At 45.0% G+C, this 72,089-nt stretch overlaps 1 protein-coding gene across 2 annotated transcripts; it reads left to right on the plus strand.

Annotated features, from left to right (window-relative positions):
* Positions 1-2,944: 2,944 nt before the first annotated feature.
* Positions 2,945-55,177, plus strand: ANXA13 (annexin A13; the record flags this gene model as incomplete). Of its 2 annotated transcripts, XM_082674423.1 has the most annotated exons (12): positions 2,955-3,005; positions 4,357-4,479; positions 22,363-22,438; positions 34,789-34,883; positions 37,938-38,108; positions 41,031-41,064; positions 41,163-41,242; positions 42,840-42,908; positions 43,318-43,419; positions 47,801-47,876; positions 51,583-51,695; positions 54,618-55,177. In XM_082674423.1, the coding sequence occupies 12 exons, from the start codon at positions 2,955-2,957 to the stop codon at positions 54,735-54,737; spliced, it is 1,110 nt and encodes a 369-aa protein (XP_082530549.1). In that variant the 3' UTR covers positions 54,738-55,177. The 2 variants fall into 2 exon arrangements, with proteins under 2 accessions (XP_082530550.1, XP_082530549.1); XM_082674424.1 differs by lacking the exon at positions 4,357-4,479 and having other exon boundaries at positions 2,945-3,005.
* Positions 55,178-72,089: the final 16,912 nt, after the last annotated feature.

A 72,089-nucleotide genomic window follows, 5' to 3' on the forward strand; every position in this document is an offset into this window, starting at 1 on the left:
CCATGGGGAAGGAGAAAAGGATGAGATGATACCAGAAATAGTTCTGTTTCAGTCAAATCCAAACTTGACTGTGGGTACATTTAAATTATTGAGAGGTGGCTGTAGTGGTGGTGATCTAGAAAAATAAGGTGTGTCAGCTTCTTCCCTGGCCTCTAAGCTTTCTATCTTTCACCTCCCTGGAGCCATAAACCATATCTCTTCTTGATGAATTGCTGGTGTTCCATAACTGGGCAGAACTTATCTCCACACTGAGCACCGCACGTCAAATTGCCCTTGTTCCTCCTGAACTTTGAGCTTCAACAGCCTGGGGTGGGAGAGGAAGGGAGGGAGGAAAACTGTCACTGATCAAGGGTTCTAGGAGGGGTCAGTGACACAGAGCCAGCACGGAGATAGGGCAGGGAAGACTAGGCCCTAAGAATTCTGGGGCTGGGAAAAGGAGGTAGTGAACTATAGAACGCAAACTAGACACTAAAGGCAAAGTACTCATGAATGGTCAAAGCGTTCGTTGTTAACTTATATCTCCTTTCCTTCCGCCCCATTCCACTGTCAGTACCCAGAGGACAGCTGTGTCTTGTTTACCACTGCATCTCCAGCACCCAGCATCCCACCTGGCACAAAATGGACTCCAATCTCTTTGGCCATCTTTCATTTCCTGTCATTTGCAAAGCCCTGCCCTATTTCTGAGGTGTAGCACAAACTAAAACACCTGACCTGGAACACTTTCTCCTTTCAAATGATGCCCTTCTTCTCATCCCTTGGTTCACAGCCTAAATGTTAGCTCCTTGAAGAGTTCTATCTCTATTTAAAGTAAATTATACAAACTCTCATGCACACGAGCGTGCTCATGCACACACACTTTAGCTTCCATCACAGCATCCTGTTTGGTTTCTCCGTAGCCCATACAACAATGCGTAATGATTTGTTCTTTTTATATCTCCTCCACTTGGCTGTACATTCCAAAAAGAGAAAATTCATATCCCTTTTGTTCACTGTTGTAGTCCCAGCAATTAGCCCATCCAAGAGACGCACCAGATAAAGGTTAAAGAACAAAAGAATGAATATATAAGCAGAAGGTAATAAACCTATAAGAATTTTCATATTATGTTACATGGGAAGGTAGCATAAAATAAGCATGGTATCTTAGACCAGAAGAGGAAAGATGGATTAATTAATAACTATCTAGGATCGATTGAATAACCAAAACTAAGCTGAATCTATTTCTTCCTTATTCTACATCAAAATCAATTCCAAATGAATCAAAGATGTAAACCTTAAAAAATGTCGTTTTAAAAAAAAAAAAACTTGAAGAAAATGTACAAGAAGTCTTAATCATCTTAATGCAGAGACTTTTTCTAAGCAAGCCAAAGAAGAAAAGATAGTTTTTATGTATTTAAATATATCTAGCACTTTCTTCACACACATATATGCACTGAAAACATCAACAGAGACAAAAGATAAATTGGGGAATTATAACTGTTATGCTTGACAAAGACCTGGATTTTATTATATATATTATTACAAGTATATAATGAAAAAACTAATAACTCAAAAATAAAGGACATAAACAAGCAGACCACAGTAGAATTCATGCAAATAGCTTTTAAGGATCGGGATATATAATTTTAAGAATATCAAAGGAAAGGAATGTAAATTAAACAGTGCGATAACCATTCTTTATCTTTGAAATTGGCAGAAATGAAAAAGTTTGAAAATCTTCAGTGTTGGCCATTATGTGGAGAAAGGAGTACTGGCATATTACTGTAGGAAGGTATACACTTTGTCTTTTGAAAGTCAGCCTCGTGGGTCAGCTGGCCTTTGGAAGTCGTTCAGCATTTTTATGTCTGTGTATAGGACAACTTGGCAACATCTCTCAGAATTTTACAGCATATACATTTTGGCCAGCTATTGCATTCTTAGATTTTATTCTACAGATAAACATGCACACATATGCAAAGATGCATAAACGAAGATAGTCATTCAAAAGACCAAAATAACCTAAATGACCTTGATTAAATAAGCTTTGGTTCATACCCATAGTAGACGAACATGCGGCCACCGAAAAAGAAATGTGCCAATGTCTTGTATCTATTTAGTATATGAAGCCCAGAAGGCATGGCATAGAAGGCAATGTACCAACCCATTTGGTGAAAAAAAGCATACCAAAGATAGCTAGGCAGATAGACAGATAAACATGGCTGTGTATGCATACCATTTCTGGAAGGACTCAAACCTCAGAGGGCATGGACTGAGTGGTCAGTAAGCTTACTTTTCATGGTACCTCTTCATATTATTAGGGGGAAAAATGTACCATCCGCACATATTACTTTTTAAATTTAGAAACTAGCTAAATTATAAAAATGATGTTAGCATAACTCAATGTAGCCTTCAAAAAGATCCTTTGTAATAATAAGGGTGATGTTAGTAAAATAAGAAGATTTTTCAGTCTTGTTTGGTTAATGCTTTTATCACTCCAAGGTATAAAATCTTAGTGAAAACGTACACTTTTTTTTTTTTTGGCCGCACCATGCGGCTTGCGGGATCTTAGTTCCCCGGCCAGGGATTGAACCCAAATCTCCTGCTTTGGGAGTACAGAGTCTTAACCACTGGACCACCAGGGAAGCGCCTAAAGGTATAAAATTTTAAATGAACACCTAAAATAAAAAATAATAACTCTTTCAATAATCCAGGAGTGAGAAAGCTTTAGCCCTTTAGCTGTGAATAAGATATTCAACTTGCAAAGCCAACACTTGATTTATTAATAAATATTTTAGTTTTAAAAGATGGCCAACCAAGGCAGCGTGGGCAGGTTAAGATCATTTGTAGCTGCTGCCACTCCCTACCCATCCCCAACAATGTATTCAAATGCAATGCCAACGGTTACTTATTAAACTCAAGAGATATTATGCCCTGGGAAAACCATTATAAACTTGGCCTGTAGGAGAACTGATCTCTTAATGAAATACAGAACAACTATCTCTGGAAAAAAGAAAATGGGCAATCGCCATGTAAGTATTTATTGCTTTCGGGAATCAAACCAAGTTCTAATTTTGGTTAGCATGTGGAGAAATTTAAACTATGAAATCATGATTGATACTTTTATACTTTATCATTGTGATCACTCCTAATTGTTGGTTTTCACAACGGCAAACCATGCTTTCAAAATGCATTTGGAATATATTTTTTCTCCATTAGTCAGAAATCTCTTTGGAGGCGTGAAAGAGAAGTATTTAAAACAAGGTGGTAAACGGTGCTTGCAGAGAGCAAGCAGTTAAAATAGTATTTAAGGAATATATGACTAAAGATGTTAGTTTGCAGCAAAGCTGCACAAAGTTTCATAGACTGTGCCCATCAGTGTTTTGGGAATACAGGCTCATGTTGCAAATATCAGTAGATAAAGATACAAGTATTCTCATAAACCTATACAACTTGGATTGAAAGGTGAAAATATCACAGTATTTTTTCTAAACAGCACCAAATGACCAGATATTTGCAAATACTCACGGAATGGATTTAATATTTTACTTTTCTTCTGAAATGTCTAGGCTCATGTGAATAGCATGTCTATAAACTATTAATGGCTAAAAACTGACAAAAATACTACCATTTGGAGCTAACTATGCATAAGGCAGGTCAGAGTTACATCTTGATTTTTTTTTACAGTGAAAAAGGTATATTTAAAGCTATGGCAATAAGAATTTTAATAAGGTTTTGTTGCACCTAATGTGGCTTCCCACAGGAAGACGGATTTATTGTGTGTACACTAGGAGCAAAGAGAATAAAACTCCAAAATCTTCTGTAAACTAGAACTTTGTTAAAAAGATTTTCTCCTTTGCTCTAAATCAAACTTGTGCTCAGATGGTGGCAAACCTACAAGCATTTTCTTCAAAGAGGCATTATTTTTAAAATCATCTGTAAGTAGCATTTTCATACCAGCCAAGGTTACGAAGCTTCCATTTAGATTATCTTTCAGAGAAACTGAGACCTACTTTTAAAATACTTCTGATCCTGGAAAAAATTTTTTAAATAATAAAATAAAATACTTCTGATCCTGCCTGGGCTCCCTGGTGGTCCAGTGGTTTGGACTCCAAGCTTCCAGGGCAGGGGTCATGGGTTTGATCCCTGGTCAGGGAACTAAGATTCTGCAAGCCATGCAGCACAGCCAAAAGAAAAAAAAATTTTTTTAATAAATAAAATAAAATACTTGTGAACCATGCAGAGGACCTCAGGAAAAATCATTGGCTCCTGGTTTAGCAGCTTAAGAGAATGTTTTCACCCCTTGGAAGTCACCCCTTGAAAGAGGCAGCTGGCTTGTGTGAGTGGTCTAGCATTTTATGTATTTCTTTTTTGAATCCCCAGAGCCAATCTTACTCCCTGTCAGAAGGCAGGCAACCGTTGTACGAAGGGCAGGCCCAACCCTTGGCAGCCGTGCAGCCTCTCAGCCACCCATCAGGGAGTGGAGAGCCAGAGTTCCATCAGCCTGTAAGCACTTTATTTTCCCTCCAAATCATAGGTATGACCAGGCTTTCTCATGGGCCCATATTACTCACCAGTGACTTGTTATACTGGACCGTCTACAATCCTCTGGTCTGAAAATGTCACCATCAGGCATTACTTCCAGGCAGGGAAATTTTTCCCTAGAAAATGTTTGTTATAATATTTGCAGCTAAGGTAAAAATGTAATTTAGAAACTCAGCTTCCCTTCCCAACAGTGTCCGCTTAATGGTGTACTGGAACAGAGTACGTGATCTTACACCATGCCCCTGTGACATTGTAGAAAATATTAGTGGAATTTAACATGTGCATAAAGAATGAATATATTCTAAGACTGTGTTTCTAGGTGAGTAAATGCAAAACCTTTTTAAAGGACAAATTACTGCATTAGACAATGACTTGAATGTGTACAAACTTAAAACTACGATGCTTATAGTTGTAAAGCAACTACAGAACCAAAACAAATTTGCAAACTAAATGCTAGTAAAATTCAAGTCCATGATGTACAAAAGTATGTTATTGATTTAGTGTAACAGATAATGTTATTTTGCTGAGATTAAATGTAAAAATGGCGCAGATTGCTATAATGTGGTTTTTCTGAGTTGCAGCATGTCTAAAATATGATGCAGTGTGTGACTTCTTAGCTCTCCTGTCACGTTTCTCTATCCAAACTACTGAGAAACTTTTGTTTGTATGACTCCCTGTAAGACAACTGGGCCTTCTCTTGGCTAAAATGCAGGCTTTTTGTACTAAACCTCCCTCTGTTCTCTGTTCTTTCACCATGAACTTGTAACAATTAAAGTACGGCTATTTGGCATGCTTTTTAAATAGAAACACAAATGCAGGCATTGAAGTCACGTGCTAGCCCCTGCTCATCCTCATGATACAGTATGCTTTATGTTTGTTTTTATATATTAGTTATTATCAGCACTAAAGACACTATATAAAAAGCCTACTAGGAAGGTTGAATTCCCAAAAATATGTCCACAAACCAGAGTCCACAGATAACTGTTTGACAGATACTGCTCTAAAGCCAATAGAATGTTGGCCAGGAAATTACATTTTCCAAGGTACTCTGATATGGAATCCTAGCCAATTCTGAAAACTGAAAAATTACTTTTTTTTCGCTTTCCTCCAATCCTTTTGCCATCATTTTTTGAACTCAAGACATAGTGTTTGTGCCTAACCTATTTGGAGCAGTAATAACGGATACTTGGATATTATCATTTGCTGAAACACAGTGTTCAGAGTTTGCTTAGCCTGGAGGCCATGTCCCTGTGCTCAGTGAGCTCTGTGCAGAGACAGAAAAATAGATCCACAGGAAAAAAGCTTAGGTTCAGCCAGATGACTCTCCTATTCTACTGTGTGAATTGTTTTCAAGAGAATCGCCATCTAGAGGAAAATAGAATATTGACACAAAGAGTGAGATGACTTTGCCATAAGAGTGTGGCTATAGGTAGCAGAGTCATAGACAGGAAGCAAGATCTAGGGGTAGCATGGATAAATGTGGACATAATCACAAACTCAAGAGGACTGTTGATTTCTGGAAATTGTTTTCCAGACTACTGCACAGGTGCTAGAAAGGACTGCTGCCTTGTTACTCATAGTATGGACCCTGGGCTAGCAGCAACATCCACGTGGCCTGGGTGCTTTTAGAAATGCAGAATCTCAGGCCCACTCAGACCTACTGAATCAGAATCTACATTTTAACAAGATCCTCAAGTGATTCCCATGCACGTTAAAGTCTGAGAAGCAATGGACTGGGGAACAAGTTCTTAAACTTGGCTGGGTGTTGGAGTCACCTGGGGAGTTCTAAAAACCACTGATGCCTGAGTCCCACCCCTAGAGAGTCTGAATTAATTAGCCTGGTCGTTGGCCTGGGCATTGGGATTTCTAAATGCTCCTCAGGTGATGCTAACGAGCACAGAGTTTGAGAAACAGTGAACTGCACACCACGATCCGGACAAGACTAGCTCAGCACAACGCTGATGTCATTCTGAGGGTCGGTAAATGAAAACCAACTTGTAAATGTTAGAACATCTGCTCAGCGATCTGCCACAGTGTTTGTCAACATGCCACGTTTATGACTCACTTGTGGTAATATTTAGCCAACACAAATATTGTCTGAAATGGAGACTAGTTTGGGACTTGTAGCAGGAGTTCTGAACCAGCAAGTTCAGAAGAAGGTGGATCGGGAATACCTGGGAGCTACATGACAGGTGGGGACCAGGTCCAGATTCCTGAGAAAAGAAGGGAGGCTCTAGAGACAGGTGAGAATGCGTTTGGGAATTTGAGACAAAAGTAAGCACGTCTTGGGGCTTCCCTGGCGCAGTGGTTGGGGGTCTGCCTGCCGATGCAGGGGACACAGGTTCGTGCCCCGGTCCAGGAGGATCCCACGTGCCGCGGAGCGGCTGGGCCCGTGAGCCGTGGCCGCTGAGCCTGCGCGTCCGGAGCCTGTGCTCCGCGGCGGAAGAGGCCACAGCAGTGAGAGGCCCGCGTATTGCAAAAAAATAAATAAATAAATAAAAGAAGTAAGCACAGCTTTAACCAAGAGTGTACACTCAACTGTGATCCTCAAACTCAGAGAATCGCAGTGAACCCCAAGCAGAAACCAGCCTAGACCATGCAGTAATATCTCTCCTATCAGGAAACCTTTTGTCCCGGAAAGTTAGTCCTTCATATTACCACTATCCATAAGAGGAAACAAAAATGGCTTCTGATGTGAAAACATGACGCGCCCTAAAGCATACCTTCTCTATTTAATGACAACTCACCCACTTAAAGTCTAGCTACATTTTTTGGCACAATTACACGATCTGGGCTGTGGAGATTTCTTGGCTATAATAGATTAAAAGCAGTCATTTTAAAGAGGTGGGGGGAAAAGGCTGGCAAGGACAAAACCACTGACAGAAGGAAGAACATGCAAACTGAAAACTTGACCCAAGAACTCTAGTTATAGGAACCCAGGGTCACTTCGTGTAGGGGATGGATTCCAGCGTATCCCAGCGCACCTGGGCAACTCTGCTCTACAGCTCAGCAACGTGAATCCAAAGGCCCAGCAAAGATGGGCACCACTGTAGGTTTAAAGGGGCCTTTTGAAATGATGAAGATGATGGTAATAACAGACATTTTTCAAGTGCTTGCTAGACTGCGCAGTTCTGAGAGCTGTGGTCCTAATGTAGAAGCATGGGTCTACTATCAGGTATTCCTCAGTGCAATAGTCCCGAATGTGGCCCCCAGACCAGCATCATCTAGTATCGCCTAGGCTTTTGTTAGGATTGCAAATGATCAGCTCCCCACCCCCGGATCTACTGAATCAGAAACTCTGGGGGTAGTGCCCAGCAATTGCTGCTGAAAAAGCCCTCCAGGAGATTCTGATGTTCCCTAGTGTTTGAGAACCAGCGTTGAAGCAAAAACCTCCCACAGGCCTCACTAGAGCTGTGCCCTCGCTCTGACCACGAACCATCCCCACCCCTCAGCCTGCCCACATGCCCTGACCATGGCATTTCAAGCCTTCTTAGCACCATGCCCTCCTCCTGGGCTTCTTATACCAAATGCAACCCAGAGAACTACCCCTTCCTGCTCCTTCCTCCACCCCAGACCAGGCCGCACACTCTCCTGCCTCCCATCTCAGAGCTGCACAGTGAACTGGCGGCAGAAATGCAGGGAGCCACTCTCCGTCCTCTCAGCCAGCTCGACATACTCTTTTAGAGAAACTACCAGAATCCAGGTGCTGTTTGAGGCTCTGGAGATAAAAAGAGGAATAAGATAAATGACCACAGTCCATGCCCTCAAAATAGCTCACAGTCTGGTCAGGAGGCACACAAATAAATAATTATAATGACGTGTGGTGGACACACTAATAGAAACGTGTCCATGGTAACAAGGTTCAAAAGTTGGACATGGGCTTCCCTGGTGGCGCAGTGGTTGAGAGTCCGCCTGCCGATGCAGGGGACGCGGGTTCGTGCCGCGGTCCAGGAAGATCCCACATGCCGCGGAGTGGCTGGCCCCGTGAGCCATGGCCACTGAGCCTGCGCGTCTAGAGCCTGTGCTCCGCAACGAGAGAGGCCACAACAGTGAGAGGCCCACATACCGCCAAAAAAAAAAAAAAAGTTGGACAGAGGAGGGAATGATGCCCTGTGGGAGAAGTGAGAGTAGAATAGGGTTTCTAGAGTGGAGAAAGGCATTCTTTGTAATGCAGGAGCACAGACAGGTCCAGGAAGGCTGGTGCTGCTGGTGAGTTGAGCTCTAGCCCTGCCAAAGCACTCAGCACATCATACAGCAATTGCCTGGGCAGCTGCTACCCTGTCCCCCAGGCTGTGAGCTTCTGGGGGCAGACACTGTGTCTTACTCACCGCTGTAGCTCTGGGGCTTGACACATAACAGGCGTTCCATACATATTTTTGATAGAAAGATCGATGAGCAGGGACAGAGACAGGAGACAAGACTAGACAGGAGCACAGGGTTGAGACCCGAAGTCCCTTGCATGCCATGCAATGTATATTGGTTTCCTAGGGCTGCTGTGCAAACTACCACAAACTGGGGTGCTTCAAACAATGGAAATTTATTCTCTCAAAGTTCTAGAGTCTAGGGACTTTGAAATCAGCACGTTAGCAGGGCCACACTCCCTCTGAAGGCTCTAGGGAAGAATCCTTTCTTGCCTCTTTCAGACTCTGGTGGCCCTGGGGCACTGCATTCCTTGGCTCCTGGCAGGATAACCCTAATTTCTGCCTCCATCTTCACAGGGCCTTCTTCCCTATGTGTCTCTATGCTTTCTCCTCTTCTTCTAAGGACACCAGTCATTGGCATTAGGACCCTCCCTAAGTCCAGAATGAGCTCATCTTTCCTTTGTTTTAAACCACCTGTAGAGGTTTGGCGTTCTTTTCCTTATTTATTTATTTATCTTTGGCTGCATTGGGTCTTTGTTGCTGCGCGTGGGCTTTCTCTAGTTGCCTCTAGCGGGGGCTACTCTTCGTTGCAGTGCATGGGCTTCTCATTGCAGTGGCTTCTCTTGTTGTGGAGCACAGGCTCTAGGCGCGCGGGCTTCAGTAGTTGTGGCACGTGGGCTCAATAGTTGTGGCTCAGAGGTTCAGTAGTTGTGGCGCATGGGCTTAGTTGCTCTGCGGCATGTGAGATCTTCCTGGACCAGGGCTCGAACCCGTGACCCCTGCATTGGCCGGTGGATTCTTAACCACTGTGCCACCAGGGAAGTCCTGAGCTCATCTTGAGATCCTTAACTAATTACATCTGCAAAGGCTCTACTTCCAAATAAGGTCACATTCTGAAGTTCTGAGTAGACATGAATAGGGGACACTATTCAACCCATTACACCAAGGAAATTGCACTTTATTGCCTTAAGCTAGTAGTGGTTTTTAAACTTTGCACAACAGATTCCTTTGGAAGGCTTATTTAAACAGAGAGCTGGGCCCCATCAGCAGAGCATCTGATTCAGTAGACACTCTATGGTGGGGCCTGAGAATCTGTAACTCTGACAAGTTCCCTGGTGATGCTGATGCTGCCGGTCTAGGCACCACATTTTGAGAACCACTACCTTAGGCAGTAGAGAAGCCCTAATCGATCTCAGACAAGGGAATGACAAGGTAAGCACTGCCCTTTGGATGGACCATGCTGGAAGCTGGTGGAGAAAGGTCTGGAGAGAAACATGACCAAAGGCAAGTAAAGCACTTGAAAGTCAGCACTTCCAAGTAAAGCACTTGAAAGCCTGGAGAAAGATGATGAACCCCTGCCCCCAACTAAAACAGTGACGATGGGATTGGAGAGACAAGGACAGACTGGAGGGTCAAATCGACATAACTGGCTGACTGACAGGATATGGGAGGTGAGGGACAAGAAAGACTACAGAGGGGCTCCAAGGTAACTGGCTTGTGCACGCAAGTGGATGATGGTGACGCACCCGGGGGATGAGGCAAAGTTTGCAAGGTGAGAGGATGAGTTTGGTTTGGGGATCTGTTGAGTTTGAGATTTCTGTGTTCCACCTGGGTTTAATGCCTAGCAGGTAGCTGGATCTGGAACTCAAGAGAGAAGTCTGGGATTGAGGTAATTTGTGTGTATAAATTCTGTTTTTTTGTCTGTTTTGTCTTTAAGTTAGTATGTATTTGTTCACAGACTACGGGACTCACAGTGGCTTAAATAACAAAGACTTTTTTTTTTTAACATCTTTATTGGGGTATAATTGCTTTACAATGGTGTGTTAGTTTCTGCTTTATAACAAAGTGAATCAGTTATACATATACATATGTTCCCATATCTCTTCCCTCTTGCGTCTCCCTCCCTCCCACCCTCCCTATCCCACCCCTTAATGATTAACCCTAACAGGAATCTGAAAGGAGGGCACTCTAGGGCTGGTTCAGCAGTTCAGTCACGTCATTAAGGACTCAGGCTATGTCTGCCTTTCCATTCTGCCACCCTTGAGGTACTGGCAACATCTACCCTCCTGGATGCAAGATAATGGCCATGTGTGTGTTCAAGTTAGTAATCTCACATGATAGGGTCACAAGGAGGAAGGAAGGGGATGGAGAAAAAAAATATCTTTCTCCTCCTGTACCAGTCCCCTATCAGTAAGGAACATCTTTTGGGAACGCCCAGGCAGACGTCCCTTTCTATCTCATTGGCCACAATTGGTCAAAAGCCCATCCTCGACCAATCACTGGCAAAGGTGAAGGGGATAGTGATGGACCATGATTCATCTCCAGGGCTGGGGAAATCATCTTGTCAGCTAGCGTTCTTTCCTCTCTTTCTCTCTCTCTCACACACTCTTTTTCTTTCCATGTCCTAGCCTTATTCTCTCCTACTGAAAATGAACTTTTTCTTTTCAATGATGGGGGAGGCAAAAGGAGTTGATGAGAGGGAGGCCTGGCCACAGGTAGTTCAGGCACCACAGAGAGTCCCATGGCCTCACGTACGTAACTCCAGATTAACCACCCCAAGGAAATGAGTTTTCTCTAAGCATCTATACATACAATGCCAGGGAAAATTCTGATTGGCTGAGGTATATGCCTACCTCTTTGAATATCACTGTGGCCAAGGTTGACCTTACCTATCGTTAGGGATGGGCAACATTGCTTTATCAGTATTGCTTTCTTATAACTATTGTTTTTATTAATGTTACTACTTCAATGACTATGACTACTATTGGATGGACTGAAATAGAAAGAGAATGAAGATTTGAAGATCAGATGGGAAGGCAGTAAACTAATTCACCCTTTCAGTGATGGAGGTTTGGATTGTGGCGGGAATGAAAAGGAAGATAAAAATGTTAAGAAGAATTTTAAAGAAATAATTAATAAGTTTGGATCCAATGCATATTGCAACTCTCTTACCAGGGGAAGAATAACATTCATTGTTTTGATTCTGGAGGAGACAAAAACTTGCTCAAAGCAAATTTAGCTCTTTCACCTTGTTTCCTTTTCAGCAAATCTGAACTTGTTCACATACTGTTGGTTATGTCCTACTACACGGCACTATTCCATGCTGTAACGGCTCAGCTCAGCCCCCAATATTTTCACTTTTCAATTCCATCTGCCCAGTTATCATTGACTCTGGAGGATGCCAGAGTACACTAGCTTCCTTTCTTCCTGTAAGCAATGAATCCCAAGTTCATACTTTCAGTGAATTGGCAAAAAACAAAAGAAAAGAAAAGAAAAAAAAAAACCAGCCTTTGGCAAAGAAGAAGGAAATGGATAATTCTTTTCCAATGAGAAAAGTGCTTCATTTTTCATAACTCTTGAAGGCATGGTTCCTTTCACAGTTGAGAAATAGTCGTCACCTCCCCATCACCACCTTTCCCTCAACTTTTGTTGAGGCAGTACAGCAGTCATTGGATATCTAGAGGTGTAACCCTCTTCAGAGGTCTCTAACGCCCCAAACAATCAGTGGACAACCTCAAAGCAGACATTTTCCCCAGGACACAAAGTCTGGTTTCAAGACAATGCATGTTATTCTGCCTCTAGAAGAAATTCTGAGTTGTCCAGCCCAACACAGTACTGAAGGGCCCCCAAGAATGAGCCAACTGGGGCTGCCAGTGAGGATGTGATGCAGACAAAGAGGCAGGGGGTGATGACAGACTTCTCCCTTTGGACCCACTTTAACTCAAATTCTTCCTCCTAGTTACCTTATCCCACTACTCATCTTTCAGATTTGTCATCTGGGTTCCTTTGAAATCAAATCAAAGAGAGAAAGACACCATGGTCCGCTTCTAATCCTCCCTTTTAGGTAACCACAGCGATGCGTTCTTTGTGACTGGGGACCTTGCTTTAGTCAGTACCTATGTACCATTTACCACTAGAAGCTCAACCTTCTCAACACCTTCAAGTAACATGTTGACAGAACTGTTATAGCCATTAGATCAGGGCTGTAGACCCTTCACATATCAGATTTTAGCACTATTGGCACTTGCAACCAGATAATTCTTTGCTGTGAGGGGCTGTTCTGTGCCCTGTGGGATGTTTAGCAGAATCCTCGGCCTCTATGACTGGACACCACTAACACTCCCCTATTTGTGACAAGCAAAAATGTCTCTGGACATTGCCAAATGTCCTCAGGGAGGCAAATAGCTCCTGGTTGGTTGAGATCCACTTCATGAGACACAGACCTTAAATGGGAAAGCGGGGCTAGTGGGCAGATGTCCCCATAATGTCTTTATCTGGCTGAATTTCCACCAGCGATGATGCATCCCTGCCCCTCTGGTCTAGGCTCTCCCTCACACTGATTTGCCTCTCTTGTCACAGGGTAAGAGCCAACGCATCTTGAAGCTTGACCCTTGTCCTCCTGTTGATGACAACGGCAGCTGAGAGGTGGTGGTTTTCCCCCAAAAGGCTGTTAGCTCATAAGTTCTGATGGCCAGAATGCAAAGGGCCTCCCTGCAGAAATACCCAGTAACAGGGCTGCTAAGCTACTGGTTTTCCTGCCTAGATGAACAGTGCTCATCTGGAAAGACATAATCATGAGTGAAATAACCAGGAGTCAATTTGCTCACCTCTCCTCTGGGTGTAGCCCCCAAAAGGGCTGCCCCAATAAATCGCCCTCTACCAGAGCTCAGGGCGTGGTAGGCCCATCACATTGTTTGCGTTTCTGAGCGTACTGCCAATAACTTTGGAAACAACGGTACCCACCACCTTGAAGAGTCTTAAGTCCACATGTCCTTAAGGTCAGGTCTCAACCCCATAGTCACCTTTGATGGTAAATATCACATTGACATGTATAACCCAGACAGCATAGCCTAAGGAAACTTGTCTCTCTGGAAAATGACCTAACTATACCAATCTTCATTAAAAGGTGTTCTTAAAATGCCAACATAAAAATAACCCCAAAATTTAGGAGAAAGATCACTTTTTTAATCTAAAAAGTTTCACTTATTTTTCAGAACACACAGCATATGTAAGCATATATCATATTGAGACCTGATCCAAGGGGATGTTTTGTCTATTTTCAGCCTTATTTGACGAATGATGCAAATATTTGTACCCATTTAGAATGACGGCCAAACTTTTCTTCCTTCTTTCCTCCCTTCCTTCCTTCCTTCCTTCCTTCCTTCCTTCCTTCCTTTCTTTCTTTCTTTCTTTCTTTCTGTCTTTCTGTCTTTCTGTCTTTCTTCCTACCACGTCCTCTTTATATATTCATCCATTGACAGACACATATGTTGTTTCCATATCTTGGCTATTGTGAATGATGCTGTAGTGAATCACACTGCCTTATTTTATCTTCCTAAGATGCTACTGGGTACAGCAGGTATTAGTCCCAGTTTACAGAAAAGAAGCAGAAAATATGATTCTATTTGACTCAGAAGGAATATTGGGAGCAGAGTTTGACAATGACGCCTCTCCTGCACACACACTTTGCCCTGGGAGAGGCTGTCCCTTTTGCCTTGCAAATAGTGATAACTGGCCTTCATTTTTCATTTCACTTCCTATTTTCTCATCATCAAGAATATTTATTGATCCCATGGTCAGGCAAGTGGTCCTCAGTTTCTCTGGTCAGCAGACAAGTCACAGGTCTCAACTGGTGTTTCTACTAAAAATACAGCATTCTAATAGTTGAAATGAGCTTTCTATCATTAAATTTTTTTAATAAATAATTTTGACAGGAACAAAAACATGGTTGATGAGAAGTCAATAGTAGAGTTTCTGTATCCAGACTGTGTAGGTTTGAATTCCATTACTTACTAGCTGTGTGACCTCAGGCAATTAATTAACCTCTCTGTGCTTTGATTTCCTCATCTGCAAAATAGGAGGTCATAATACCTACTTCATAGGGTTGCTGTGAGGACTATACGTAAATTGCTTGGACCAGTGCCTGGCACTTAGTAAGTGCGTAATATTCAGCTGTCATCCTCAATTTGAAGTGTTTCTCCCATAAATTTCTCTTAAACTCTTAGCTCCTGCTACTACTTCTCTACAAGTACAAAATCGTTTCTGATTTAGGAGAGAATTATGTAATCAGCTATTTTAAAGTTGCCACACAAGGCACCATGTCAGGCGCTCATTCGACACTCAGCAGGAATCAGGTCAAAAGGGAAGGAAGTAATAAAAATAACGCTGAGCCCTCCCCACATGCCAGCATCCTGCTCAGCACTTTTGATCCATATCCTTATAACAACCCACAAGAGATAGATACTATTATTACCATCTTTCAGACGGGAAAACAGAGACTTAGAAACGATAAGGAGAGAAATAGCATCACGCCAGATTCAAGGGTAGATATCTTGGAACAGGGGGGTTACCTGTGTGATCAGAAAGAAGTCTCTCTCCCAAAATGAACCTCAGTATCCCCAACTCTATACAAGGCGAGTTTAGCCCAAACGGCCAATGTTAACTAAAGTACCAGTAACTAGCATGGGGATGGTCATTGCTAACGCTGAGGAGAATACAGGCATGTCTGAGCCTCTCCCCAGCACGGCCTTCATTTTGCTCCCGTTTAATAAGAGCAGGCCATCACTTAGTTCTAATCCTGGCCTTCTTTCTACTCTCCCCAGCCCCCCTCCTGATTCCATGTCAGCTCAAGCAGTAGCCCTCTTTAGATCAGCGTACAGAGAGCCCTCTGCCCTCTGCTCCCCAGCATTTCCTCGGAGACTTCCCGTCTCAGAGTCTGGATACCAAGCAACCACTTTTAAATATTTACCGAGGAGACTGCAGTCAGACAAGCCTTCCGGGGAGCAAACAATCCAAATGCCACTCCCATTACATTTTGATATTATTTCAGAGTTTACAAATGACCCTTACATCCTTATGTCACCCAGCATCCCACCTCCTATGTGCCACCCACCATGTGCTTACTGTCATCCGGCACTGTGCTACTGCATCCCGGACATGACTGCATCCAAACTTCACACTACCCGTGAGCTGGTGCACCTCCACTGTGAAGAGGAGACGACAAAGGCTCGGGGAGGTGGGTCAGCTTGCCCTAGGTCCTACGACCAGCAAGAGGCAAAGCGTAACTGGACACAGTAGGTCTGACTCCCAAGTCCACATTGTGTCTTTATGTCACATTTAGATCAATCATGTTTGTTCTGCAGCGGCGCTGTGACAGGTCATAGTAAGCACACATGTACACAGACCCAGAAAGCATCGTGCTGTAGTCTCTCCCTGGAATATCCTTTCCCCCACCTCCACCCCTCCTCTTCCCCCTTTTTTTCTGCTTGCCTAACTCCTACTCATCTTTCAAGAACCAGCACACATGTCAACTTCTCCATAAAAATTCCTCTTTCTCCTCTCAGCTATTGGCAGCCAAAGTGCTTACCATATCATAACGCAATTGTCATTGATCTATTTCCATGTTGATTTCTCTGAGGACAGGGGCTACGACTCATAGACATTGAGTGCCCCCCTCACCTGGGGGAGTGCTTGCCACGCAAGAGATGTTCAGTACTTGTTTGTTGAAGGAAGAGGAGGGAAGAAAAAAAGGAGGTGGAAGGAGAAAAGGAAGAAGGAAAAGGGAAAAGAGAAGGGAGGAGAGGAAGCAGGGGAAAAGAGAGGAACTGTTCAGAGGATGGTCTAATTTGCCTGCTGTGTATTGCTTTTTAATGAATTCACGTGTCTCTCGTGGGACAGTATGTTCTTATTTTCCAGTTCTGATGTTATCCAAATAGAAGATGAGGTCACCTGATCAGGTCATTCCTACTGATGGGCAGGAGTGTATTTAAATACGGGTGTACTCAGGTTGGATGACCCACCTGGAAAATTTTGGTTACTATATAATGTATAGAGCAATGAGTTTGCAAACACATCCCTCAGCTAACTTTTTCACACACTCCTTCCCCAGAGTTTGCTGTGAGTTGGAGGCAGATTTCTTGAAACCCCCTTTCGATCTTAAGAGTTAAGCCTCCCTTGAACTGTGCTGGGTCAGAAGCCTTTGGGCAGGTGTCTGCCTGGGGGTATCAGATGCGGAGCCGCGCCTCTTCCTGGGCTGTTGATGTGCTGAAGCTGACACATCCCTGAGTCATTCCGGGTGTTTTCAACATTCTTTCTGCCCCGGTGACACTGCTTCCTAGGCTCCTAAAATTTCAGTTTATTTTCTCTGCATCCTCCCTCCAGAAAAAAATAGTTCATTCGTTTCCTTGTTTTAAACGCAAGAACATGAAAACACAGAAAAGTGACATGTAGACGCACTAGAAGGAAGAAAAAAACAGAAAAGCTCCCAGCGTAGTCATGCACCAGGCAGTGCCCTTTGTAGAGTTAGAGTATTGGTTTCATTTTGAGCCTGACACACCAGCTTGATGGCCAGCGCTGCACCCACCTTGTATCTCAATGGGACCCTCACACCCAGGGGTGCAAATTAGCACACTGGCCAGAATATGGTGTTGCGGTGTCAGCCCAGATCACCTGGACTCCACAGAGCCTGAATTTTTAACCATTTTACTGCCCTGGGTGAAATGCATGCCTGGATCCCAACTGCAGGCGATGAAAGAAAAACTGATCCTCACAGTGCCATTTACAAGGTGAAAACCCCTCAGGCGATATTCTGGAAAGGTCCTTACTGATCTGCCTTCAACAAATATTGTTTACATTTATTGAGCACGTGCCCTCTGCTGGGCCTCATTTTAGATGTTTTGCATGAATGACTTCATTGAAACTCTCACAAGAGACCTATGAGATAGGGGGTATTATTATCCGCATTTTGCCATGAGGCAACCACAGCACAGAAAGGTTCCCAAACTTGCCCGAGGTCACAGAAGCAATAAGCAGTACCGCTGGGATTCAAATCTAGTCTGACGAGAAACCTATGTTCTTAAAGTTGACTATTATATCCTCGGTGGCTACCTATTATAAACATGGTGTCTGGGGCATTGCGAGATAGATAACAGATGGATAGATGGATAGATAGATAGATAAATAGATAGATGATAGAATCTCACAATATCAAGTTTGGAAGATGTCTGTTTATTTCTATATGTATACCTTCCAAATTTCTCAAGTCAAAATACGCAGAATCAAAACCCTAAATATCACTACAAGACAAAACCCAAGAGTTGGCCCAAAGGAGCAGAGGCAGGACAAGCTTGCCTGTGGTTCCTCTAAATATCTGGCACTGGAAATGTTATCTCACATAAGCCTCAGATCTCAGAAGGCAGACACTGCCCCCATTTTACAGATGAGGAAATGGTGGCCTAGAGTTTAAATGGCCCAACTTTACATGACTGCTGAGGGGCAGGACCACATTCAAACTTAGATCCACGTGGGCTCAAACCCAGACTCTGTAATCATTTTTTTTTTTTTTTTTGCTGTACGCGGGCCTCTCACTGTTGTGGTCTCTCCCGTTGCGGAGCACAGGCTCCGGACGCGCAGGCTCAGCGGCCATGGCTCACGGGCCCAGCCGCTCCGCGGCATGTGGGATTCTCCCGGACCGGGGCACGAACCCGTGTTCCCTGCATCGGCAGGCGGACTCTCAACCACTGCGCCACCAGAGAAGCCCTGTAATCATTTTTTATTAACATCTAACATGTCTTTTTTAATGTGTCTTCTGAGTGTCAATGAAAATGCTGTTTAAAAAAAACCAAATCAAAACAAAACCAAACCAAAAGAAGGAATGTTGCCCCCTCTCTTCTACACCTTGTAGTTGAGAGCAGGCGAACTATCCATTTATTTGTCTCAACCCTCTGTCCCCATCCTGGAGTCCCCTGCACCCCCGTGTTGTGTCTGACTCACGTTCCCGCAGACCTGTTTTATATGGAAGTTCTGTTCAGCGGCCTCAGGTTTCAAACACAAAATCTCCTGATGGGCAAACAGGCCCGAGGCCCCGAAGTCAGCTGCCTGGCCCACTAACAATGAACAATGGAGGTGGAATGTCCTCTCCGTGCATATTCCCGAGAAATTTGTTACCCAGATCATTGGAACAAGCCAAGGACACCCCTTGCATCAACACTGGCCATCGCTGATGAATGCATCCATTGTAGACACGGTCCCAGCCATGCCGAGGGGAAGATTCCTTCCACACAGACTGTTTTCTTTCTTTCTTTCCTTTTTAAATCATGTCACATGGTTCCTTCCCTCTGACATCAAATATCCTGCTGTTCCTAGGAACAAGCTGGAATTCTCTTCTGATAAGGAAAGCTAACCAACATGGCTAAGAGTCATTCATTCCTAGAAGGGGACGGTGACTTCAACCTGCACTGCTGAGGGCCATGCATCTGATATAGACTTCTACGCTGTATTATTTGTAAAGCAAAAAAAAAAGAAAAAATTAAGTCTCAATATCATCTTTATTCCTAACATGGGGTTCAACACTCTCCCACTGCACCCCACGCCACCCCACCAGACATTACTATTATTTTGGACTAAAAGACATTTATTTTTACTCATTTTTTGGCCTTGGATAAACAAACTGGACATGTTCGGAGGGTACTTTTCCCATCCCTCCACTCTTATAACTCTATGATATTTGTATCATGGAACCATCTTGCTAAAACAGAGAGGGAATGTCATTTCATACCTGACAGTCAGACAGTCCTGGTTCGAGCCCTGGCTCCGATTCAGCTGTTACCCAGCCAGGTGATCTTAACCAAGTCTCCTCATGGCTTCTGCAAGCCCTGACAGCATCTTTGAGCAAATGAGGAAAAAGTATTCCTCTGGGGGAGAAGCAGCCCTGCCAGCACAGAGTTCGGCAAGTGTATCCCCAGCAGGACCCAGCTCCCACTGTCCTCAGGCCGGGCATAACCTGAACAGCCATTCACAAGTTCACAGCCATTCTCTTTTCCAACTTGTCAGTTGTGAAGTGGGATAGATAATAAGTCCACCAAACTCTTGTACCGATGAGGCTAAAATGACACACAGAATAGTTTATGAAGCCTGTCACGAGATTTCTGCAGCTCCAGTTTAACTCTACCTCACTTCCTAGGTCGCACCTAATACTCCTGATGAAAAGCAAAGACACAATTTTCTTCTTTGAGATTGCTACTTCCCACACTCCCACACCCAGAGAACCAGCCCTTTTAGAATGTGATCAAAAGGCAGGGTGGGCTTGGTCAGTGTGCAGCCTGTGCAGCTGCACCGGGCCCCACGCTCAGAAAGGCCTTGCTCTTCGTTTAATGCTCTGATGTCACCATCTTGAAATTCTTAATTATTTTTTAACAAGGAGCCCTACACTTTCATTTTCCACTGAGCCCCACAAATTACGTCTCTGGTCCTCCCAACAAGCCTTCAGAAGCACCAGATAGCCTTCTTACAGCCCACAAAAGATTGGGAAAGGAACATGGGACACGCCATCGCTCTGCCGAACGTGAAGGCCCCAGTCATAATTAGAGTGTGAGGCAGGATGGTGCACGGGACCCAAGAGCATGAGCTTTAGGAGGTAGACTGAGCTGGTGCAAACCTGCATCCTGCAAGACCACAGACAAATTCCCTAACCTGCCTGAATCCAGGCTCCCCCCTCTGTAAAGCAGACAACAAATGCCTACTCTTCCCTGTGAATAATGAAGAAAGGTCTGTCAATGAAGAAGTTGTCTAGCACATGGCGGGCGCTCAACAAATGTGAGCCCCTCTCCCAGCTTGTTTCAGGAATGGATACTTCAAGATGGGCCAATGGACCACGTTCCAAAAGGCAGTGGGGTGATGGGGGCCCTGAGATCCCTTTGGCTCTTAAGATTATATGATTCTCCATTAACCAAAACCTAGAAGTCAGCCTTCCTCCAGTCCATAGTTATTCAACCTCAATCTCTCCCTCTCTCTTTCTCTCTCTCTCTCTCTCTCTCTCTCTCTCTCTCTCTCTCCATTTCCACCCTTCTTGTCTTTGCTTTGCTTCATTCTGAACCCATGCTTCCTTCATGTAGTGGACAGCATGGCTGCCAACAGCCCTAGACTCACACTCTGTTGGCTTAGCAAACCCAGCAGGGAGAGACATCTCTCTCTCAATATCTATATATCAACCCAGGGAAAACTCTAATTGACCCTGCTTGGATTACATCCCCACTCCTGAACCAGTCACTAGTGCCAGAGTGACAGGGTGTGTGTCCACCCAAGGGCAGGACGACGGGGCTCAAGCTTCATGACTGACATCCCCCCGTGAGACCACATGAAATGGGGGAGGGGAAGTCCCCCAAAGGACGTAGGGATACCAGGCAGATAAATGCCACTCGTCCTCTGTGCTTTATGTGGTTTACTGCTCATTCGCAATAGGTGCCCAGAGAAATGAAGGGAGGGACAGGGAAATCGGGGAGTGTAGACAGCAGCACTTAAACCAGCCTTCACTGAAGGATGGGAAATAAGTGGCATATGTCATCAAAGACCATCTCTGTGAGGAAAGACAAAGACAAAGAGAAAACACAGGTTCAAAGCTACTCGTTGCATGACTGCAACTAACCTCACATCTTTAAATTTTTTTTTTTTTTTTTTTTTTTTTGCGGTACGTGGGCCCTCTCACTGTTGTGGCCTCTCCCGTTGCAGAGCACAGGCTCCGGACATGCAGGCTCAGCGGCCACGGCTCACGGGCCCAGCCGTTCTGCGGCATGTGGGATCTTCCCGGACCGGGGCACAAACCCATGTCCCCTGCATCGGCAGGCGGACTCTCAACCACTGCGCCACCAGGGAAGCCCACATCTTGTAAATTTTTAATAGCCATGCATTGATTTTTATACTTACCTTTTGTTTAGGCAAGCAACACTGGTTTTCCACTTCAGTGCTAATAGAAAGTTTCTTTTTGAAAAATAACTTTAAGCGAAAACAAAGTAGGTCAATTGAAAGAAAAATAATAAGCAAATAATAATAATGTAGACATAGATAGCTGTGGACATTCAGTGCATGTATTATGCCAATGACTGAAGTATGGGAAACATTAGTATATATACAGAACTTTTTCTCCCCAAGGAGCGGTAAAAACCAATAACTCTGCTATTGCTGGTCCATAGGTTTATCTCTGGCAAACTAAATATTATGTCTCTCATTGTGTGAATGGTAAAGCTTTTAGCCCAGATTGTCAAATGGATCTGTAATAAGATCCTAGAATCCTCAGCTTCTGGCCAAGAACACCTATTCTCTAGACATATTGTGTCTCGTGGCGAAGGTTGAAAACCAGCATTCCAGGACATTGGTCCACTGTATTACTCTCTGTTTCAGAGACAGACACACAAAGGTGGGGTTAATATGAAAATCACTTCTCCCCGAGCTGGCCGGGCTGATTGTCCTTGACAATCAGAGGGGGCCATTCTCCGTGGTCATCCAAGTCTGGCTGGCTCCAGGGAGCACCAGCCATCTCTCTGGGGCCAGAGTTTCCCCAGCTGATTTCCACATGTACCCATGTGTAAAGCGGCGGCTGGTCCCTCGTTTGGATGACTGCTTGGTCTTCCCGTTAGCTGCCAACTTCAGCCAGAGATAATTATTAAATGCCTATATTGTCCACTCAACCTTTTCAATTATTTTTTTCCAGGCCAAAGCGAAAGTTCTTCAGGGTTTTGATGCTGATCGAGATGCCAAAAAGCTGAACAAAGCCTGCAAAGGAATGGGTATGAAAGATACTTTGTTTGCTAATTTACTACTGAAGTTGATTAAACTTGATCTCATGTCCAACTTTCCCACGATCTTAGGAAGATGACCTCCCACTTATCTCGTATCTTCCAAGCTAAGCTGATCACTTTTAAGGTTCCCTTTATAAAAGTTCCCAAAGTTATAAGCAGGTCCTATTACTTGTCAGGATTCAACATAATAGCTAGAAATTTAATATTATGACATTTAATTTGAACTTGAGTTGAGGGAAACTTCATGAGAAGTGTCATTCATACAATTCTAACGTCATCTAAACCCGCTGATGCCTTTTATGGGAGTCGGTAGGGAATCAGGGCTGATGAGAACTGGATTAGGGACCTGGAAGCTGTATCTACGAGCAGAGCAAGTGGAGATGAAACTGTGGCCGAGGTTGAGAATCAAGAGGCAACACTGGAGCAACTATTTACATCCAGGCCTAAGTGCATGGCCAAGGATGGGAGACTAAGCAAGAGATCAGGAGTCAGGTAAACCCAGGAACAAGGTGAGATGAGGGAGGGAGCGTCTAGGGCTAGGGCCATGAAAAGAGGCTCTGGAACCCAAGGAAGTCACTGATAAAACAAGGTTCTAGTCCCAGAAGCTTGGAAGAAGGTGGAATTTGAAGCTCAGATAGAAGGATTTACCTTGAGTGGGAGGGCGGAGGGGAGGGAGGGAAGACTGAGTGCAGAAATAGATACATTCATGGGTGTTGTAAGAGGAGAAGGCTGAAGGCAGTCATACCTAGTAATGGGACATGGCTCCATGAGTGTGAGGCAAAGTTATCTGCTAAAGACGTGGGTTTGACAATGGAGTATGGAGTTTGGGTGATAATTTGGAAACTAGCTCTTGAGTGGAAAAGAAGGCGGAGGTGGCCAGTATCGACTTCTCATGCTGGGAGCCCTACTGAATAAGAGAAGAAAAAGGAGAAGGCCAAAGAACAAACTTACCTGTCTTCAATGGTATCTTAAGTTCTGGAACTGTACAGAAAAGGCAGCTTTACAATAATAGGTAATGTTTATTGAACTCTTTTGCCATACATTTTGCATGCATTACTTCATTTGACAGTAGCAAACCTCATTTAATCCTAATTTTCCAGATGGTTAAAGTGAGGCTCAGAGGGGCTAAATGACTTGTCCAGACTCACACATCTAGTGAGTAAGTGCTCAGGCCAGCATTAAGCCCAGGCAGGAGTTAATTTCCTGCTCTTGACCACCAGCTGATGACCTTCCTAGCTTAGGGCAGCTTTCATCTCCATGGGGGCCTTCAGAGCTCTTTAACACACATCTCACATTCACTCAACAAAGCAACAAACACTTATTAAGCACCTTCTGGAGGGTCACGTGTGACATGTTTAGGGACCTGCACTTTATTCTGAAACAAGGTGGAATCAAGCAAGAATTCATCTGGAAAGCAACATAGAGAGTTGACGGGAGGACGGTGGGAAGGGAGATAGGGGGACAAGTTCGGAGGTGACCAGGGGACAGATGATGAGGCTGCTGGGCAGTGAGTACAGACAAGAAGGAAAAGATTTGAGGCATTAATGGTCAGACATCACAGGGGTTGGTCACAGACCAGTCGGCGTGCGAGGTAAAGTGAGAAGTCAGAAAGAACCCCCAGGTTTCTGTCTCAGGGAACGAGATAGGTGTTATCATTCATCAAGAAAAGGAGTATAAAAGGAGCCCCCAGTGTGCTGGTGAGCGTGTAAGTCTTACTTTAGACATGTTGAATTCAAGTGTCTGAGAAAATCCAGTGGAATGATCCTCGTTAGTAGAAATATGTCTAGAGCCCGGGAGAGAGATGTGGGCAGAGACGGTCGACTTGGGAGACACCAACACGTGGGTGGTGGTTGAAGCTATGGGTGAGGATGTGCTCACCCAGGAAGTCTGTGTAAAGAGAGGAGAGATGCAGGAAATCCCAGCATTTAAAGCAAATGTAAAAGTAAGACCGGGAAGGAGTGGCCAAAGAGACAAGATGGGAAACAGGAGAGAATGTGTTCTCCAGAAGTCTCCAAAGGGAAAAGAGAGTTCCCAGAAGAAAGGAGTGGGAACCAGTATAAAACCCTATCCACCCTGAGGTCAAGTAAGATGAAGAGTGAGAGCTGGATTTTACAGCTAAGAATAAATTGACCATCTCTGCCACAGTGGTTCTCAGCGGACAGCTGGAAGTAGAAGGCTCATTGCCCTTCACTGGGGTGAGAATGGGGATGAGGTTCTATCCCATCAGAGAAGAGAGAGGCTCACAGCTGACAGAATGTTGAGGTGACGGGAGACTAGACACATAAAGAGGGAGTCCACTGAAAGGGAGAGCTTGTAAATACAGGAGGGAAAGGGGGTTGCTGACAAAAACAAGATTTTAGAAAGCCTGGAGGAGGGGGAAATTCAAAACACAGACATCAGGATTGACCTTGAATGGAAAGAGGAGGTGCGACTGAGAGCTGGAATTGATACATTCGTGGGGGTAACAGGGGAAGAACGTTGAAGGAGCTCTGGCCGGGCAATGTGACATTGCTCAGTAAGGTGGGAGGCGAGGTTATCTGCTCAAAGTGTTGGGTTTGACGATGTGGTATGAGGTGTGAGTGGTGCTTTGGCATAGACGTTGAGTAGAGATGACCAGGAAATGACTGCTGGTCCCCTGTGAGGTCTCCGTTGCCTAGAGAGACCACGATTTCACGTTGGCTCAGCCCACACGGCTCTGTGATTTTCTCCTGCAGCCTGAAGGGAGGACAGGGGAAATGGATGTTAGGTTGACCCCGGGTTTGCTGATCAGGGGTTCCAGAAGAACAAGAAAGTGAGGGCATTTGAGGGGGGCATTACCTTGGGAGAAAAAAGATAGAGGGACCAAGGGGCAAGGTTGACTAATTTCCTCAACTTTATTTTCTTACATCTACTGGGGAACTTTTAATATTCTAGGCATTGAGCCAAGCACTTTATATACAAAATCTCATTAAGTTATTCTCACAAAAATCCACTTTTCAGATGAGGAAAGAGGCTGTGACAAGTTAAGCAGACCAAAGCCACAACCCCGTAAGTGGTGAACACTGGGATGGAACCAATTCCTATCATTGCCTGAAGCACAGAGGCAGCGGGTGGGACAGGGCTGAGAAGACATGGCTGGTAGGAGCCATCTCAGTCCACAGGCTGTTGTATTAAATTTTCCTTTTCCTTATCATGCTGTAATTCACCTAGCATAAAATCCACCCTCTGACGGCGTATAATTTAGTGGCGTTTAGTATATTCACAGGATTGTGTAATCATCACCTCTAATTCCAGAACATTTTCATCACCTAAAAGAAACCCCACATAGATTCACAGCCACTCCCGCTTTATCCTCCCTTCAGGTCCAGTCAATCACTGGTCCACTTTCTGTCTCTATGGAGTTGCCTATTCTGGGCGTTTCATGCACCTGGAATTATACAATAGGTGGCCTCTTGCGTCTGGCTTCTTTCACTTGGCGTAATGTTTTATGAAGACAAGTGCCAGATTTTTACTTAGAGGTACATTAGTGCAGATCTACTTTCCTAGGAATGGGTACTGTGGTAGAATAAAGATGGCCATAAACTCTTTGTGTGACTCCAGAGAAAAGAACTGGGATCCACAGCGGAAGTTCTAGGAAGACATCTTTTGCTTCTGTATAAGGAACTATCTAACTATAGAACAGTCTGCCTTGCCCAAGAAATGCTGAAGTCCCAAAGGAGCTGGGGTGGGAGACAATCTGGTAGGAAAGTGGTAGAAGGGATTTCTCCAGAGTAAGTATTGTTGAATAAATGGGTGGGGTGGGACTGGAAATGAAGGATGACAAGCAGGTTGCTTGGTTTGGGGGCATCAGAGGAAAGCTCAGCAGAGAGGAGCTGGTCCTTGCGCACATCCTGGCTAATCCTGTATTCGGACAACAGCTGTTGGGAGGTTCGTTTGCCTGCAAGTGTCAGGATGTTTATAGTTCTGAGCTGTGCTGAGCAGCTGAGCCAGCCTCACAGGTGTCTCCCTGCTGCCTCTCGAGTGACGGCCTGGCATCTGGATGTGGGCTGGAGACAGGAGCTGAAGTGGGTGTGGGAATGAGTCAGCTGTGGTTTATGACAAATCCCCAAGCTCTCAGCCACCACACTAGTTTAGTTCGCCAAGCACAGATGGGGCACCTACTGAATGCCAGCCATGCCGTGCACTCCACCCCCTCCTGTGGGTGCGGCCACAAGGCGAGGCCATTCTCGTGCTGGTGACTGTTGAAGAGCCCCTTCTAGGTGCCAAGCTCTGTGCTGGGTACCACACGCACATCACCTGGTGTAACCCTACCAACAACCCTGTAAAGTTGTACTATAATGACAACAGATGAGAATGCCGAGGCTCAGAGGTTAAATACTTGCCCAAGGTCAAAAAGATATGAGATGAGGGTAGGGTGGTTGCAACCTAGGGCCATCTCGAAAAGATATCATTTGGATGAAGGTCTAGAATTCCCACCTCTACTAATAAGAGCAAGCCCAAGCAGAATCGTACCATTGGCAAAATTCGTCTGCAAGATCTTGTTGCTATACCAGCCCTGCAAGGTCTGGATTTAAATGTCTAGGGCCATGCTGTCCAACAGCCACCAAGGTGAGGCATACAGGTCACTTTTAATATTTTTTTAAACAGACCTCTCTCAAACCGCTTTTTTTTTTGGCCACGAGGCACGTGGGATCTTTGTTCCCCGACCAGGGATCATACCCACACCCCCTGCATTGGAAGCTCAGAGTCTTAACCACTGGACTACCAGGGAAGTCCCTATTTTTAATTTTTGAGAAGCCAATTTTTTTTTAAAATGCTGGTGAAATTAATTATACTTTAGCTAACTCAATACTGTACCAAAAATATCATTTCAACAGATAGTTAATATCAAAGTTATTCATGAGATACTTGACGTCCCGTTTTTTGAATTAAGTCTCCAAAAGACCGTATGTATTCTACACTTGCAGAGCATTTCAACCTGACCAGCCACGCTTTGAGTCCTCAACAGCCACATGCATCCACTGTATCAGGTAGAGTGAGGTCAGAGGTCCTACGCCTCAAAACGTTCATGTGCACTCCTCAGCCGTTCACCCACCTGTGCAAGTCAAAGTAATAAGAATGCTGTACCATAAAATAACATTTGATTCTTACAAATATCGTAAAACTGACAATTTCCTTGTTTGTGGTTTCTTTGGTGCCCCTGCTTTCCTGGCTCCTAAGTATCTGCTTGGTCTGGGTCTTGGTTAACCCAGAACCCCCGACGCTGACACTGTCAGGCGTTCCTCTCAGGGCTCCATGCCCACCCTGTTGCCCCCATCCCAGCAAGGTCCTTCTGAAGATGACGTGTGGATAGTGTGTGGACCCCAACATTCATTATCCTCTCTCTCTTTTTTTTTTTTTTCCTCGGTACGCGGGCCTCTCACTGTTGTGGCCTCTCCCGTTGCGGAGCACGGGCTCCGGACGCACAGGCTCAGCGGCCATGGCTCACGGGCCCAGCCGCTCCGCGGCACGTGGGATCTTCCCGGACCGGGGCACGAACCCGTGTCCCCTGCGTCGGCAGGCGGACTCTCAACCACTGCGCCACCAGGGAAGCCCCTATTATCCTCTCTGAAATGTAAGAGGATGTTTGTCATTCTCCCTCCGAGAAACACAAAAACAGGGGCTTAGAGGGAAAAGCTGCTATGGAGCTGCTATGGGCAGAGACGGCTGTGGCTGGCTTTGGGGCCTGCTGGGAAGAGGCTCACTCATTAGGCACCAGATTCCCAGGGGTATCGGGGAGGGAACTTCAAACCCAGAGGTCCCCACCCTGCTGAAACTCAGCTCGGGGTGTTCCCAGAAAATGGCTGGACGAGCCAAAGCCAGGAGGCCCTGCAGCACTCCCGGGGTTGACGGTCACCCAGTTCTGACCTCTACTGTGTAATTACTGCGTCAGATGAACAGTCAGAGCTGAGGTTCCTTCTTTTCTCATTTTTTTTAAAAAGTCTTTCCCAGAACCACTGGGGACTGGCCCTAGTGCCTCAAATCATTGTAAATGTTTACAGGAAATCGTTCCACTGCACAGACTGCTTATATGACACACATACTGTGAAATGTAAAATGAGGTCACTGTTCGGTAAATCGCTTCTCGGTCGGGTAGTGGGAACAGCTCCCTGGATAAACCTGATACCCGGACTCAAAGGGCTCAAGAGAAATCTAGTCATTTCCAGGCTCTCCCCCACCTCCCGGCTGCTGCTGGGACATCCCCAGACTGCTTTGCTTTCTGCTCTCCTTTTAAAAAAAACACTCAGGAAGGAAAGTCTAAAAAACCTTATTTTAAAAATTTTAGCTCAATTTTCCTGAATTATGCAGATATGGGTTGACTATAGCGACAGAGTAGAGGATTTCCTATTGGTCCCTGCTACGTGCAGGCCACGTGAGTAGCACACACAGCTTACAACCATGCAGAGACCAGCTCCATCATAATGCAGTGCAAACTTCTCCATGCATGCAACTCCACATTCGTTCACTCAGCAGGTCAAGTCTGATGAATACTGAGAGCCTTCTCTGGATATTGCAATGAGCAAAGCCCCCTGCCCCCGTGGGACTTGCAGTGTCGGGTGGCAGAGACAGGACAGAGGAGGAGGACAGGTAATGTGAGGGACACCGGCAGGTGTCCCAGAAAAGTCCAGCGAGTTGAGTCCTGAAAGAAGAATGGGAATAAAGGTGAGGGCCGAACCTAAAGACGTTGCAGGCAGAGGCAAGAGCCCAGGCTGTTATTCTGGATTTGAAGGAGCCTAGGTGGAAAGGTTCAGGCTGATCTGCTCCACAGAAAGGCCACTCTGGAGACTGTGAATGCTGATTGGAAAAGGTGAGAGTAAGACAGGAACACCATCTGGGGATCAGCTCTGGTGAATGATACGACAGAGGTGAGGATGGAGAGCGATGGGTGGGTCTCAGGGCTACCAAGGAGGTGAATGGTGAGGTCTTTGTGGTGACAAATTAGATGTGGGGCGAGGGGAAAGAGAGAGCCAGGGGTGAGCACCCGCACCCCTCCATTCCTGGCTGGCATAATACAGCGAATGGGCCACCTGGGAGGCAGGAAACCTCCTTCCAGAGATGACAACTGTAAGGGTAAAGGTCTGAGATGCGGAGGCCCTAGACCTGGGCTAGAGCAGCCCATGTGAGAAAAAAAAAAGTTGGGGGACTGGATTCAGAGATTTATTTTATTTTTTTTTTTTTTTGCGGTACGCGAGCCTCTCACCGCTGTGGCCTCTCCCGTTGCGGAGCACAGGCCCCGGACGCGCAGGCTCAGCGGCCATGGCCCACGGGCCCAGCCGCTCCACGGCACGTGGGATCCTCCTGGACCGGGGCACGAACCCGCGTCCCCCGCATTGGCAGGCGGACTCTCAACCACTGCGCCACCAGGGAAGCCCTAGAGATTTTTTATGAGAAAAAGAAATCCCTTTTGAGGTGAGATTTCTGGCACTCCCCTGGTTAAAAAGAAACAATGTCACAGAGGAAGTAACTGGATACACAGTACGCAGGTGAGGTTACAGGAGGAAATGAAGAGGAAGGACAGAAGTAAGTGCTGGAAGTGAGCCGGAATGAGGCAGGCAACGAATGCTGACTATTTTTGCAAGTGAACTCATCCTAGAATTTTCTGTTTCTCCAACTGGAATCAGAGAGCTAGATCTTCCCAGAACCGTAAAGGTGGAACTAGTCCTTGAGACTAGGTGAACAGTCCACAGACACAGAGCTGGTGGCTGTCCTAGGAGCAGCGCACAGCTCTCTCACCCCTGGGTCAGAGCAGTCTTTCTAAGTCCCAGCACTGGCTTTCCAAACATGGCATTGAGGGCTGGGGCCAGAGTCAAACGCTTGAAGTCTTTGGCAACACCCCTTTTTCTTCCCTTCCGCATCTCCAGCCAGGTCCCCCTTCAGCCCTTCCCGCAACCTTGACCCAGATTTCTCCTGTTCCCAACCCGTCTATCAAAATGCATCTGCCCCGTGTTTTGTTCCTTCAGGATCCTGATCTCTCAGCGGAACAGGAGCTAACGTACAAGTCCAACCAATTCAATTCCACTGAAAAATTGCCAAGTGTGCTATTTACAGGCAGCAGACATTGAGAGGAGGGCCAGGAACAGGCTAATGTAGGAAATCTCCAGACTTTGGGCTGTGAAGAGGGTTTTTTTAATTCCTTTCTTGAAGTCTTGAGATACTGCTGAGGACAGTGGATGGACTGGCTTCCTAGGGCTGCCATAACAAAGTACCACACACTGGGTGTCTTTAAACAGACATTTATTGTCTCTCAATTCCGGAGGCCAGGAGTCTGAAACCAAGAAGCCAGCAGGCCATCCTCCCGCAAGGTGCTAGGGAAGGACCATTCTAGGCCTCTCTTCTAGCTTCTGGTAGCCGCAGGCGTTCCCTGGCTTGTAGATGCACCACTCCAATCCTCCGAACTCACACGGAGTTCTCCTGTGTCCCTTCACACCATCTCCCTCTGTGTGAGTCTCTCTCTGTGCCCAAATTGACACTTTTTATAAAGACACCAGTTATATTGGATTAGGTCCCACCCTAATGATTTCATTTTCACTCGATTACTTACATACCTTAGAATGTGACCTATTTCCAAATAAGGTCACACTCTAAGGTACTGGGGGTTAGGACTTCAATGTATTTGGGGGAGACACAATTTAACACATAATAGTAGGTGTCCTGCAACAGCCAGGTTACAAGAGAGGAGTCAGATGGGAGGTCTGCCAGTGCCAGGATGGACAAAGTGATAATATTCGAACAGAGCTTTACTATTGTCTAGATACGAATTTTTAGAGTCTCTGTCTCATCCTCTCACAGCCCCTATGCGATCAGATTGTCATAACTTCCTTCTACCAGAGAGTAAAAGTGAGACTTGGAGCAGCACTGCCCAAAAGAAACATAATGCAAGCCACACATGGAATTTCCAAATTTCCAGAAGCCACATTTTTTAAAAGTAAAAAGAAACAAGTGAAATTAATTTTAATAATATATTTTGTTTAACTAAAGACATTAACATGTAATCAGTATAAAAATTATTGAGACAGTGCTTCCCTGGTGGCGCAGTGGTTGAGAATCCGCCTGCCAATGCAGGGGACACGGCTTCAAGCCCTGGTCCGGGAAGATCCCACATGCCACAGAGCAACTAAGCCCGTGCGCCACAACTACCGATCCTACGCTCTAGAGCCCTCCAGCCACAACTACTGAAACCTGCGTGCCTAGAGCCCGTGGTCTACAAGAGAAGCCACCGCAATGAGAAGCCTGCGCACCGCAACAATGATCCAATGCAGCCAAAAATAAATCAATAAAACAAATAATTTTTAAAAAATTTAAAAAAATTATTGAGATATTCTACATCCTTTTTTTACACCAAGTCTTTGAAATCCAGTATGCATTTCACAAAAACACATAACTATTAAAACCTTAAACGGTCCTAAAATGATCTTTCATTCCTTCAGTGGTATGCATAGTACCACACCCTAGAAGAGCAGATCTGACAGGCAAGACGGACCCAACAGCCCCACTCACCCAAGGAAGACGGCAGTACGTGGCACCTAATAGTACACACTACCTTTCAGTGACCACTCCCTATGGCCTAGGTACCAAGCTTAGAATGTCACATACATGCAATCTTATGTATATATTATATATATATAATCTGATGAAAGCTTACCTAACATGCAGTGACTCTAGAGATATATAAGCAATGCTCTTTAGAGGAACGGCGGGAGCAGAAACGTAATGTTTCAGGATTTCTGAAAGTGCCTGACCTACCGACAAATGTGGCTCTGGTGAGGTGAGTGAGGCTGGGTGCGTTTGTGTGCAGAGATGGGTCTAGAAGAGCAGTTTGAGACCGTGCTTCAGGAAGTCTCAATGTCACACTAAGGAACAATGATTTAGTTCTGGAAATCATGAAGCATCACTAGAGGTTTTAAAATTAGGGAGTGAAATGAGCACACGCGTACTTCCAGATGATGATTCTGACGGCAGTGTGGAAGGTAGGCTGCAGAGACCAGAGCCTGGTGTCAGGGAGGATGAAAACCAGCAGGCCTGTTACGCAGGGGCAGGGGGAATGAAGAGGGCGGAGTCATCTCGTAGCTGAGACAGATGGGCGTGGCGGTGTCGGAAAATAAAAGAAACGGAAGGTGGGCCCTCAAAAGGGACTTTGGATTTTCTAATTCAGATGATGCCACACACTGAGATGAAATTAACGGGGTGGGGAGTGGATTCAAGGATAGACGGGATGAGCTCTGCTTTAGCTCCGTGGGGAATTGAAAGGCCTTGGGATCTCCATGGGAAGCTGGCCACAGGCAGCTGGAAATAAGATCTAAACTCAGGAAGGGTAAGGGCTGGAGGTGCTAGTTTAGGATTCATCAGCCAAAGGGCAATGGTCACGGGTTGGGGTGGGGGGAGTGATGGCAATTAGCAAGGAGACCTGGCAGCTGAGTGTAGAGGGCAGGTAGAAGAAGGGCTGATGAAGGATGCTGAGAGGGAGATGGTCGAGGGGCTGAAGGGAGGAACGGAGGACAGAGGCAAAGCACTCAAGCAGAGAACAGTCGACAAATTCCAATACTGCCGAACAGTAATGTACATGCGGGAACTAAGAAGAGGGTCTGAGCTGTGCCTCAGTTTCCTCCTCTGTAAATACGAGTTTGAGCCAGAAGGCTTCTGATGCTCCTTCCAGCTCAGTCACTGGGGTGACAGCCCAGGGACAGTGGCCTCAGCACAAGTCTTGCCTGGATCTGAGGCAGCCCTGGGGCACTTGGTCATGTATGCTCCCCGGTGTCCCAGTACCCATGTGCACCTCAGGGCAACCATGGACCCCTACTTGGATTTCATTCTCACAATAGCCGTGTCTATTATCACCCCCATCTTATAGGTGGGAAAACTGAGGCTTGGTGAGGCTAATTATTTGCCTGATGTCATAGGGTTTAAGGGATTTGAATCGAGTCCGAAGAAACTGAATTCAGGGTTCGCTGATCAAATAGTCTTTCTCACCCTCACACCTGCAACACCTGGGTCATCTTTCCAATCCTGTCTCCAGGTTCAAAAAATGATACACTCCCCTTCTTTCTTAGTCATTATCATTTCAGTGCTGATCAAATACCTACAATGAACAAGTATTACTATGAACATCAGGGAAAAAATCGTTTTAGGAAGAGTGTGATTCAAAAGAGTTTAAAGGGGAACTGCCCCACATGCTCCCAATTAGGACTTCTCTCCTGAGATTAACAAGTTTATGGTTGGGCTTGATACTATAGCAATTTGGGTCTATATCTTTTTTTTTTTTTTTTTTTGCGGTACGCGGGCCTCTCACTGTTGCAGCCTCTCCCACTGCGGAGCACAGGCTCCAGACGCGCAGGCTCAGCGGCCATGGCTCATGGGCCCAGCCACTCCGCGGCATGTGGGATCTTCCCAGACCGGGGCATGAACCCGTGTCCCCTGCATCGGCAGGCGGGCTCTCAACCATTGCGCCACCAGGGAAGCCCTGGGTCTATATCTTAATCTCTTCCACTCCATTTTAAGTACCTGCAGACCAAGGAACATACCATATTTTTTTTTTTTACAGTTTTTTTGAGGTATAAGTCACGCACCATACAATTCACCCATTTAAAGTGTTCAATTCAGTTGTTTTTAATGTATTCACAGAAATATGAAGCCATCACCACAATTTAGAACATTTTCATCACTTTAAAAAGAAACCTCCTACACTTTAGCTATCACACCTCTGCCCACCCCCTCCCCAGCCACTATTCTACTTTCTGTCTCTATAGATTTCCCTATTCCGGACTTCCATATGAATGGAATCATAATATGTGGTCTTCTGTGATTGGCTTCTTTCACTTAGCAAAATGTGTTTAAGGTCCATCCCATTCATACTGTAGAATGTGTCAGTACTTCATTCCTTTTTCTGGCCAAGTAATATTCCACTGTATGGATATAGCACCTTTTAATTATCCATTGTCCACTGATGGACATTCAGGTGGTTTGCACATTTTGACTATTATGAATGATGCTGCTATGAACATCTGAATACAAGTTTTGTGTAGACATAAGTTTTCATTTCTCTTGCGTTTATGCCAAGGAGTGAAATTAAGGAATAGACCATATTCGTTCCTCTTTCCGCTACAATGCCTAGCGTTGTGCTTCAGGCAGTGTAAGGCCTCAGTGGATATTTGTCAAGTGAGTGAAAAGAATACAGTTCTCAGCATAAGATATTAAAGCCAAAGGGTCCACCTAGGTTCCACCAAAGCCTGTGACCACCACCCTGGCTTCCCCAGATTGACTAAAATAAACGTCCATCTTGTTTCTTGCTCATTGTGATTTTGCCTCTTTCTCCTGCACTTCAGGAACTGATGAAGCCACCATCATTCAAATCCTATCAAGCAGGACATCGAATGAGAGGCAACAAATAAAACAAAAGTACAAGACAACGTATGGCAAGGTGACGCCGAGGGTCCTCGGCCGTGTGCGCACGGCCTTGGTCTTGACTGTCTCTTCTGCTTCTTTTATGTTCCCAAGACAGTGAGGACTATCCTTAAAGCTTTATTGAATTAGCCCAAGAGAAACAAAATGAAACAACCATTTAAAACTTTAATTGACTTCAGAAAAACTGAAATGGCCTTGTTAACAGCCTGTAAAATCAATACTGGTTAACTCATTATTTTTCCAATTGACTTCTTTTTAAGTTGATTCCTCAGTCTTTTTTCCCCACTCATTTGGATTAATTCCACATATTAACTTATAGATAGGCCAGGGATTTGAAAACCAGTTTTCACAGGTGGGTCTTTATGTAAGAATTCTTCATTTATTCAGGTGTCTTCAAGAATGATATATTCTTCATAAGTGATTGTTACAAAAACTAAAAAACCAAAACCAAAAAACCCTCCATTTCGTTAAGCATCAACGCCTTTTTCTTTCTTTGCGTATCTTTTCTTTCATTCTTCTTGTTGATGGTGTTACATTTAGAAATCTTTAATAATGCATTAGGCTTTCTGTTTTCTTTATTAATATAGCATGAACACGATCTGACATTTTCTTAATGTCATTAGAATTATCAGTTTGCCAAATAAATATGAATTATTATGCTGCATTCTAATCCAAATTTATACATCCTTTACAGTTTCAGTAACTCTATGTATAAATAGATATAGAGATAGAGGTGGATTTTCTTACTTATTTGTCACTGGGGAAGCAACAATCTCTCTAGGCCTTGGTCTCCTCACAAAATGAAAATGGTAATTTGCCTCCCTTCTCAGGCTGCTGTGAGAATCAAGCAGGGTAATGCTGGCACCTACCAGTAAAGGGAGGCTGTGATAGGTGTGATTGTCTCCACATTACAGAGAGAAAAAGTGGAGCGCATCTGTTTAAATGACTCATGCAAAACCACACACTTAGTAGGAGAAAGAACCAGCATTCAAATCTAAGTCTTCCATCTCCAGGGCCAGCCTCTACTCCTGAAGAATCCATTGCCATGAGAGGAGCTGTTTATCTATACATTAAACAGTCCAGACAGCTGTGCTTTTGTAGTTCTTCTGCTTCCCTCTTCACAATCAGGTTTGTCAATGTCACTCATTGATGACCTTGGTGAAAATAAGTGCAGCTTCAGTTCAGCTGCATTTAATTGAATTGAATGACATTGAACTTTCATCCTTGTCAGCGCGCCTGACTATAGCATCCTCTCAAGTGCTGTGTCTACTTATATCCTACCGATATAGAAAGTCAGATACAGGCATCTTAAGCTTTGGTGTAAAATAAGTGTAAATGGGTTCAAAGTGAGGACTCAGGGGCTCTGTTGCACAAAACTCTGCAACACCTACATCTGCCAATCATTTGCTTACTTTCCAATTCTCAGCTGTGTTTCAAACAGCTGGAACTGCCAAAGAGGTGATCGAGAATCATATCACAAAGCTAGAAGACATTAGAGACAATCAAATCTAAAGTCAGCTGAGCTCCAAAGAGAATAAGTATCCCAAGGTGACACAGCTAGTTAGCAGGAAACCAGGATTAGAGCCGAAGAATCCTGAGCTGGCTCCTAGGTCCGAACAGAATGTAAACACACAAGGATTTGTTTTCAACCTTGTGACGAACGAGAGCAGCCAGCTGGGATTTCTCTTCTCTACGGTTCTATATAATGCCCATCTGACTTGGAAAAGTATTTCCAGTCTTCAGGTTGATCCACACCAGAGTACTGACCAAAGGCCTGTCTTCACAAGATCAGGTTAGATGCAGCAACTGCCATGGGATGGAGCCAGTAATATCACAACCTGCTATTAAGACTGCAGATCCCAGGACCTTGGACAAAAATCTTCTGGGATTTTCCTCCCAGGTCCGGAGCTCAGAGGTTCATTTGAGAAAAAGTTGATTTGCCTTCTCTCTGAAAGTTCCTTTCAACATGAAATAATCATCATCATCACTTATTGAACATTGAAAATGTGCCAGGCACTGTGTTCAGTGTTTACAAGGATTGTCTTATTTAATTCTCCCAACAACCTTAAGAAATAAGTCTTATTATTCTTCCCATTTTTCAGAGAAGGAAACTGACAGTTGGTGAAATTAAGCACATTTCCCAGGTCGCAGAGCTATGTGACTGTGTTGTTAGACATCATGCCATGGTGCTGAGTAGCCAGGCCCACCCCATGCTGTAATTTGGTCTATCGGCTTCCAGTCTGACCCACACGGGGCTGTCTCTGTGTGAAGGTCCTTGCTCTGAGGTCCTGCATTTAACTTGGGACATTGATGACTCTAGTTGGACTGAACGCCCATTCTTGACGCTTTTCTCATTAAACCATCAGGTCGGAGGGAGACAGTAGGAGCAGGCGGTTCACCTGTGATTGGAGGGGCTTGCCCCAAACAGGGTGCCAGTGAGAATTTCATGCACTTCCCTTCCCCCACCTGAGTTCTTTCCCACGTGTGTCCCTTTCAGAATTTAACAAAATGCCAAAGTGACTGTATATCAGGTTTGCCCAGGACAGTCCCTCGTTAATTCCTGTTGTCCCCCTGCAATTATTAATAGTGCCCCCCCTTTCACTGTCAAAAGCATCCCAACTTGGACAATGAATGATCTGGTCTCCTAGGGATGACAAACCTGTATTTCAGTCTTCTCTAGCCAAGTATTTGGAGATGAGTCCTTTATCTTATTGAGGTTCAGTCCATGGGGATAATGCAATACCTCTCCTGCCAGGGCTGTTTTAGGGATCAGTGAGGAAGCCCTCTGAACCCCAAAATATTCTGCAAATGCTGGTTGTTACTTTGATTCATCTTTGGGGTCCCCAGCCCTGAGCAGGGGATCTTCCCTCTGCCTCTCTGCCAGCCTTGGCAGCAGATGGATGGGCACTTGGGAGACGACTGTCCTCCAGCAGGTCACTCATGCCTGTAGAGCTCCAGTCTAGACTGTGCCCTGTGTGTCCACAGCAGGTGCCCTGCGGTGGGGAGAGCAGACACCTGTCCCTCTGCTCTCAGCACGTTCCCAGACAAGACTCTCGCTGTCTTCCCACAGGACCTGGAGGAGGTGCTCAAGAAGGAGCTGAGTGGATACTTCGAGAAGACAGCCTTGGCCCTTCTGGAACACCCCAGCGAGTATGCCGCCCGGCAGCTGCAGAAGGCCATGAAGGGCCTGGGCACGAATGAGGTGGTGCTCATCGAGGTCCTGTGCACGAGAACCAATAAGGTGAGTCCCAGCCGAGCCCTGGACCAACTCCCAGGGGAGCGTCCATATGCCCATCAGAGATGGCTACAGCAGCCAGAAGGGAAAGTCCTCCCTGCGTTCCACCCACGGGGTGAGCAAGTGTCTGGGCAGAAACGCGTCCACTTGGTTCACACTGGAGAGATCCCTCTTCCAATCTTCTGATGGTCATTCTTGGTGTCGCTGCTCCTGGCTTGACAGGATAGATCCTTCCAGAAGCACAGTGTCAATCCAGCTTTCATTTTTCTAAAGAGATGCACAGTTTTACATGAAGGAGGAAAGTTCTACTTTACCCTCCCAGCCTGACTTTGCGGGTCTCCTGGCACAAATAATACAACAGTCCAAGCATGGCTGCATCTAGCGGAGAGCACAAGAAAAGGCAGGGGGGTGGGGGGGGGGTCCCAGTGAACACCCCCGGGGCCGCCACCACTTCCCCAGAGGTTTCCGTGTCCTCTATCCTGTCCTCCCCTGGTCCCTTGGGCACATGCCACCATCTCAGGAGCTGAAAAGGACGTTCGTTAAGGCCCTCGCAGAAGCCCATTCATCTTTGGTTCCAGAACCCATAAGGGCCAAGGACTTCATCAGAAGAGAGGGCCCACAGGGCATTATCTGGGGAGCCCCTGCCTCTTCCACAACACCCATCACATAGAATGGGGAGGTCCAGCGAGGAAATGCCAGGAAAATCCAACACTCTTGAGGCCTCCGGGTAGGAAGCAGAAACAGCACTTGGAGCAGATGGCGAGGAAAGATGCCCCAGCGCTCTGACACTGCAGTGCCGTTTGAGCCCCCGAGTGCCTACCACCTGGGCTGGTTCCTGCTGCCCAGCCTGTGCCGTCCACCCACGTCTCCTGAAGCACCACCAGGCTCCACGCTACAGCTGCAAACCCCTTTCCTGAACATCTCTGGACTTCTCTTCTTCCCAAAGGATAATAAAACCCCTCCATTTGGGGAGTTTCAGGTTAGGATTGTGCCTTAAGGGAAGGTTAGCACAGGAGGGCGGTATCAATTCAGTCCAACAACCACACAACTCTCCTTACTCAATATTCCCATCCTTTCCAGAAGCACCAAAGTCCTAGCGACCAGGCAGCCAATATTTGGGCAGCCTGCCTTGGCAAGAAGGTTAATTTGGTCGTTACTTTTCTAATCACACTTGCCTACACGTGGTTCACCCTCAGCCTAATTTCTTTCAGGTCCTGGTCTCAAACAATGAACAGGTTCTTTTTTTTTTTTCAATCAAATAGATCTGACAGTAAAAAGAAGAAAAGCAGGGAGAGAGCAGGCCCTGGGTTCAGGCAGATCCTGAGAGTGGGCTGGAAGGAGGAGAAACGGGAGGGGGCTGCAGAGTCACAGGTGTTCGGCCCCCACCTGCTTCCTCCTCTCTCCCACCCACTGAAGCAACATCGGCCTGGCCCTCATCTTCTATCGCTCCCTCTCCCTTCTCCCCATCACTGCCCCATGACTTTCATTTTAAGCAGTTTATGAGCGATGCTGTAGGGAAATGCCTGCTCTTATACGCTGCTCGTTCAAGTGTAAACGGAGGCAGCTCCCAAGTGGGTCAAGCCATTGCAATATACAGCCATACTCTGTTTCATTGCGCTTCGTTTTACCGCGATTTTGCAAATAGCATGTTTGTGGCAACCCTTCATCAAGCAAGCCTAACAGCACCATTTCTCCAAAAGCATTTGCTCACTTCCTGTCTCTGTGTCATATTTTGGTATTTCTCACAATATTTCAGACCCTCCATTGGCAGAAAGATGACGACTTGCTGAAGGCTCAGGTGATGGTTAGAATTTTTAGCAATAAAGTTTTTTTTTTTTTTTTTGCGGTACACGGGCCTCTCACTGTTGTGGCCTCTCCCGTTGTGGAGCACAGGCTCCGGATGCGCAGGTTCAGCGGCCATGGCTCACGGGCCCAGCCGGTGTGCGGCAGGTGGGATCCTGCTGGACCGGGGCACGAACCCGTGTCCCCTGCATCGGCAGGCGGACTCTCAACCACTGCACCACCTGGGAAGCCCGCAATAAAGTATTTTTAAATTAAGTTATGTGCATTGTTTTTTAGATATAATGCTATCGCACACTTAACAGACCACAGTAGAGTATAATCATAACTTTTGTGTGTACTGGGAAACCGAAAGATTCGTGTGACTCGCTTTATTATGACACTCATTTTATAGGGGTGGTCTGGAACCAAACCCACAGTATCTCCAAGGTGTGCCTGTAAAGCAGTTCTTCCCGGCACACACCCTGGAGAGAGGCTTGCACTCCTGTACACAGCAAATTGTTTACTGAGTGCAGCCTTGTTTGAAGTAGAGAAAAATTGAACACAGCCTAAATGTCCATCAATCAGAGGCTGGCTAAATAAACAGGGGCCTACTGTAGGATGGAACCTTTTGTATCCATTTAAGAAAAACACTAGGTGACTAACTAATGTACAAGCCTAGCTGGACCTCCCAAACCTATTACTGAGTGAAAAAATAAGTCAAAGAACAAACAATATGAACAGTATTCCACTTTTTAAACACATACACAAAACAGTTCTATATATTTGCAGTAGCACAAACATATGTATACAAACGTAAAGGGAAAATATGCACTGAACTTCTAACACTGGCTACCTGGGTGGGGAAGGGAGAGTGAGATGGGGTGAGGGGGTAGTGAAAGAAGATGTTAGCTGAGCTGTAATGTTTTCACTTTTAACTAAGGATGACATATGCTAAAGGACTCCACACAGCTGGGGACTTGCTCTAGGCCTAGACCTTGACCTGTAGGGACAACCCCCTTTGCAGGAAGTCACAAAGGCATCCTGTGCCCAGAGACAAGCTCCTGCCTCTTCCCTTTGCTTGTCTCTGCCTATATTATTGATTAACCCCACCTTGGAGTATTGATTTTTTTTTATTACCTCTCCTAGGAAATCATCGCCATTAAAGAGGCCTACCAAAGATGTAAGTGACCGTTTGTTCTGACTTTAAAGAATGTTCCTTCCAAAATACCTCCGGGAGACTAAATCTGCTTTCTCTCCTCCTTTCTTCTTCCCCAAAAGTATTTGACAGGAGCCTTGAATCAGATGTCAAAGGTGACACAAGTGGAAGCCTAAAAAAAATCCTGGTCTCCCTGCTACAGGTAAAAGTAAAAAGGTCTAACCTGCCTTATGATCTTGGGAAACAGCCCTTGGCAGCATGGGACCATGGTGAAAAAGGCAATTTCGATGATAAACATTTCCTTCTCTTATTAAAAATGTTACTGAGGGATCATCAACCTGTGTTCTGTCAGCCCAGCTCATGTGAAATTATTCAATGGGTATTTTTCCCATCATAGCAATCCACCTCAGTTTACAATCCCTTTTTGTTAGTGAGTTATCTCATTAAGCATCACCACCTCACTTTGCCAGTGAGGAACCTCTAGGTGTACACACAGTAAGACACAGCTTAGGAGCAAGAACCAGCCCATCTGACCCCAAGTAGGGCCCTTTTCATGACACAACTTACCTCCAGGATTCACGCCAAGTCTAGGCCTGTAAGAACTGCTGCAGGGAGCTTGGCCTGGAAAGCAGGGCTTTAAAAATTGGCCCTGCTAGGACACAGCCCCCGCGGCCCCCAGCCAGATGGCATCTGCACTCTCATTGACACACCCAACTTTATGAGCTTTGTGTGTTTCTCTGCTTCATTACTCTCGATGTGGAGAGACTGATAGCAGAGAGTACACAGAGTAGGCTTCACCCGTAGCACGAAGAGTATATAAGTGTTCTCCTGCTGTATAACAAATTGCTGCAAACTCAGCAACCAACTATGCAGACCCATGATCTAGCGGTTTCCATGGGGCAGGGGTCCTGTTGCGGGTTAGCCGGGGTCTCGCCAGGCTGAAATCAAGGTGTCGGCCAGGGCTGCCTGGGGTCCTCTTCCAAGCTCACTGGCTGTTGGTAGATTGCGGTTCCCTGTGGTTGTACGACTGATGTCCCTATGTTCCTGCTAGCTGTCAACCAGAGACCACTCAGCTCCTAGAGGCCAACTGCAGTTCCCTGTCGTAGCCCCATAGACAGTTCAGAGCATGGCTATTTGGTTTCTCCCAGGCCAGCAGGAGTTCATGTCTCTGACTTCTTCCATCTCTGACCTTAACGAGCTCATATGATTGGGTCAGACCTACCCAGGATAACTGATTAGGGATTTTAATTACATCTATAAACATCCCCTTTGCCATATAAACATAATATGATCACAGGAGTGGTATCTCACCATATTCACAGGTCTTACCCACACTCAAAAGAAGGGGATTATACAAGAGTGTGGGCAACCTGGGTCATCTTAGAATTCCACCTGCCACTAAGGGCTTAGGTTAGACCTCCAAAACTTTCCATGACCAACATTCAGGGCTCTTCAGGGCTGGGACCCTGAGAAGTGAAATTTGATATTTTGGAAGGAAGACTAATAGCTTCCCAACAGACTCATTCTAGGGGACATCATGAGGTTTCTTAGAGGTCAGTGGGGTTTGTGAGTGACCCTGGTTTCTACAAAACAAAAGGAAAAATGTGTTGTCACAGAAGCTACTCTGTTTATCAGTTGTGCCCAAAAGATGGCAGCAAAGAGCAGCATTGCCACTTTGCCAGGTTTTGTCTAGCTTCAGGCCACCCCTCTGAAATCACCCCCTTTTCTAGGACTTTCCCTTTTTGTTTTCTGTGGTCAAGCAGGAACTCAAGTTAATAACAATGTGTTGATTTTTCTAGGCTAATCGCGATGAAGGAGATAATGTAGACAAAGATCTAGCTGGTCAGGATGCCAAAGATCTGTACGATGTAAGTATGCAGATGTGCCAGTCTCTGCAAATCCTTTTTTTTTTTAATTAACATTATTTTCAACAACTGTTACTTTATTTTATGTGAATTGGAATTACCTGGGAAATAAGTATGATCTTTAAAATATTTTTCATATATATGGTCTTCATGAACCTGAAAGAATTGCTTTTTCTATTCTTATATTCTGGGGTTAACCACCTTAGATCCATTTTGGAACAAGGGAAGGTATAAATAACATAAATATGTGAGGTGTACTTGTGGGTTAGAAGTTTAAAGTGCCAGAGCGATCAATGTGGCTTAGATTCAGTGCATATTTTATTGTTTCCTGTAAGGGAGGCCTGGTCACAGCTCTGTTTATTCAGTCTTTTTGCAAAAGGCTTTTTCAAAATGTTTGCACCCGGCCCTCTAGGCAGGGGAAGGCCGCTGGGGCACGGACGAGCTTACCTTCAATGAAGTCCTGGCCAAGAGGAATCACAAACAGTTACGAGCCACCTTTCAAGCCTACCAAGTTGTAAGTGATCCAGTACTAAGGCAAGGAGTTCGCACGGAAACTGAGTCTCAAGTTATTTCCAAAAGAAGCCGAGTTCTGGGATGTGGAACTGGGCGGCAGGGGGTGGGGTGTCTTTTACAATAGTGGTTCTCAATCGGGGTGATTTTGCACCCCCCAAGGGATATTGGATAATGTCTGGAAACATGTGGGGTTGTCACAACAAGGTGCGCTGGGGCAAGCGGCACTACTGGCATCTAGAGCGTCAAGGCCAGGGATGCTGCTGAACAGCCCACAGTGCACAGGGCACCTCCCACAACAAACAGTCATTCGGCCCCCAGAGCACTGCTGAGTCTGGGAAACCCTGCTTCGCAACAGAGGCTAGGGAAGCAGGGGAGTGTCAAGTTTAGGAGCAAAGCCCTAGAGTCACAGGGTACAGGTTCAAGTCCCGGTTCTATCACTAACAAGTGACCTGATGTCACCATCCTCATTTGTAAAACAGGGACCGTGAACATCAACACCCCACCCTCACGGGGTTATTTTAGGTGTTAAATAAGATGAATATAAAAGGCTCAGGACAGTATCTGGCATGTGGTAAGCTTACTTATGTTTGCTGTTACTATTATTCCAATTGACAGTTGGGCTAACAGTGCCTACTGCTCCCAAAACAGATGTGATAATACCTCAGAGATACACTCTTGGAAAGATGTCTATCAGTTACTTTTATACAATTATTTTTTTTAATCTAATGAAAATTTTAAGTCAACGAGGTGAGTTAGCTATTTCAAGGCACTTAGTGGTTAATCCTTCCCTGAAAATCAGTCTTTAATTGCAAGAAGACCTTTGTGGAATATCAGATTTTGTTTTGGTCTCCTATTTTATATTTGTGGAATGGTTTTAAAGGACATCTGTACCCTGTGTCTCATTTCAATTTCACAAGAATACTGTAACTCAAAAGTAGGCTGAAGAGCCATTGTTACCCACAACTGCTGGTGGAGGAAAATCTGTTACAAGTAAGGAACCATCTGTAACTTATCAGGACCACACAGCAAGTCAGTAGCAGAAAGTGGATGAGAATTCCAAGATTCCCCAGCCTGAGCTCCTACCTCAGCTAGAGCTGGCCGCTCCTCACTCAAAATAGCATTTCCTATGTGTTGCCAGCAGATGAAAAGACAACAAAGCTTTGGAATTTTATCATCACTGTATATAAGCCCTTAGGGCCCTCTGCTTTCAAATCCTGCCCAGAGCCGTGATCAAAGGCAGCTGACCCTGTACTCCCCTGGCCCCTGGGCCTGGAGCTGTGTAGACTGAGCTGGAAGCCTTCTCCATGACCTAGACCCTCTTCCCATAAGACTGGGGCCATGGATGGAGTTTCTGGGGTGGCTGTCATTGGAGATCACTATAGAAACACACATATGTGTGAAGGTGTGTGTGTGTGTGTGTGTGTGTGTGTGTGTGTGTACGTGAGCTACTGACTATCTAAGGATACTCCCTAGGCCGATTGTTCTCAAAATTAATCCCCAAACAGCAGAATCCGTATCACTTGACACAATGTTTAAAATGAGAATTCTTAGTGCCGGCCCTGGACCTACTGAATCAGCTTCCTTGGAGTTAGGGTCCTATAGATGTGTTTTAACAAATCTTCCAGATTCTGATACATGTTAAGGTTTAACAAGTCTGCTCTAGGCTACTAGCTGTATGACCCTGGGCAAGTTATTAAGGGTTCTGTGCCTCAGTTCCCCCAACCGTATAATAGGGATAATAATAGTACCTACTTCACAGGGTTAGTAAGGATTAAATAAATTAACAGATTTAAAGCATTTATTGCCTGGCATGAAGTAGGTGCTCAATTAACATTAGCAGTTGTTATGAGTCGCCTTATGTGAACCGACAGTGTCAAAAAACAGAGCTAAAACTCAAATGGTCAGTAAGAGAATCAATTGATCTGATAATTCTTTACATGAAACCAGCTCTAAAATGCTACCTATTCATCATTCCGAAAGCCTTGTTGGAACATTGTTCATCTTGATCTTTATCATTGATCTTCTGAGTTCATCCTGATCTTGGGAACCTGGCTCCATAAATTTTCTCATGGTCTCTGGCTAAAAGCACTAAGATGCTAGGGTCAGATCAGTGAAGTGTGTCATACGGCATAGGTTGTCCTGGCATAGAGTCGAATTTTAATTTTTGGCGCAAAAACTCAGGTTTTTGCCCTTAATCTGCCCTCTAAACCTGAGTCGTACTGTTGACGCTCTCCGAGATCCCAGCCCAAGCAACAAAGCTTCCCCAGCTCTGCAGCATCGTGAAAGATTATCACCGTCCCCAAATCTACCAAATAGGAAAGGCTTGTAGAGTTATAAAGTTCCCAAAACATGGCTCAGTATAAATTGTAGGTACACATACCCATAGCCCCAGGTCACTGCCTCACCACCACACCCCTCACCATAAAGTTCTCCCCTTCCCTAAAGTGTTCCTAAGCCCATTCTAGAACCTTTAGCCCTTTAACTGCTATAACCAAAGTCAGAGTACACAGGGCTCTGCCGTGGGCACGCTGTCAGTTTGGGGCATTGGTTTTAAAAGAAAGAAACGTGTCTCCTATTCTTCTAATAATCTCCCCACAGGCAATGCTACCTGGTAAACTAGAAGCCTTTGAGGCTTGTCTGGAATCCACCCTGGCAATGGGTTTTTGTACCGAGATCAGAAAACCTGGTTTTGTCCAAAGAGCCCCCTAAGAATTAAGTGTTCCGATAAGTGAGAAGCATTCCATTTGCAAAGGAGCATCTCGGTAGCTTGGGCCAGTGGACTGTTTTCCATTTGTGCTCAATGGAGTCCCTGGAGGTGGCTTGGTAGCTACCAGGAGGGAGTGGGGGGGGGGAGGTAGGTAGAGAAGAAAGGGCAATGCCGTCTCACTGTATCTCATGAATAGTGCCCCCGGAGTTGGGCAGCAAAGAGACTGAGAGGCCAGGAACCTGGCATTACCGTCTAGGGCTGCGGTAAGGAGCCCATCTCCCGCCTCCCCAGAACAGCTCTGCTTTCCTGCTCTTATCTGTTGTGTAGGCTGAGATGCTACAGAAAATTTAAAAACACTGTTCTAGCCCAGTACTAACAATAATAATGGAAAGTGGTTTAATGTGAGGATTTTTTTTTTTTTTTTACTAAGCACAGACCTGTGTGAGGACAATGTCCTCTTGAAACACAATCTCAGTCTACACAACAAGAACCCTGTTCATGGGAAAAGTGATAGCAGTTTCTTCTGAAATACCAACTCCCACATCCAACCGCCAACACCTCAGAACAGCTAAGAAAGGGACTGAAAGCCCCCCCGATCCAATCCCCTTCTTATCTAGGTCGATTCCACACCAGACCTCTAGATGGGCCAACTATGATGAGGACATCAAGCTACGGGTTTCATTAAATCTGGACCCTCCTTCCCCCCATGTCTATTGTGCTCGTATCACAAAGAATATGTTGTTTACCAGTGTTTTCAGAATAAACTACATAAACTCCACTGGCATGTCCTTAACGGTCCCAATTATTTATAGACTCACAATTGTGTCATATCCTCAAGAGATAATTTCTAAGAAAGAAGTTTCAGTATTTCTAATGCTTAATTGCATTTCCCAAACCCAACCAAAAGTTCTCCTTTCTCTTTATATGCCTGCCCTGAGCTTGGCCCAGGCGGTACTTGTGTTAAGCGTGGTCACAATTTACTCTGAACTTCAGCTTCTATAAATATTTGGAAGGAAACCTAATGTGTAATGCTGTGCAGAACAAGCTGGCGGTGAATATAAGATCATCTGGAGTCTCCCCAGAGGGAAAGCAGCAGCATTTGACATGGTCGGCCCCTGGCTCCCAGCCCAAGTAGCCCCACAGTATCAGAAACATTAGACCAAGTCCTTACCATGAACTTCACAACCTCTATTCATGTCACCCAAAGTGTAGGTGCCCGAGCTCCCAGTCTCAGTCCACAACGGAGGAAGGTGTGGGAGATGATTATAACCATAGCCTCCTGGAAAATTGGAAATGGAAAGAATTTTTATAAACACGTAGGAAACTCAAGTACGATAGAAACATAAAGAATATTGTTGCAGTATTTATTCATTGTTTTTCCACTCCCTGATTTCACAGAGGAGGAAACTGAGGCTGAGGGAGTGGTCCTGACTGGGGTCACATCCATTAGGGGTCAAATCGGGACTAACTCCTAGGCCATGAGAGTCCCCACTCAAATGGCGGGCAACCATCCCCAGCCCTGCAAGGGCTGAGGCCAGAGAGGAATCCCAGAGTTCCTCTGGTCCTCGCGTGACCAAATCTGGAAGAGTCTATTGCTTTTTGTAGAAGAACGAGCCTCAAGTGCACCAAGGCCAAAAGCAAAACCTGGACTAACAGCTGCACTTTCTTTCTCCAGCTCATTGGCAAAGACATCGAAGAGGCCATTGAAGCAGAAACGTCAGGAGATCTGCAGAAGGCCTACTTAACTCTCGGTAAAGTAAAGCTAGGAAAGCCCCTGATTTGGGTTGGGCTCCCTGGAACCAGACTTGGAGACAGAGGTTTGTGTGCAGGAAGCTTTCAAGGAATAGCTTGGGAACCACACATCTAAGCAGCATTGCGAAGGGAGAGAATGAATGTGATGCAGCTGCAACAGGAGCTGTGCTGGTCCCCCAAGGAGCCCTGAAGTCAGGATGTCCAAAGTGGAGGCAAGGGGACCAGGTCTTCACACCCCACATCAAGCAGCTGTCAGGCTGCACCCAGGGAGCATCTGCAACCTTGGGGAAGATAGCTGCCTCTTTTGACTCCTAACGGATATGACCCCAGTCAGTCCTTCCCTCCTGAGAAGGGACTCAACCCTGAGCAGCCAGCAGGTAACACTTGGCATGAATGCCTGCTGTCCTGAAGACAGCAGCTGGGGGAGCTACCACAGCATCCACGACAGTCCCACTAAGATCATGGAGCCCCGAGAGCCTCCATCAACAGCCTGGGACCATTGTCTAGTCTCGTGGGGCAGCATGCGGTTCATGTGACACACACTCAAAAGCACCCAGGTTCGGATCCAGGAACAAGTTTCTGCGGGTGCCTGATGGCCCAAGGGCGACCTTTTCCATTTGGTTCCCTTCAACACTGGAATGAATGAGGTCTGTGTAGAAAGCAAGGCGGGGGGACTAGATCAAGGCCGTGCCAAGCAAACGCCCGGCATTTCTCTCCAGGTGTTGCCCGTAGGCAGGAAATAGCAGAGAGGTGGGTACCGGGCTGTGGCTGGCAGGCTCCTTTCTCATTTTTGCAAGCCCCGGAATGAAGGCATTGTCCATTGTCCACACTCCGGTGGTGAGGAGGCCAGGGCAGCAACCCAAATGGCACGAGAAATGGAGAGAATATCCCCAGAAGAAGAGGAAGAACCAAAAAAGCAGCCCCTGGAAGCTACAAAATGTGCTCTCGCTGCCAAACCCTTTTGTTTTGTTTTTCTGATGGGATTTTGGGGGCAATGTCAGCAATTGATTTTTTTTTTCCACCCTCATTTTGCATTCAGATTAGCAGGTCTGCTATTGTTATAGAGGCCTGAACATCCTTAATGTCACTCCCGTCCCACAATGGATACACACAGATGACTGTCCTTAGGGCTTTAAGGATGAGTGTGTTAAGTAAACGGAGAGATCTACTCATGGCCCAGCTACAAGGCTCCAAAGCCTTTCTGTACCTGCAGGGTAAAGAAGCAGGAGAACGCCAGAGTTCAGTCAGAAGATTAATACTAATTCTTATTAGAATTAAGTATTAATGGTAATAAAACCATTCAACCCTTTAACATTTACTTAGCACCTGCCTGGGCCAGCAGTTGAGCCAGGCGTGGGGATCAGAGGTAAATAGGTCCAGTTCCTGTTCTTAAGAAGCTTCAAACTCATGGCAGATACACACAAATCAACAGACTGAGCTACAGTAAAGATAAAACCAAAACCAATCAGAGCAAGGCAGGTCCAGAGGAAGGAAAGGACCCATCCCTGCAGTTGGGGGACCATGAAATGCAGGAGCTGGGTGGACTCCACTGGTAGCAAGTATAAAAGAGATTAGAAAAGACCTCGAAAAGGAACCACACACAGAGTGGAACATGACTTCATGACTAAATTCTCTACACACTCCCCACCCTACTCCCGCCTAACTCATAAAGATGCCAGTTTGCCACTAAAATTGAGGAGGAGGTGTTATGAGACCAAACGGTTCCCACCGCTTGCAGCCTTCGGAGCAGCACTTCTCAAAGCGGGGTCCATGGACCCCCTGCATCAGACTCACGTGGGGAGGCGTGTGAAAGTCTCGGGAGGCCACTCCAGGTTACCCACTTAGGACTTCCTGGAATGCAGCCCAAAGTCACACATTGACAAGCTCCTCCCGTGATCATCTTACGCCCCTGGAGTTTGAGAGCCCCTGCTCTGCAGGCCAGGAGGGGCAAGAGGCACCGCGGGCTGGCTGGCTGCCCCTCCTCTCACACGCACGAAGATCTTTATTCCCGCATCCTCCCAAGCTGGCCCCACCCAAACTTTCGGGGTATTCCTGCCGCTGCGAACAACAAAGGTTGTTCACCAGGTATAGACTGTATACGGTAGAAAAGTTGAGAGTTTTCTCCCCAAAATATCAGGAAGAAGGAGTGTCGGGGGGGAAGTCACTGGTGTGGGGACGGAACGCACTGAAGTTAGGCAGACGATCACTAAAGCGTCAGTTAGTACGAGCGCACAGGACGGGGTCCTCGGGAAAACCTTGTGAGGCCACTAGCTCAGAACGTCTGGGGGTGTGTGTCACAGTGAGTCTCAAACACGCTGCTCCCCAAATTGCCAGGTTCACCCCCCCACCCCACCCCCACCACCACCAATCCAGCAGCTTGTGGATTCAGACTCCTGGGTCTGGGCTTCTCCACTGACACGCTGGCGGCTGCCACATGACCTATAAAATAAGGAGACAGACCACCCACCCCCACAGCCTAGACTCTGCTTTCCTAATTCTGTTCCTCCCCCTTCCTGGTAAGCATTCTATCGGCAATTACCTAGAAGACAAGAGTTCTCACTGCAGGACACATTAAGGATGTGCATTCCACACTTATGCTGAATGTATTCCTTATTATTTACCACTAACATCAAAAACGTTAAGTGTTCTAGGTAAATGTCAGCAACATAAACAGTAAAGGGTTCATTCTCCCAAAGTGTTAGTCCTGGTGGACCCATACGAGCCTTGGAGGAGGGGAGAGCAATCATGATTTATCCCCAGGAGCAGAGATGCACCCCATCCCCTGATTGGTGAATAGAAACCATACTTTGTTAATCTGCGGATTAGATCATGCTTTATTCATTTCTGGCTGGGGCAGGGCCAGAAAAGAGCAACTAGCAGCATCAGAGGAAGGTGCTCTGTAGACAGGATCAAACATTGCCTCAAGCCCACATCCCAGATGGAGAACTAAGATGATTGCGGGGACCTTGGAGAAGATTCAGAGATGAAGCTCACAAATAAAACCCAGTGAGGGACTTCCCTGTGGTCCAGCGGGTAAGACTCTGTGCTCCCAGTGCAGGGGGCCTGGACTCCAACCCTGCTCGGGGAACTAGATCCCGCATGATGCCTCAGCTAAGATCCCGTGTGCCGCAACTAAGACCCGGGGCAGCCAAAATAAATAAATAAATATTTTTAAAAATAAAAAAATAAAACCTAGTGAGGAAAAACAAAAGAAAGGAAGGTTGTTTAGCATGGGCTGAGGAGGGCCACGGTCCAACTGAGCGTATCTTCAAGATTATGAAGTTTTATATGGCAAGGTTGCCAGCCAGTCCGTGTTTCCCCTCCAAACCCAACTCTGACATCAGAGATTTCTCTTAGAGATGAGAAGGTATTCCTGCTGGTGAGAATCATGAACTTTACAGGGAGGGCCTGAGGATGGTCACAGCCCTCCGCCTCCTCCCAAGGGTCTTCAGGGAACAGGAGAGGTTCTTAGGTGTCTGAAGGGGTTTTGGTCCAAGAGTCCAGATGCCCTGACCCCAGGGGAATCTTCCAGATCCCATTATCAACAGTGTGAAGTCTGCTCCTTTCAAACACTGGCCTCACAATTCCATCAGCTCCAAGGGCAGCCAGGTGACACTCTGAGCCAGCTCTGTTCCTTCCCAGGGTCTCTGTGTTATTCCACAAAACATGAACACATCACGTTCTCTCTCCCTTTGCCCTGCCCAGTGAGGAGTGCCCGGGACCTCGAGGGCTACTTTGCTGACTGTCTGTACAAGGCCATGAAGGGTGCGGGGACCGACGAGGAGACCCTCATTGACATCATTGTGACCCAGGCGGAGGTAAGACGCACTCGTTGGGCTCCACCTTCTTGTTTTGCCACCACTGATGTCATCTACCGGTCGTTTTTAGTAGGAGCCTATTTACAGAAAGAGCAAAGCAGAGAGGGCCCTTGCCTTCCCAGACTTTGCAGAGGACAGTGTGCTGTGCTTCCGTCTGTTTCTTTTTATACAAATGCAGTAACGTTAGCGGCTTCTATGTCTGTCGTCTGTGGCTCCGGAGAGCTCGGGGTAGTGTGTGGAGGGAACCTGGAGGGGCTGTTCCGGATACGGCAGCTCCATTTTAAGGAAGGTAAAACAGACACTCTGAAAGGTGAACAATGGACTAGATCACCCGAGCAAGTAATTTCCCGACTCCTGAGCTAGGCCTTTATTTCCTTAAACACATCCCAGAAGCACAATTTTGCACAAAAAACCACATCAGTACAAGACAATGTTTCTCAACCTTTTTTAAATTAGCGATCGCCCACCCTCCCCCCCAGGGAGCCTTCTTAGACCCAGTTTTCTCCTAACTGTCACTCCCCTCCAAGAAATGTTAACACGGCATACACTGTGTGAATCTGTTTATGTTCCCTATGCACATACGTAATTAATTTTACATAAGAAGATTAAGATGTTTTTTCACCCTCTAAGAACCAGTTTTTGCCCCCGTTGGGAACAATATCGCCCCCCTTTGAGAGTGCACGAGTACAACAAAGGCACAGGCAGAGGAGTGGCCAGAAGCTTGGGAGCAGCTGTCAAGACTCATATTCAGAACACAGGGCCACAGAGAGGAGGAACTGCAGAATAAATGGGAAATGGCATTTCATCCACAGCAGAGAGGCCTTGGAGAGTGAAGTGGAACTGGGCACTTGAAAACCACAGACATCTTCCCTCAAAAACGTGTTAAATGAGGGGGAAAAGATACCAACCCAAATTCTGGCCCCCAGCTTTTTGACAAATAATACTTAATATCTGACACTGTTTTGAAATATAACTTAGCAACACAACTATTCTTTCGTTTTTATTTCTATTCCTGGAATTTCTCCTCCCCCTCTTTCTCCTCTCCTCCCTCCTCCACAATTCATATTTCCCTCTCTCTCTTAAGCCCCTTTCATTTTCCTCCTCCCCTCTCCCTCCTCCAGTCTCTCTGCCACTCTCTTTGTTTTATTTTGGTTGCTCTGATTCTCTCTTTCCCTTATCTCTCCAGGTCTCAGCCTTCTCTGTCTCTCTGTCTCTTAGTAACTCACCTCCCCCAGCCAGAGTCTCTGGAGATCCTAAGACACTCCAAGGAGCAGGTTGGTGACAAAGCCCAGCAAGGATTTTAAAGACCCCAGGGGGTCGGACCACTCCGAGGGCTCCTCAGGGTGCCATATTCACTCCAGCATGCATGAGCTGTAGCCTGTTTATTCCAAGATGCTCTGTCCTATCTCAGTACTGACCACAGGTCCTGGGCCATCTCCACATGGGGACCATCCCCTCGGAATGCTTCTGGCCCAGCCAGATATATTGGCCAGATCCCCTAATCCTCCAAAGCCACCAGGTACTAGAACAGAGCCCCGTGAGCCCCACCCCATCCCTGCACTGACCCACCCCTCCCACCACTTCCTGCCCCTCCCCCAGCTGAGCAGCCTACCAGCCAGGGGAGCAGGGATCACAGCCCACCTGCCTGATGCAGTCTCTCTCTTGCGCAGCATCCACTTCCAACAATTCCTCCCTTTCCTACCCTCTCCTGCTCTCACCTTTCTCCCTCCTGTTGGGCCCTCTAATTGGGGCAGGAGAAGAAAAGAACCAGAAGCTTGAGCAATGGTTTGTGAGTCTCTCAGGAAAGCAAGGTAGAGTCTAAATTAAAAACAACGATAACAACAAAGCTAAAAACAAAAAACAAACAAAAAACTCCTGGTTAAAGAGAGCTCTGTGCTTCCTTTATGAGACTTACTGTGTTCTTTCTGGAATTATATCTTCCATGGTGCAAGTATTATCTCCTTTACTAGGTGGTCAGAATCTTCAGAGCAGAACTATCTTTTTATATTTGTTTCTTCTGAGTCCTTTCCCCACCTCCAGCACCTAGGTTTTTCAAGCTTTTCAATGAGTTACAGTTGATCCCTGAACAACGTGGATTTGAATGGTGTGGGTGCGCCCATATGCAGAGTTTTTCAGTAAATGACAGCACCTGTATTTTCATTTTATGGATCCTTACATTAACTAAGTGTGGGGAGAAGTTTGTGCTCCATTAGAGATCACAATATGTAGAATCAAAAGAACTAGGGTTTGAGGCCTGATTCTATCCAAACTGTTTCAGCTTCCTGCCCTTGGGTGAGTCATTGATCAAATTCCTTTGTTTTTGAGGCAGAGATAGCAATACACAGATTCTAGACTGCACGGGGGTGTCTGCGTTCCTGATTCCTGTATTGCTCAAGGGTCAACCGTAGATTCAAAATAAGTCCTAAAAATTGATAATGAATTGAATTTTGTTGTTTGGCACTAATATCCTTGCTGATCAGGGTACAAGAGAAAAAAAAAAGGCGTCATTTCAAACTGTGTTGACAATTTTCTTAACCTTATACTAAGAGTCAGCAAACTGTGGCCTGCAGGCCGAATCAGGCCCGCCACCTGTTTTTGTACAGTCCTGTTACCTGAAAATGATTATTTTAAAGTAACTGTAAATAACTCAAAGGAAAAATAATATTTTTGTAACACATAAAATCATATGAAATTCAAGTTTTAGTGTCCATAAACAAAGTTTTACTGGAACAGACACACAGACACTGAACTCAGCTTTCCTATTCTCAGCCACGAAGTAGGAAGAATAATAACTCCGACTCTTAAGGGCTGCTTTGAGGCATTAATGAGCAAGTGAGAATGACGTGCTCAGAACAGTGGCTGCCTATGTTTACGGTGAAAACGCTATAAATGTCCCAGTTGCTGTTGTTATCTCTCCTACAGGTGGACCTTCAGGGGATAAAAGCCAAGTTCCAAGAAAAGTATCAGAAGTCTCTCTCTGACATGGTTCGCTCAGACACCTCTGGGGACTTCCAGAAACTGCTGGTGGCCCTCCTGCACTGAACCGAGTCAGCACAGCAGGAGCACAGGAAGGAACCACCTTTGTCAAGAGCCCCCCCAAACCAGATTTGCAAATGCCACTCTAGCACGAAACACCCTCGAGGGTCCTGGTTTATTTCCTTGGCAGCCTGAGCCATGCGGCCGGGGCAAACTGTTTAAGTTAAGGGCAGCAGCCTCAAGACGCTTGACTAGGTCACCCTGAATGCTGGTTTAGCGAGTATCTGGGCTGCCTCTTAATTTTCCTTGAGGGCAGTCACTGAATGCTTTCTGAGCACAGATGAAATCTGCAGTTGATGAAAAACTATGCCTTCGTAATAAAACATTTAAAAGAATACGTATCACACAGGGATATGTATGTTCTGGGTAAAGAGCAAATGGTTGAAGTACAAGAAAGACCAAAGTGCTCAATTTCAAATCCTCCATGTTAATGTAAGATGTGGATTACGCCTACATCAGCTGCTTTTCCAAAAACTGGGTTGATTTGCTTTGGTGTTTGTCCTGTAAATAAATGACTTGTGAAATTTCAACATATTTAGAAAATGCAAACAGTTACATTTATTAATAATGACCAAGGACAGTCACCAAGGCCAGCGGCAAGGAAACAACTGACTTGCCTATATGAAACGTAACGAGAGGTAAAATTCCCTGATCTGCTACCTGGTTTAAATGGGTTTTCTTGCTTCTCTAGACATTTGAGCCATTTGAGTTTTCCCTCAGATCTTCAAATACAACTAGGCTGGGCACAGTGCCAACAGGATCAAGGTTAATGGTCTGACTCTCAAATGGATTGATCCTGCACCAATAGCATCTCTGTTCCAAGGTGTTTGTCTCATAGCCACGTGCTGCTACACATAAAGGGGTCTCTGTCATGAGAACACGGACACTTTGGTCCAATAATTATAGTTATAGTTCACTGGATGATTATTTGTGCCCGGCACTGCTAAGTAGCTTACTTTCATACTTAATTTTCCCAACATCCCTATAAGATTAATATTACTCCCATGTATGAGCTGAAGCAACTGAGACATTAAGTAATCTGGCTAAACTCATTCACAAATGACAGAACCGAGATTTGAATTCAGGGCTGGTGGACTCCAGAATCCATCTTAATTACCGCTTTTCTTGGAAAAATAACACATACAAAGTACATGGAAATGGGTCTGTATTCATTCACCTGCTTAAGTTCCTACTATTTGCCAATCACTGTGCTGGGCTCTGGGGATACAAAGACAAAGAGAACACTGGCCACACCTTGGGCAGTTCATTCCCAGACCAGTAGTGTAGACGGATGCCTCCAATATTCATCAGACGCTGTCAGTGCATTGATACAGGCATGTAAAGCTCTCTACCCGTGAGTAAGAAGAGTGAACACAGAGCTCTGCCTGGGGGAACTGGGGAATGCTTTACAGAGATGCAGTTGTGCTGGGTTTTGAATACATAGAAACCTTCCAGAAAAACAAAGAAAGAAGCATATGGGTAGAGACTCGGAAACATGAGAGAGCAGGATGTGTTCAGGAGGCGTTGAAATCCATTCTCCTGGGGCATAGATGTGGTGAAAGGAAGGAGAGGGTCGGGGAGGCGGGTGATGAAGAGTATGTTTGGGTCACATCAGCCGTGGTTTTGCCTTCTAAGTGTGAGCTTGGTCTTCTGGGCAATGGTGGTCATTGGAGATGTTTAAATGAGTGAGAACATGATCAGATTTGGGTCTTGGGAAATCACTTTGGTGGTGTAATCAACACAGAGCATACCAGACACACGCTGTGCTGTGTCTTTCTAGCAGCTGTAAAAGCGTGATCAACAAATTAAGAAGTTATGTTAACATCTGTATCCTCGACACACCGTTTATCTACCTAACAGACACTGCTGTCATTATGAGCTTTAGCACGTAAAATGGTTCAGTGACAAAACACACTCATGTTCACTTGTTGTCTTAAAAAACAAACGAAAACAACCAGTTCTTGGGATCTGAGCTTACAGTAAGGACAGAAAAACAAACCAGTGGACTGAAAAGAGATCTATTAAAAACAGCCATCCTTTGAGAGCGCTGAAGGCCATGACTGACATGGAGAAGAGAGGAAAGGGATTTCACAGGGGAGGAAACAGGCTGAGTAAGATGGAGAAGCAAAGTCATTTGCTCAAGGTCACACACAGGAAGAATCAGGGCCAGAATTCAAACGCAAGTCCTTCTGACCCTGATGTCTGAACTCTTAGCCAATTAGCTCACGTCTATGCGTGCTTTCTCCAGACCTTGCTGCTCCAGGCACCAGTCACCTCTCTGCCTGTTGCTCACCACTCACAGGCAGAAGCCAGTTTCCACGCTTGACCTGGGGACTGCCTCACAAGAGAACTCCCCCGTCTGGTCTGTCCCCAGAGTGTCCCACCCTCCCTGTCGTGGTCAGGAATTTCCTCCTTTTCCCTTCCATACACCCCTGCCCGGCCCAGGCTCTCCTCCCCTCTCCCCAGGCCCCTACTCTCAGAGGGCAGGGCGTGCCTGGGGATGGGGAAGGAGGAGAGGACAAAGGTAGAAGGAAGGGGGGAGAGCAACCCTGCCTTGTCACCCTCCCGCTGCACAGCCCTGTCCCCCAGTCCACCCACCTACTTCCCCCAGGGCCACTGGAGAAATCCTAGCTCCTGCCACCCAGGTGTTCGGGTAGGTGGGGAGGGAGTCTGAATCCCTCCTCCAGGGCTGCATGGGGAGAGCAGGTCCTGTGGGTGCACGTGGTAACTCACCATCGACTTCCCCATGAAATTCTGCCCCTCTTGGCATATAACCAATATAGCCATATAATCAATCCCTGTAAATCTAAGGAGAGTGTTTAAAGGCGAAGATTAAAAAGAAAAAGGAGACTAGAATAACGGTCCAGAAGAGGAGACAGAGGTTATATCACATATACAGAGATAGATGGTGGAGCAGAAAGGGATATCCAGGCTGCCTTCAGGAAGACGTCAGCCCAATCAGAGTTAGATGTGTCAGTCCTCAGAACACCCCACTGTCCTCACCCAGAGGGCACTGGGTCCCTGCCCCAGCAGTGCAGCGTCTGGCTCCTGCAGCAGCAAAAGACCGACGCACAGGACTCCTCCAGGCTGCAAACTAGCTATTTCTCAGACCACACTACAGCCCATAAAAATGCCTCAGATAAGCCCCCAGAGACTAGATAAGTCAAGAAATAAGGGTGCCGGGAAACCAGAAGTGGTATTCGGCTCTCCATACCAACAAGCAAGAGCTGCCACATTGTATTCAGAGAGATGCCAAGGCTGCCTGCTTGTGCCACTACAATTTCTTGCATGACCAGGGCATAGAGCGGTGACCACTATGTTAAGAGAGGGTCAAGAGAAAGAAAAGTGGGTGGGGTGGGGGCAGGGAGAGAGGGTTTCAAAAGAAACTTTTTTTTTTATTTCTGTAAATTTTAGGTTTACAGAAAAGTTGTAATTATACTACAGAGAGTTCCCATATATCCCACGCCCAGTTTCCCAAATGTAGCATGAATATTGTACATTTGTCACAACTTATGAAATAATATGGATACATTATAATTGAGTAAAGTCAATACTTGGTTCACATTTCCTTAGTTTTTACCCAATGTCATTTCTCTGTGCCAGGGTCCCATGGGAATACCACATTACATTTAGTCGTTACGTGTCTTTAGGCTCCTCTAGACTGTGACAGTTCCTCAAACCTTCCTTGTTTCTGTTGACCTTGACAATGTTGAGGAGAGTACTGGGCAGGTATTTTGTAGAATGTCCTTCCATTTGGGTTTGTCTGATATTTTTCTCACGGCTAGACTGGGGTTATGGGTTTGTCTAGAAGATCACAAAGGTAAGGTGCTATTCCCATCACAGCATTATCAAGGATACAAGGGTACAAGGGTACATGCCATCAAGGTGACTTAACACTGCTGACGTTGATCTTCTGGCTCAGGTAGTGACTGTACTCATTAAAAGGAAGTCACTGTGCATGTACTCATTAAAAGGAAGTACTCATTAAAAGGAAGTCACTGTGCATGTCCCATACTTCTCCCAGACTGCCCCGTGATCCGATCGCAGTGTATGTCTCCCCCTCCAGAGGCTTACGCCGGCCATCCTAACTAGTCCCATTCCCATCACTGCCCTCAAAACACACCCAAACTTTCCCTTAAACATTATCTTGTATTGTCTTCATAACCGTTGTCACCATCCATAGTTATCTTACATATTCACTGTCTACACCCCCCATTAGAATATAAGTTCAGGAGGGCAGGGACTTTTTCTCTATTATTCACCACTGTAACCCCAGCACCTAGAACACTGTCTGGCGCATTGTAGGTGCTCAATAAAATGTGGTTGAACAAATGAACACCTAACACAATTTTATTCTTCCCCTTTTCCAGCCAACTTTATCCTTTGACTTCCAAGTTTCCTTTCTGTTGCAGCATCACAATCTTGCCTTGCCTGCCCCACCTTCATGTAGCTAGTCTCCCCCTCTAAGCACTCCCTTTTACACGGTTCCATCGGAGCACTTCGTGTATTATTCTTCATCATTCTTTGTCCATATCCCCAACTAGACCAGGAGCTCTGTGAGATGAAGGGCCACGTCTTCCTCAGCCTTCCAGCCCCAACACACACAGCAATTCTCTATATCTCTCACCACCCTGCCAGCCCTGACCACTAGATTATTTCATATCTAATCTTTTCCTCCATCCTCTTCTCTATCACAGTGCTGCCTTTATAGCACTTATCATCGCCCCAAATCATCTCATCTCTAGTTATTCATTTATTTGTTCTGCTTATCTATTGTCTGCCTTCCAAACTGTATCCCTAGTGACTAGAACAGAGACTGACACATAGTAGGTGCTCAATAAAGATCCGTTTATAAAGGGCTCATTCAATGTGTTTGTTAAATGAAGGACTAATTAATCAATTAGCCACCATGACCACTATAAATCTCAGGACACCCAAAGAACAGGGAGATTCGATGCTATGTTTACAGCAGTTACTCATGGTTTCCAAAACAAGACACAGGGACACGATTCATGAAAATCACATTCTGCAGCAAATGTTTGTGAGGAGAGGGGAACGGGGCAAGTAGACATTTGGCTAATGAGCAAAATGGGTCTCAGACTGCTCCAGGGCATCTACTGCCTGAATGACTGACTGGTTGCTTCTTTTGTTTGGCATTGAGACAGGAGCAGCAGGTCTCTCTGCAGCTCTATTAATTCTGTGCCAATTAGTCCAGTTAGAAGCAGGTCTATAGATTAATTGCCCAGATGTTTGATTCCATCAGAGGTCACACGGCATACACAGCCCAAGAAGATTCACATAGATCTTGGCACACAGAGGATGGAGGAAAGGGATGACACTCAGCAAAACAGGTCTCAAAGGCAAGTTCTAAGAAGACTTAAGGCAGTTTCAACAGCCCCTTTCCAAGAGGGAGACCTCAGGCCGCCTGCCTTCTCCAGGCCCCTCAACCTGGGCCAGCTGGGGAGCAGGGACATGAGATTTGCTGGTGACGTCGGCTTGGCGTCCTCCATGTGACATGTAACGAATATCAACCATATTAAGTCACTCTAGGTGCCCAGCATTGCTGACGATGCGATAAACAGAAGTTGGGCCATGCGGCCACCACAAGGGCAGCGAAAGTGGAGGCTGGAGCTGAGCCAGCTGATGGGGCCAGCAGAACAGAGGCCAGCTCAGGACTGCCAGCCACCAGCACCCAAAATAATGTTTCGTCAGGATGACATGTGAGACCTGGCTAGAACTGGTCTACCCCAGTGGATGGAAATGTATGGCTAATTCCAAACACGTTATCAAACATACAAATGGACCCAAGAACCTAGTTGGCTGCACTTTACCTCTGGGCACGGTGTCTGTAAGGAAGATCAGAAGAAGAGTTATTGGTTTCTACTTTATGTCTTATTATGAATAAGATAGGCCAGTTAATCATGCCTGAAGTTTGTGAGAGACGTGAGTGGTACCTAGCACAGTGCTTTCCACCCTCGGCTGCACAGTGGAATCGCCAGGGAAGCTTACAGAATGCTGAGCTGGGGCCTCACCTCAAAGATTTGGATTTTATTGGACTTAGGGGTGCAGCCTGGGAATTGGGAATTTTTTAATTTCCCCAGGGCTTGAATGGGAAGCCAGGATGAGAGCCACTGCCCTAACATAGCCGCAGATTGAGAGGCTCTGAAAGCCAGCCCCTGCCTTCACCCACGGACACTCCCCCAAACTCCCATCACCCTCCGGACTCCTTTTAAGCAAAAAGGAAAGGGAAGGACCACTCACTGACCCCTGTCACAAAAGGGCCCTTCTGGGGACATACAGCGTACCTCTATACAGCTTATATTGAAGTCCTCAATTTCCTATAAAACCTAATTCCTTAAACTAGAATTCTGAGCCATCTATCTACCTGCTCATGCATTCCTCCAACAAATACGCTTTGAGTATCTGCTATGGACTCAATGTTCTTGCTTGCATGAAGATTTCATTCCATTAGGGGAGCCAGAATAAACAATAAGATGTTACAAATGGAATAATTTCATTAAACAAAAAAATGTAATAAAAAATAAAACAGGGTGATATGACATAGAGAGACAGGTGGGGGGACACCTGATGGAGTAACGTAAGCCAAGTCCTGAACATTGAGAGGCCAGCCGTACAACTACCTGAGGGCAAAGCAAGTTCCAAGGCCCAGCTTCAGTCTCCTTGCAGGCCCACTTCAACTCCTCTGCTGTCCCATGCGGTGTCACCAACTCCCCCACCTTTGCATTTTGGCCTTGTCCTACCAGAAATGCCATCTTCCAATCCAAATCTATGACTGCTCAAAGAATCCCCTCCCCTCTAGAAGCTTCCCGGATCCAGTCCCTTCCTCATTCTGACCGCTCATTACCTCACCTGAAATGTCTGGAAATGCCTTTGATAAATCGCAATGGGTATAAGAGCACAAGACGTACTATTAAGTCTTACTATTCATACCTCCTCAGCCTCCTGCCTGATTTGCCTTGAATCATCACACCCTTGATTTTGTGGTCTTGTTGTTTCACCTGGGTACAACTGGTCTCCTTCCATGGGATCGTTGGTCCTTCTGGGCATAAGTCAGGTTTTCTGCTCCTTTGGTATTCCTAGTTGCTCCTCAAACAGAGCTAGGCATTCGTTCATAGCCCCTGACCAGAGCTCTTTATAGGAGGATTTGACTAGGTTGGCAATTCAGTGCTTGTGTGAATACACGAATTAATTAGTAAGCCTTGCCTCCAAACCACAGCCTTCATTCTCTTCTGTACTAGCATTATCTCCATTTTATAGGTGAGAAAGCCAAGGCACAGAGAGGTTAAGTAACTTGCCACAGGTCACACAGTTGGTAAGTGGCAGAGCTGGGATTCAAACCCAGGTCTACCTGGTACCAGATGCTGGACCACACTGCACGACCTCATCCTGAGAAGAATGCAGGTCAGTAGTCCCAGTCTCAACTTTTCAACAAAGAAACTAAAACTCATAAAAGAATTAACAGAGGTAGCCTGGTTCATAGATTGAGTTGGTGCCAAAGCCAGGGCAGTTATTCATGGCTGTGGATGCCAAGGCCTCTGGGCTTCTGCTTTGCCACATCCCTTCAGAAAAGTCAAAATTCTAGTTGGGATTCAGCCGAAGTATCAGATCATCACTGTGCCCTCTACCGAATCTCAGTGCTGTCAGGTTGCTGCTGACAATAGATGAAATAATGAAATGGTCCGTGGGCAGAGGGCCAGAGAATATTCATTCACTTTAAATAATATTTTCTTTCGTTTTTTCCTCTGTTTGGACTGCTGGAATGGTGGAGTTGGGGAAGGACAGGAGTAAGAAGCTAACATTATCCAGCACCCCGAGCCAAGTCACATGACCTCATCTGCAGTTTGGGCTCAATGAACGGTTGCCAGAGTTAGCAAATGAAGACAGGATACACACTTAAATTTGCATTCCAGGCAGTGAGAACATATTTTAGCATAAGTATGTCTTGCTCAATATCTGGGACCCTACTTAACGAAACCTGCCTCCCAGGATTATGGTGAGGATTAAAGAACACACAGGACATAAAGTGCTCATAGGTACCTGACTACGGCCAAGGGGCGGCACTAGGTCTGTTCAAAGACTGCTTTTTGTCCTTTATATAACAGCTGGCAACACACCCTGCCCTGGACCCTCATGCAAAAGAGAAAAATGGCCACCATGCATTATCGACTCACAGTTTAATAAGCAAATTCACCTAGAGAAGACACTGCTCCTTTCAGTAGGTGAGGCTGTCTTGCTCTGCTTTGCCCCCAGGGAAAACAGGGTGAAAGGGTAGAATCCAGTGGCCAAACCTGGTAAGTTCAGAAAAGTTCCTCATGAGAAACAATAATAGAAGAGATAAAGGGTTAGCAGTTTTGCAAACAGAAATAACTTGGCTAAGCAAAGGAGAAAATGAGGTGGGCAGATGGTAAGGGGAGGGGTGTAGGTGGGGAACAGGGCCTGGGGAGAACACGTGAAGAAAATTTGTGGGAGAATGTCAAGTGGGAAAGGCCTGTTGCGCCTAAATCAGAACATCTGGGCGCCTTGTATGAGGCATGGGAAGGATGGGAATGTTTCTCAAAGGTCCTCAGACAACCTCAGGCACAGCTGTGAGGCAAACGAGTTTGTCTTCAACACCCTTTGCTCCGCCCTTTGAGCAGGAACTCCAGGTCCGGCCAGCCCTCTGCCCAGCGATCCCCTCACATCTCAGAAACATTGTTCTACGAAAAGCACCACCTTCATCCCCCACTCCCTCCCAGGTTTGGCACTCTTCTGTTTACTTGTCCAAAGTGCTCCTGCTAAGACCCCAACCCTTATGTGACAAACTAACCACAGGGCTGGAACATTCTTTCCAGGGATAATTCACATTTGGTAACATCTTCTAGAATGATCTTTTTCCCTTCTCCCCTGCACTTTCCTCCTCATTGTTGTCTAATTCATTACCTTCTCTAATTGGCAGAAGGAGTGCTTTTTAGGGAGAAGAGAGAGTTACCGTGCGGCCTGGTAGAAATGAGATCTTTGTGTGTCTCTCCAAATACATTCCATGAGCAGTGAAGACAGTAGGTATGCAGTAGGTGTTCAATAATTTTGTGTTGGGATGATTTAATCAATTAGTGTGCGCTGGTGACTCTCCTAATTTCAGAAAAGATCATCCTCATTACTGTTCTTATGCAATCATTTCTGGAGGAAGATCCACTAACAATTGGGAATCTCAGTCGTGTCATCAGTTGCCCATCCCCCATCTCTATAACGTTCTACTTTGGAACAGAGAAAGTTTCCCTTCAGGCATGTGTGTTGAAGAAAGTTCTGGAGATGACAGTGGGAATGATGTGCACATCTTCCAGGTAGAATGGCAGGTTTCTGATTGCTATTATTACCACCAATATTCTGCAATGCCTTTGGGCGACCGACAATGCACTAGGTGTTATGAAAAGTTTAAATAGCAGACTCCCTGACCCCCAGGTCATGTCTGAAACTCCATGGTCTGTTCTGGCCTGCCCATTGGAATGGAAAACACAAGAAGATTCTTCCTACTTCCTTACCCAAAGCCCTGGGGAGTTGGGCAAGCTTTCCTAGCAATGGGGGTTACCAGATCAACTGTGCTGTCTTTGCTCACTCTTTTTTTCTATCTTTTGATTATTCAGGTGTAGGAGAAACTAAAGTGCTGACGACGGAAGCCTTTATCCAAAGGGCTCCTGGAATCCCTGGTAGGTTCTGAGGACTGAACCTCAAGAACAACGTGTGAAGCTAATACAAAACAGTGTCTCTCTGGTAGCATCTATTGCCCACCAAAAATGATTTACAAGGAATGGTGAACACTCACCACAACCTCAGAAAGATAGGACTGATTACAGCCCAATATCAGAATCAACTCAATATCAGAAGCAGACACGATTGGCTTGTGAGAAAGAGTGAGTGACCTATTCATGCTTTATCTCACGAAAGAGAGGAGATTCAATTCTTTGAAAGTCAATAAAGAGAGAGTTCTTTATTTCTACACTCCTGCTCCTTGACTCAGAGACTAGATTAACCTTAAAACTGACCAGCTATCCTCTACTACACAAGTGACATCTTTTGAGGCAGCCAGAGTACAGCTTTATGCACACACACATGCACCCCCCAAAATCTTTCTGTATCCTTTTAGAGACTACAACTTTCAAGCAACCAATAGTACAAGATGTGGAAGACGGTGGGGAGAGTCCCTGCCAGGGACCCTCTGCTTCCTGAAGGTGGAAGAGAGTTGGTAAAAATCAAATTTTGAAAGATGTGGGGAAGACAAGAAGAGCCTGTTGGGGCATTTTTTGGACAGTTGGGGGTTATAGGGTTTTTTGCATTGCGGATAGAAGAAAATCACACCTCAACCCAACAGGGCCAAACTTGTGTGTGTCACTAACCCTGGGAATGGAGCTAGGAAGTGGGAAGAATAATCAGCCATCCCTCCAACTACAGATGTAAGAAGGATATTCAAGTAGCACCCAAGGGGATAGTTAACCGTTCCAAAGGCAAGCTATATAGTCTGTTATTTGCCCATACCTGGGTCTGGATTAATCTTCTCATTCAAAGATGAATACATAAAGAAAAGAGACAGACTGAAAGTATACTGCAGGACATGAAAAGAGAACACCATTCTGAAGACTCAAGAGTATGTCCAGAAGAAACTTTTTCAAAAACTTCAGCGTCAACAGAAAGAAAAATGACATTCCTTCTGTAAAATTGGCAGAAATCCATTATGATCATACTGAGACAGAAAGAGAGTTAGAAGAGCTATGGGATTATTTTGGAGGGATAAAGATGCAATAACATATTTCAATACTGCATTAGAAGCAGCAAAGAGGAAAATTAACCATATGGAAAAGTACACCAGTGGTATAAAGGGTAAATTTGGGTGAGTATTATAGAATGCAGGGACAAGGAAGTAAATATTTTAAAAGAGATAATAATTTAAATAAGGAGGCCAAGTTAAAAGAATATATCTGTGTTGTTCATGTAGGAACAAAACTGCAACAGAAGTAATAAAGATATAATTGAAGAAAAATTTCCTGGGCTGAATAAAGTCTGGAATATACAAATCAACAGCCATGTTTTATAGGCAAAATTTATAAAAAGAACATATGCCTGGACATATCCTGGCAATGCTTTTAATTAAAAGAATAGAGAAAAAATTTTAACAAACAAAAAAGGATATAAATCAGTCAATTCTCAAACTTCTACTCTGCAGCACTGAACGTTTTCCAGGATAAAATGGGTGGTTTTCAGAAATTTTTGATGAAAATAATTTTTTATTTATTTATTTTTAGTTAATATATAATTGACATATAACTTTATATTAGTTTCAGGTGTACAACATAATGATCTGATATTTGTATGTATTGTGAAATGATCACCACAATAAGTCTAGTTAACATCCGTCACCACACACAGTCACAATTTTATTTTCTTGTGATGAGAACTTTCAAGATCTATTCTTTTAGCAACTTTCAAATATGCAGTACAGTATTACTAACTATAGTCATCATGCTGTATATTACATCCACATGACATTTATTTTATAACTGGAACTTTGTTATGAAGAAAAAAATTCTTGACCTAAACTATTACACCTAGCCAGAATGTTGTCCGTAGATGGCAGGAAACAAAAAGAGAATCTTAGATAAGGAAGGATTCAGAAAAATGCACCTCCCCTATATTCTACCTAAAAAAATTCAAATCAATGAACCCGAGTTAATAGAAGAATGAGTCAGAATTAAGCATTTGAGAATGGGGAAGTTGTGCCATAAAAGAACTGGCAGTGAAAATGTAAATCAGCTAAGTATGGAGCTAAGTCTAAATAATTTTTGTAAATATGATTTAAAAGCAAATAATAAAGCCATTCTTAAAAGACAAGCTATACTATATGAAATAATTTGATGACAATAATCTGGGCCTTAAATTCCAGGTTACCTTTACAAAAACCAGGGAGATATAAGTAAAATGTTTCCAATTCCTTTTCTTACCTAGCAGGGAGTCAAAAATATTCTTTTATTTTTGATCATTAGAAAAACACAGATTAAAAAATGTTTTGGAAAACTTAAAAGAAAGCCACCAGTAAAAATATAAACAGTCTGGGCTTTGCTGAACCAAGACGGCAGAGTAGAAGGACGTGCTTTCACTCCCTCTTGGGAGAACACCAGAATCACAACTAGCTGCTGGACAATCATCAACAGGAAGACACTGGAACTCACCAAATAAGATACCCCACATCCAAAGACAAAGGAGAAGCCACAATGAGACAGTAGGAGGGGTGCAATCACAGCAAAATCAAATCCCATAACTGCTGGGTGGGTGACTCACAGACTGGAGAACACTTTATACCACAGAAGTCCACCCACTGGAATGAAGGTTCTGAGCCCCACGTCAGGCTTCCCAACCTGGGGGTCCAGCAATGGGAGGAGGAATTCCTAGAGAATCAGACTTTGAAGGCTAGTGGGATTTGATGGCAGGACTTTGACAGAGACTCCACTCTTGGACGGCACACACAAAGTAGTGTGCGCATCGGGACCCAGGGGAAGGAGCAGTGAACCCAGGGGAGACTGAACCAGACCTACCTGCTAGTGTTGGAGGGTCTCCTGTGGAGGCGGGGGGTGGCTGTGGCTCACCATGGGGATGGGGACACTGGCAGCAGAAGCTCTTGGAAGTACTCCTTGGAGTCAGCCTTCCCAGAGTCTGCCATTAGCCCCAGCAAAGAGCCCAGGTAGGCTCCAGTGTTGGGTTGCCTCAGGCCAAACAACTAACAGGGAGGGAACCCAGCCCCACCCATCAGCAGTCAAGCGGATTCAAGTTTTACTGAGCTCTGACCAGGAGAGCAACAGTCAGCTCTACCCACCACCAGTCCCTCCCATCAGGAAACCTGCACAAGCCTCTTAGATAGCCTCATCCACCAGAGGACAGACAGCAGAAGCTAGAAAAACTACAATCCTGCAGCCTGTGTAACAAAAACCACATTCACAGAAAGACTGACAAGATGAAAAGACAGAGGGCTATGTACCAGATGAAGGAACAAGATAAAATCCCTGAAAAACAACTAAATGAAGTGGAGATAGGCAACCTTCCAGAGAAAGAATTCAGAATGATGATACTGAAAATGATCCAGGACCTCGGAAAAACAATGGAGGCAAAGATCAAGAATATACAAGAAATATTTAACAAAGACCTAGAAGAATTAAAGAACAAACAAACAGAGATGAACAATACAATAACTGAAATGAAAACTACACTAGAAGGAATCAATAGCAGAATAACTGAGGCAGAAGAACAGATAAGTGACTTGGAAGACAGAATGGTGGAATTCACTGCTGCAGAACAGAATAAAGAAAAAAGAATGAAAAGAAATGAAGACAGCCTAAGAGACCTCTGGGACAACATTAAACGCAACAACATTTGCGTTATAGGGGTCCCAGAAGGAGAAGAGAGAGAGAAAGGACCCGAGAAAATATTTGAAGAGATTATAGTCAAAAACTTCCCTAACATGGGAAAGGAAATAGCCACCGAAGTCCAGGAAGCGCAGCGAGTCCCATACAGGATAAACGCAAGGAGAAACACACCGAGACACAGTAATCAAATTGGCAAAAATTAAAGACAAAGAAAAATTATTGAAAGCAGCAAGGGAAAAATGACAAATAACATACAAGGGAACTCCCATAAGGTTAACAGCTGATTTCTCAGCAGAAACTTATAAGCCAGAAGGGAGTGGCATGATATACTTTAAGTGATGAAAGGGAAGAACCTACAACCAAGATTACTCTACCCGGCAAGGATCTCATTCAGATTCGATGGAGAAATCAAAAGCTTTACAGACAAGCAAAAGCTAAGAGAATTCAGCACCACCAAACCAGCTCTACAACAAATGCTAAAGGAACTTCTCAAAGTGGGAAACACAAGAGAAGAAAAGGAACTACAAAAACAAACCCAAAACAATGAAGAAAATGGTCATAGGAACATACATATCGATAATTACCTTAAACGTGAATGGATTAAATGCTCCAACCAAAAGACACAGGCTCCATGAATGGATACAAAAACAAGACCCATATATATGCTGTCTACAAGAGACCCACTTCAGACCTAGGGACACATACAGCCTGAAAGTGAGGGGATGGAAAAAGATATTCTATGCAAATGGAAATCAAAAGAAAGCTGGAGGGCTTCCCTGGTGGCGCAGTGGTTGAGAGTCCGCCTGCCAATGCAGGGGACACGGGTTCGTGCCCCGGTCCGGGAAGATCCCACATGCCATGGAGCGGCTGGGCCCATAAGCCACAGCTGCTGAGCCTGCGCGTCCGGAGCCTGTGCTCTGCAACGGGAGAGGCCACAACAGTGAGAGGCCCGCATACAGCAAAAAAAAAGAAAGCTGGAGTAGCAATACTCAAATCAGATAAAATAGACTTTAAAATAAAGAATGTTACAAGAGACAAGGAAGGACACTACATAATGATCAAGGGATCAATCCAAGAAGAAGATATAACAATTATAAATACATATGCACCCAACATAGGAGCACCTCAAGACATAAGGCAACTGTTAACAGCTGTAAAAGAGGAAATTGACAGTAACACAATAAGAGTGGGGGACATTAACACCTCACTTACACCAATGGACAGATCATCCAAAATGAAAATAAATAAGGAAACACAAGCTTTAAATGACACAATAGCCCAGATAGATTTAATTGATATTTATAGGACATTCCATCCAAAAACAGCAGATTGCACTTTCTTCTCAAGTGCGTACAGAACATTCTCCAGCACAGATCACATCTTGGGTCACAAACCAAGCCTCAGCAAATTTAAGAAAATTGAAATCATATCAAGCATCTTTTCTGACCACAACACTATGAGATTAGAAATGAATTATAGGGGAAAAAAAGGAAAAACACAAACACATGGAGGGTAAACACTATGTTACTAACCAAGATATCTCTGAAGAAATAAAAGAGGAAATCAAGAAATACCTAGAGACAAATGACAATGAAAACACGACAATCCAAAACATATGGGATGCAGCAAAAGCAGTTCTAAGAGGGAATTTTATAGCTATACAAGCCTACCTCAAGAAACAAGAAAAATGTCAAATAAATAATCTAACTTTACACCTAAAAAAACTAGAGAAAGAAGAACAAACAAAACCCAAAGTTAACAGAAGGAAAGAAATCATAAAGATCAGAGCAGAAATAAATGACACAGAAACAAAGAAAACAATAGCAAAGATCAATAAAACTAAAAGCTGGTTCTTTGAGAAGATAAACAAAATTGATAAACCATTAGCCAGACTCATAAAGAAAAAGAGGGAGAGGACTCAAATCAATAAAATTAGAAATGAAAAAGGAGAAGTTACAACAGACACCGCAGAAATACAAAGCATCCTAAGAGACTACTACAAGCAACTCTATGCCAATAAAATGGACAAGCTGGAAGAAATGGACAAATTCTTAGAAAGGTATAACCTTCCAAGACTGAACCAGGAAGAAATAGAAAATATGAACAGACCAATCACAAGTAATGAAATTGAAGCTGTGATTAAAAATCTTCCAACAAACAAAAGTCCAGGACCAGATGGCTTCACGGGTAAATTCTATCAAACATTTAGAGAAGAGCTAACACGCATCCTTCTCAAACTCTTCCAAAAAATTGCAGAGGAAGGAACACTCCCAAACTCATCCTATGAGGCCACCATCACCCTGATACCAAAACCAGACAAAGATACTACAAAAAAAGAAAATTACAGACCAATATCACTGATGAATATAGATGCAAAAATCCTCAACAAAATACTAGCAAACAGAATCCAACAACACATTAAAAGGATCATACACTGTGATCAAGTGGGATTTATCCCAGGGATGCAAGGATTCTTCAATATATGCAAGTCAATCAATGTGATACACCATATTAACAAATTGAAGAATAAAAACCGTATGATGATCTCAATGGATGCAGAAAAAGCTTCTGACAAAATTCAACACCCACTTATGATAAAAACTCTCCAGAAAGTGGGCATAGAGGGAACCTACCTCAACATAATAAAGGCCATATACGACAAACCCACAGCAAACATCATTCTCAATGGTGAAAAACTGAAACTACTTCCTCTAAGATCAGGAATGAGACAAGGATGTCCACTCTCACTGCTATTATTCAACACAGTTTTGGAAGTCCTAGCCTCGGCAATCAGAGAAGAAAAAGAAATAAAAGGAACACAAATCGGAAAAGAAGAAGTAAAACTGTCACTGTTTGCAGATGGCATGATACTATACATAGAAAATCCTAAAGATGCCACCAGAAAACAACTAGAGCTGATCAATGAATCTGGTAAAGTTGCAGGATACAAAATTAATGCACAGAAATCTCTTGCATTCCTATACACTAATGATGAAATATCTGAATGAGAAATTAGGGAAACACTCCCATTTACTGTTGCAACAAAAAGAATAAAATACCTAGGAATAAACCTACCTAGGGAGACAAAAGACCTGTATGCAGAAAACTATAAGACACTGGTGAAAGAAATTAAAGATGATACCAACAGATGGAGAGATATACCACGTTCTTGGATTGGAAGAATCAATATTGTGAAAATGACTATACTACCCAAAGCAATCTACAGATTCAATGCAATCCCTATCAAATTACCAATGGCATTTTTTACGGAACTAGAACAAAAATATCTTAAAATGTGTATGGAGACACAAAAGACCCCGAATAGCCAAAGCAGTCTTGAGGGAAAAAAACGGAGCTGGAGGATTCAGACTCCCTGACTTCAGACTATACTACAAAGCTACAGTAATCAAGACAATATGGTACTGGCACAAAAACAGAAATATAGATCAATGGAACAAGATAGAAAGCCCAGAGATAAACCCACGCACCTATAGTCAACTAATCTATGACAAAGGAGGCAAGGATATACAATGGAGAAAAGACAGTCTCTCCAATAAGTGGTGTTGGGAAAACTGGACAGCTACATGTAAAAGAATGAAATTATAACACTCCCTAACAACATACACAAAAATAAGCTCAAAATGGATTAGAGACCTAAATGTAAGACTGGACACTATAAAACTCTTAGAGGAAAACACAGGAAGAACACACTTTGACATAAATCACAGCAAGATCTTTTTTGATCCACCTCGTAATGGAAATAAAAACAAAAATAAACAAGTGGGACCTAATGAAACTTCAAAGCTTTTGCACAGCAAAGGAAACCATAAACAAGACGAAAAGACAACCCTCAGAATGGGAGAAAATATTTGCAAACAAATCAATGGACAAAGGATTAATCTCCAAAATATATAAACAGCTCATGCAGCTCGATATTAAAAAAACAAACAAT

Source organism: Grampus griseus (assembly GCF_964374135.1).
Source record: "Grampus griseus genome assembly, chromosome: 17".
Lineage (NCBI taxonomy): Eukaryota > Metazoa > Chordata > Mammalia > Artiodactyla > Delphinidae > Grampus > Grampus griseus.